This window comes from Silene latifolia, chromosome 11 (genome assembly GCF_048544455.1).
Source record: "Silene latifolia isolate original U9 population chromosome 11, ASM4854445v1, whole genome shotgun sequence".
NCBI classification, from domain to species: domain Eukaryota; kingdom Viridiplantae; phylum Streptophyta; class Magnoliopsida; order Caryophyllales; family Caryophyllaceae; genus Silene; species Silene latifolia.
Window position 1 is genome coordinate 142299458 of NC_133536.1, and position 72089 is coordinate 142371546.

Sequence of the window (72089 nt, forward strand, 5' to 3'; positions counted from 1 at the left end):
AAGATGTTATTCGTAGTTTAAATGTGCAAGTTCCTTTCCTAGAATTAGTTAATCAAGTTCCTGCTTATATGAAATTTATGAAGCAACTGTTGTCTAAAAAGAAGTCACTTGATACTTTGTGCAACTGGCGCGCACTAATCAAGAGTCATCTTCCTATTTGAGTCATACTGCACCTCATAAGCTAGAAGACCCAGGTAGTTTTTCTGTCCTATGTAATATTGGCACCTTTTCTATTGAGAAGGCATTGTGTGACCTAGGGGCCAGTATTAGTGTTATGCCTTTGAGTCTTGCTAAGAAATTGAAATTAACTAGGTTTGCAATTACAAACATGACAGTGCAAATGGCTGATCGTTCTGCGGCCCAGCCTATAGGAGTCTTAGAGGATATTCCTGTGCAAATAGGAAAGTTTTTTTTCCCAATTGACTTCATTGTGCTAGATATGCCCGAAGATGCTCACATTCCTATCATTTTGGGTAGACCATTTCTGCACACTGCTGGTGCAGTTATAGATGTTGGCTCAGGGACATTGACCTTTAAGGTAGGAAAACAGTCCATTATTTTTGCCCAGACCTGTAAGAAGAAGGATGCTATGTACCCAGTAACTTGTAATGTAGTTAAATCTTTTGTTGTGTTGCCTGATATGCCTGCCCATATGCCTAATTCTTCTATAACACCTCCGCCCCAGATTCGGAGCAAATTGGAGGAAGATCCTTCTGTTTTGACTGTTGCAGGAACTGGTTTGGGGAAGTTAGAGCCGCATGTTACTCCAGTTGTGAGAGAGCCCATTGTGCAGAGAGGCGGTCTAGGGTGTCTGAGCTATGCAACTGATGAGGAGCCGGATGAGGAGCCAGTCAAAGTGTCGGAGTCCGATTTGGATTTTGATGAGCCAGACTAGGTCCGTGATTGGGAAGATGTTAGAGATGTTGATCCGTTGAGTTTTTCGGATATTGGAGTCGTTAGGAGTGCAGCTGAGAGGATGAGCACTGTAGAGGCTACTTCTTGTAGCCAGAAGCCGAGCAAGTGGGCCATTCCGTGGCCATTTTTGATCAACTATTAGTTGATCAAATTCTTTTAAAACAATTTATTTACTTTTTTTTGTTAGACTATTTATTGTTTTGGTATGCGCGAAACTTCGCTTTAATTGGTTTGCTTAGGATTTTTTTTTAGACTATAGACTGTTATTTTTGGGTTTGCGCAATTTTGGGCGCTGTATTTATGTGCAATTGCAGGTTATTAGACTAACTTAACTCAATTCATTGAGTTAATTCGAATAAAAGAGGCAGATTCGTCAGGTATGTCGGTCGATCGACTGACACACCTAGTCGATCGACTGATGCGGAGGATTCCAGAGGCACTGTTCCCAGGTGCTCTAGTCGATCGACTGATACCTTTGGTCGATCGACCACCTCCCGTGCTGATTCCCTTTTCTTCTATTCTTATTCTTTTGCACATATTTCTCGTTCCTTAGTTGTTTTCTCGGAATTATGCGCAGTATTTTTGTGTTTTCAGGTACCTTATGGTAGCACTGCTGGCTACTGAAACCTCCTAGCTCACGCTGGTTTGGGGAGGTTTCCTTTTGCTACGCTTAAAGTCTTGTGAGTTCCCCATGTCTCCTTCATGTCTTTTTAGTTAATATTATCGCAAATTCCCATTTCCCTTGATTATTTTCTCATATGATTTTGCACAATGAGGACATTGTGTGATTTGGTTTGGGGAAGGGTTTTGCGTTGCATCCATTCTGTTTTGCACTCACGTTTACATTTTTGTCTTGCATTGTTATTTATTTTCCTCTTATATACAGAAAACCCAAAAAAATTGAAAATTTTCAAAAAAATTTCAAAAAAATTGCACGTTTATTTTAGCATGTAGGTCGAGTCGGAACGGTAGTAGTTCAATGATGACATTGCATTTTCATCTGTTTACGCCTAAGTCGTGCTCATTAACATGTTATTAGTAGAGTCTTATTGCATATCTACGAGTTTTCGTTAATTTATTCGCTGAATCTTGAGACTTGACTTAGATTTTTGGCAAACTACATTATATTCTGAGTTTTAGAGCCTTATAACTGGTGACATTCATGACCGGTTTATTTAGGAATGTGAGTAGTACTCCTTATGAGACATGTTATATCAATATGCATAAATATGAACTTAATCTGCTTAATACCTGTATGCATTCGGTTTGTGGTATGTTGACACATGTGGATGAGGTCACCCCTTTATTCATTTTTCCCAAAAGCTTCACACTGCCAGAAATAGCCTTTTTGTCCTATTAACTACATCTTATATCTAGCCTGCCCTTGTCAAGCTAGTAGTTTTAAGTTTTTGGGATTATTACTTCATTTTTGGTTGCATATGCTCTTATTGAGATGATATTGGAAAGATGAGAAAGGAAAAGTTGAAAGAAAGAAAAAAGAAAAAAAAAAGAATGAGAAAAAGAAAAAAATCACATGATTGAATCTTCATTAGTTGATAATTTTATATTCCCATGTCACAATTTAATATCATTTGGGGAATTAAGTTTGTATGGAGAATGTGAGATTTGTGCTTACTATTAGCACCGTTCTTGATACCGTCGTTTCAGTACCAAAAATAAATACCTAAGTACTACTAACAGAAGTCAGCGGTAAGTAGGGTCGATCTCCACAGGGAGGCAGTCACTATTAACTTGTCTATTCTATCTGTCTGATGTCACAGTTGGCGGTTTTGATTGTTTTGACTAAACTAATGATGCTAAAGGCAAGAGGGAAATGAATAAGAGGGAATAAAGGAGAAATGCAAGGGTAATCAGATAAAAGAGGGAAATATGCTAGGAATCGGTCTACCGTGGCAGCTACACTATCGGGTCAACTGAGTTGATTAAATTGTTGATAAGAAGAGCGAGGTCGTCACCTTTCGGTCCTTAAACCTACGATTATACCCTTTCGGTCTCTAATCGCCCTAGGGTCTCCTTAACTTAGCTTTCGCCCTAATTAGGTATCACCTATTGTAACTAAGCAAGCCTTCCCTTCCAATCTTTCGATCCAGGTCGGGGGTAACTAAATAAATCGGTCTCCTGCATGCATTCATTCAACCTAATCACAATTATATTGCTTAATACAATTCTTATCGCAAAACTAATCTAATTACGTCAATCCTAACATATTGCTACCACGGCTTCCCTAGTCCTAACATATTAAGGGAATTAGCTAAACATAATTAAATAAAGAACATAAATAATAAAGAGAGAAGAAGTAAGCATTAAATAAGAGTAAAGGGAAAGATTAAATTACTGAATTAATGGTCCGAAAATAAGGAAGAACAAAAGTAACACTGTATTCGAAATAATCAGAGAGGAGAAGCCCCTTCAAACTGACGTCCTAACTCTCCTATTTATAAGAAAATAGGATTTATTTGACCTAATGACGGAAATAAACTAAAAAGACCAAGCCCATAAGAGAATCCACTCGATCGAGTGATTTAAAACCACTCGATCGAGTAAACTAGAGCTTAAACCACTCGATCGAGTAGAAAATCTACTCGATCGAGTAAATCAATAAATGCAACTACTCGATCGAGTGCTTTCCAGCAACAGTTTCCTGCTTTGCGCACTGACGTTCAAACGGCTGCCATTTCTTCGTTACTTGGGCAAACAGGGCGATTCTGGTGGCGTTGGAAAGCTAAGAGGACAAGCTTTCATCTCCAATTGGAATCGCCTGAATATCCATTGTAGAACTTGAGATATGGCTCTTCAAAGTAGACACTAGCAATTTGAAGTTCTTCCTTTGCTTGCCTAGCTATCTTTCTCCTTTGCGCATCTCAAAATAACTACATTCCCGCTCCAAATTCACTCTTCCTCCAAATGCATGCTAAACGGACGGTAAAAGGCTTGATTTCACTACTTTTTGGTTCATTCCTGCAAATAAGACAAAACAAACTAAAGTAGCATATTCGGTGCATTTCGTAACATAAACTACGATAAAAGCATGGAAATACGTGCATGAAAAGGCCTAAAAAGACTATATAAAATGCACGTATCAAATCTCCCCAAACCAAACCTTTACTCGTCCTCGAGTAAACTAAATGCAAACTAATGAACGGAAAAGATAACTCAGAGCAAGCTACAAATGCCCACTTAAACCAATTTAATGCAAGCAACTAACACTTATAGCAAACAGTCAAATGCAAACGAGTTGTAAGCTGTTTATAATAAAGCTGAACCGTCGACCTTGCAAGACCTTTAATAATGGACTCTCACGGGTCACTCTTCTCTCATGAAGCAAAGGGTAAACATATATATGTAAGAGAGAAAGAAAAATAGTCGCTCACCTAGACTACGACCCACATAACATGCATGCAACTAATATGATAGACAATTCTAGTTACAGTACATACATTCCAACCAAACAAGGTCCTGTCACAGCCGACGGCTTACAAAAATATGGTAAAGTGAGGCAATGGGTAAGAAAAGGAAAAACATTTATGGGAATGTGGAGGTATAGGTGATCAAGCTAGTACCTAAACAAAACCATATAACAACATCCATTCTCACTCAATTATGAATTAAGCGCATATGCCCTTCAATTGGCACAAAACTCACCAAACCGAACTGAAAATACTCCTCAATAAATGTAAATAAAGCATAGGAGCAGAAACCGTGTCATCAAACAACATCTTTTTTCTTCTTTTTCTTTCTATTTTTTTCGGTTTCTTCTTTTTTTTTCTTCACGTTTTTTCTGTCTTTTTCATTTTTCATTTTTTTTTTCTTTTTCACGTGTTTTTTCATCAACCTTTTCCTCAATTCATCCTCCTTTTTTTTCTTTTCTACCAACTCCAAATCATGCAATATAAACCAAACTTGGCACAATAAATTATATACCGCAAAAGCATACATTATACTAGCTTGACAAGGCAGGCTAAATTTGGATGTAGATAAGGGTCAACAGGCAAATTTGGCTAATGTGGAGTTAAATGGGTAAAAATGAAAGAAAGGGAAATTGTAAGCACCTCCCTGCATGTGACACCAACCACTAACCCGAATGTATGACGACAAAAAGCAATTGAATTTCATATATGTGCAAATTGATGAACATGTTATGCAAGGACTAACTACTCACAATCCTACATGAAACTGGTCATAAATGACACCAGTTTATAAGGCTCTAATCCTTAGAATTTATAAGTAGGTTGCCAAAATTTTCAGGTCAAGTCTATTCGTTCAGCTAAATTTAACATAAACTCGTAGATATGCAATAAGACATAGCTAATAAGATAATTAATTTATGCAAGGCTTAAGCAAAAAGACAAATACAGTGCAATTTCATCATGGAAATCGACCGTTCCGACTCAACTTATATGCAAAAATAAACGTGAAATTTTTGAAATTTTCAATTTTTATGAGATTTTAAATTTTATATGAAAATAAAAAACAATGCAATACATAAATTAAACGTGATAACAGAAATGCAATAAAAACAACATGCAGACACAGATATGGATGCATAACCTCCCTAAACCAAACCGTACAATGCCCTCATTGTACCAAAACATGGAAAGGAAATGCAAACTGAAACAGAAAGAGAGTAAATACGGAAAAACTCACAAGATGCACGAATAAAGGACCTCCCCAAACCGACCATGAACATGGGAGGTTGCTAAAGGCCCGGAAAACCGTCTCAAGAAGCTAATCCAAGTCAAACACGTGAAAGGGCATCCAAAAACTGCTCGATCGAGAAGGAAGGCAGTCGATCGAGTAGTTTATCTTTTTGCAGGTGGTCGATCGAGTAGAAAAACTGCTTGATCGACTAGAAAAACTACTCGATCGAGTGATCCTCAGTGTGTTTCCTGCAAAACGCAATAGAAATAGCCCGCAAACTAACAAAACAAGCATAACTGATAAAGTTTTATGGCATGAAAACCATTTATTACAACTGAAATGAAATAAAATGAAAAATAAAATCTCCGGGTTGCCTCCCGGGTAGCGCTAGCTTCAGACAGGTCCCAGCTCGACCTTTCTTTTTCTTCGAGGCTCTCTAATTAATCACAATCAAAACAGCTCAAAGCGCGCAGCATGAGATCATACATATGCGCATGTGCTACACAAAAATGTAAGTAGCACCAAAGTGGAATAGAGAAATAGGAAATAAAATTAAACAACCGTTTAAGTCTAACAAATTTCCTATGCGAGCTCCTAAATTTATCCACCAAATAAAGGAGCGCGGGAGCAATTGTCAATAAAATAAGGTCCCGTTTCAGATTAACGAACTTGAAATGATAAGCACGGCGAAAAATCGTTAAATTATGCGTCCACATGGGAGGGGTATAGCATTAAAAGAAGAAGCACGAATCAAAAGAGGCAATATACTATTAAAACAAACAATAATAAAATTATCGCTTACTACCTCAAGTTGGTCGCTCTCAACGACGGAATCACTGACAAAGGACTGTGTTACCTCATCCGTGCTAGGAGCAAATACCGACTCAGCTGTCCTTCCGTCACCCTCAGTGGAATTCGTCCCGTAAATCTCAGCCTCAAGTGCATCTAACTCGGCTTTGAATAAGGGAGACTCACCGTATCCGTTATCATCGTCAAAATCGTCATCCAAAACAAACCCAAATGACGAATCAATGCTCCCAATGGCCAACTCAGTCGATCGATCAGAATTGTTACTCGATCGACCACTTTCCTCCTGAATTCCACTCGATCGAGTAGAAATATCACTCGATCGAGCACTATCTCCTGGAAATTCACTCGATCGACTAATATTTGTCACTCGATCGAGTGATTCCTCCTGTACAGCGCTAAAATCCTCGTGTGGGGCAGTGAAATATGATAGAAACTCGTCGTCCGAGTCATAAAAGTCATCCTCAGCATTGGGCAACACGGTTTCTTCATGGGAAAAACCGCTCTCAGTAAAGTACACCTCTTCTGGTTGCCAATTATCCGACTCAGCTGCTAACTGAGCAATTTATGACTCCAGCTCAATGAATTGAGCTTCCATACGTCTATCACTCTCTTGCCTCATGGATACAAGTGTCTTCATTAAAGACCTCAGTTCCGCAACCTCTTCCTCTTGTATATCACCGCTAATCCAAATTTCGGTCTCGAGCTTATCAAGTCGCGAAAAAGTGCGCCTATCATTTTCTTGCACTTGAGATACAAGTGTCTCCAATAAAGATTTCAGCTCCGCAATTTTTTCTTCTTGTATATCAGGAGGATCTTGTTGCGGTGGCCATTGATAGGGTGGATGTGGCGGCGCAACTACAGCTTCTTGACTAACTCGACTGCGCTGATGGAACGCGTAAGCTTCGTCATTTTCTGCCGTGCAAAAGACTGCATTGTGCTCAGCAGAACCACATCTCCCGCAGTAAATCACCTGCTGTGCCATATAATGGGACATTGGTGATGGGTCAAAGGTACTCAAGCCTTCCCCTTGACGATCTTTCACCTAGAACTGTCTAGGTAGTACCTGTAAGGTCTATCAAAACAGCACTAAAGAAAAAGATTAGAACTGCCTCAAGGGAAAAATCCCCTGAGGCTAAAAACAGACAGAATTAAACAAATAAATAAATAGTTGCCTCCCCAGCAACGGCGCCAAAATTTGATACCGTCGTTTCAGTACCAAAAATGAATACCTAAGTACTACAAACAGAAGTCAGCGGTAAGTAGGGTTGATCTCCACAGGGAGGCGGTCATTATTCACTTGTCTATTCTATCTGTCTGATGTCACAGTTGGGGGTTTTGATTGTTTTGACTAAACTAATGATGCTAAAGGCAAGAGGGAAATGAATAAGAGGGAATAAAGGAGAAATGCAAGGGTAATCAGATAAAAGAGGGAAATATGCTAGGAATCGGTCTACCGTGGCAGCTACACTATCGGGTCAACTGAGTTGATTAAATTGTTGATAAGAAGAGCGAGGTCGTCACCTTTCGGTCCTTAAACCTACGATTATACCCTTTCGGTCTCTAATCGCCCTAGGGTCTCCCTAACTTAGCTTTCGCCCTAATTAGGTATCAACTATTGTAATTAAGCAAGCCTTCCCTTCCAATCTTTCGATCCAGATCGGGGGTAACTAAATAAATCGGTCTCCTGCATGCATTCATTCAACCTAATTACAATTATATTGCTTAATACAATTGTTATCGCAAAACTAATCTAATTACGTCAATCCTAACATATTTCTACCACGGCTTCCCTAGTCTTAACATATTAAGGGAATTAGCTAAACATAATTAAATAAAGAACATAAATAATAAAGAGAGAAGAAGTAAGCATTAAATAAGAGTAATGGGAAAGATTAAATTACTGAATTAATGGTCCGGAAATAAGGAAGAACAAAAGTAACAGTGTATTCGAAATAATCAGAGAGGAGAAGCCCCTTCAAACTGACGTCCTAACTCTCCTATTTATAAGAAAATAGGATTTATTTGACCTAATGACGGAAATAAACTAAAAAGACCAAGCCCATAAGAGAGTCCACTCGATCGAGTGATTTAAAACCACTCGATCGAGTAAACTAGAGCTTAAACCACTCGATCGAGTAGAAAATCTACTCGATCGAGTAAATATATAAATGCAACTACTCGATCGAGTGCTTTCCAGCAACAGTTTCCTGCTTTGCGCACTGAACTTCAAACGGCTGCCATTTCTTCGTTACTTGGGCAAATAGGGCGATTCCTGTGGCGTTGGAAAGCTAAGTGGACAAGCTTTCATCTCCAATTCGAATCACCTAAATATCAGTTGTAGAACTCGAGATATGGCTCTTCAAAATAGGCACTAGTAATTTGAAGTTCTTCCTTTGCTTGCCTAGCTATCTTTCTCCTATGCGCATCTCAAAATAGCTACATTCCCGCTCCAAATTCACTCTTCCTCCAAATGCATGCTAAACGGATGGTAAAAGGCTTGATTTCACTACTTTCTGGTTCATTCCTGCAAATAAGACAAAACAAACCAAAGTAGCATATTCGGGGCATTTCGTAGCATAAACTACGATAAAAGCATGGAAATCGTGCATGAAAAGGCCTAAAAAGACTATATAAAATGCACGTATCAGTTCTATCGTTTAATCTTGAGCAAGAAGTTGGAATGATTTATTAATTTGGTTCCCTTAGTTACTGGCTTGGCTTATAACGTTGTTTTTACCAAATTCGTCTTAGCCCCTTCTTACCCATAGCCTCACATATTCCAATTGTATCCTCGGCATGTGTCAATGGTCTTTAATGGTTGGAATGCATATGTACGGTTGTAGAGATTATTATCATATTAGACTGCAGGCATGTTTTTATAGGTCGTAGTTAGGTGAGAGTCATTACAATATTACTTCTTTCTATCTTTACATATATTCACCTGTATTTATTGAGTGATTTGAGCGACCCGTGAGAGTCCAATATGATAAGTCTTTATAGTCTAAAGTTCAACAATTTTTAACGACTACATAACTCGTTTGCATGATTCATATTACTAATTGATTGTTAATTTTTAGCATTAAACTGGTTTAGGCATTGCAATTTGCATTTAGCTCTGAGAATGAACGCGTTCCATTAGGTTTTAAGATCGAGTCTACTTCTTGCTTGGGGACAAGCAAGGGTTTGGTTTGGGGAAGTTTGATGCGTGTCCTAAATATGATGTTTTACACCTTATTTTACACGCATTTCAGAGCTCAATTATGTAGTATATGCTACTATTTTCCCTATTTCTGTCTACTTTCGTGTTTTTGTGAATTGATGCGTGTCCTAAATATGATGTTTTACACCTTATTTTACACGCATTTCAGAGCTCAATTATGTAGTATATGCTACTATTTTCCCTATTTCCGTCTACTTTCGTGTTTTTGTGAAATATTGCAGAAATAGGAAGAATGCAGCGGAAAAAGAGTCGAATCCGTCCCCGAGTACTAGGCATAGGACCTGACGTGAAGTAAAGACTCGGGAAGCAAACTTGGTGCGCATATCGAGGCCTGAAAGACAAATTTACGAGGCTTTTGGAGTAAATTACCTGTTGAAGCAGTCGATCGACTGATTCCTTTAGTCGATCGACCAGAGCACGATTCCTAAATCAGATCAGAAGCTAATGTTCAGCGAAGCTTGGTCGATCGACTGGTCCTAGTGGTCGATCGACCACACAACGACTCTGACGCAAATTAAAGACGAGAATTAAAAGATTTTAACCTAAGCCCATTTGTAATTAGGTTTGGAGAAGGGTTTTACGTGACACTTCTATATAACGTAACTCCTTCCTACTGCTTTATATCATCGAATTTTTAGGTTTTCAATATCAAGTTTTTAGCATCAGATTTCATAGATTAGAATTTAGTTAATAAACATTCAATACCATTAGCTTTATTTTCGTCAATAAAGTTCGTGCTTTCGGATTCTTCTTCCTGCTTTCATTCGGTAATTCTGATTCCTTAATTTCAGTTTGCTTTTATTCATTCATAGATTAGGATTGCATAGAGTAGTTTCCCAAAGCCTTATTTCGTTTATGCATCTTATTTGCTTAGTTTATTTAATCATGCATCCAATTTCGTTAATTGTTAATTTCGTTGTTGTTATAAATTCTATCATGAGTAGCTAAACCCTTCGTGCTAAGATGTAGGGGACCTGTAGTGTAGGCGGCGTAGATTTCGTAAACCTGATACCCTTGGTCGATCGATCGATCCGGTTGGTCGATCGAAACTCACGTAAGATCAGCTCCGTTTTAATTGATTAAATTGCTTAATTTGACAAATCGAGTGCACGCGACTAGTTGAATACTTAGTAATTGACCGACCCATTAGATCGAAAGATATGCGAGGGAATTATACTACCAATTGAAACGACTAAATTATACTGAGATCGAAAGATAGGTAAAATTTAGGCTTTTAAGAATCACTTTTCAGGGCGAGAGTCAGTACTAGTGATACTTAGGGACCCGTAGCTAGATCGAAAGATGCTACCTGTTAAGAATGGATCGAGAGGACTTCCTATTTTCCCGTCTTACGTGATTATTTCAGACTTACCTAGGATACTGCCGTCGAAACTACAGTGAACCGACCATCTTAGCATCCTTTTAATATTTTATTTCATCTATTTTCTTTAGTTGCTCATTTAATTGCTTTAGTTTAGTTTTAATTTTAGTGTCATTAGTTATAGAATCATTGAAATCAAATCCCCCTAAAACTGTTACTTTAGACTTAAATTAGACAACTTTAAATTGCTTGCTTCCTTGTGGTTCGACCTTGACTGCCACTATCTATAGTAGTAGTTTGGATTATAAATTTTATTTTTGATACTCCACGACGGTATCACCGCGCGCACCCGCGCGTTGGTTTTAAGGCGACGACACTTCTCCCACGGAACCTTGGTTTTCCAAAGCACGTCATGGGCCGTTACCGATTGGTGAGGCAATGAAACTGGTGAAAGGATGAATAAGCCTGCATTTGTGGAGTCGTCACCAATTTATTGTGGAAAAATTGGAAACCGTTAGAATACCTCGTGCCATGTCAAGACACAAAGTAATGACATAGACACTAAGAACTCGTTACCCTTAGCATTCTATGTCTAGAATGACTGTTGAAGATGCCAATGGACACGGATGTCCAGAGATAACTGGAGTAAGGGGTGAGGGTACGTATTAGGAAGCTCTTTAATTCAAACACCTAATCCCGCCCGCCACGATAGCGGCGTCTACTAATGATTAGGGAAATTGTCCATATTTGATATGTCGTCGATGTAATGCATGCAATGCAACAAACATAGATTAATCCTAGCATGTGAAATTAGACTTTGTCGATTAACACGTATTTCAGCAAACAATTGGGTCGAAGTTGGAAGTTAGATTAATTACATGTTAATGCCATACAAATAAATCATACATAATAATAATTACGATAAATGATTAACAATAATTAAAATTAAAAAATTTACAATACTTGATCTGATCTACGTCAAAAGCACGCTCAAAAAACGGGATTCCGAAAAAGAAAATAAAAGAAAATAAGAATTAGAATTAAAAGTATGAAAATACGTCATATTAGAGGCGATAATAAGAATAATAGTCGATTTAAACCGTAATTAGGAGCTACGTCAAAGCGAGAAAGAGTTCAGGGACAAAAGCCAACCCAGAACAAGCACAGCATCTGCTGCGTCCTCTGGAAGAGGCCCAGCACTTCCTGTGTCAGTTCTTGAGTTGGGTTCTGGCTGTGAAGTCAGAATCGTGGATTGTTATAATTCGTTGGTAAATTTAAGATCGATTGTTAATATTAGACTCAAATAGAAGTGCTTTAGCATGGCTATGTATACTAATATCGTCATAAGTCTGATTAGAGAACAAATTTAAACAAAGTAATACGGCGATTTACATAATTATTATTATACGATATCGGGTTTTATAAAGGTCGAAACTTTGGACTTGAAAACGGAATTAAATTTGGTAAACTGAAATCAAATGAGGAAAATTATGTACCATTGACGAATTCTAAAAACTCGATAGGAGAAAATGGAACCTTTAAAATACGGATTTGAATAGATGACGAAAACCCGCAAATATTGAATTATAAGGGATTTATGTCGAATTATGCATTATAATTTTAAAAGGATTAGTTAAAAACATGTTTATATACTGAAACAAACAAAGAAAACGAAAGAAAAAAGAGAAAAGGGGAAATTGCAGAAAGTCGAGGAAGAAGAAGAAGAGCAGGAGCAACAGCAGCCTCAGGAAGAGGCGCAACAGATGCTACGACTCTTCGAAGAGGTGTAGCTGCTGCTGCGTTTCTTCTCGACGTCAGACCTCCGCTGTTTTAGAAAAACGGTTTGAAAAGATTGATTTTAAGACGGTTTTTGAACGTGCTTTTGATATAAACCTTACATTAATTGATGCAAAATAAAAGTACAATAAATAAACGGGATTTACACCCTCAGACTTACATGTTTGACGAAACGATATTGACTTAAGTTATCGTTTAGTGATTGCTCGAATCGAATATGCGTGGAAAGTGCCCTTGTTAAAGGATTTAGTAAATTGACTAGATTAATTAAAGTGGAGTTGGTCAAATTGGTCGGTCTATGCAGCGTGACTTGGACTCAGAATTATCTGAGCTTACGTGGTCGATTGATCAAGCATGTAGGCGTCGAAAGCAATAACGTAGTTTAGAATGCAAAGACAGAGAAAGAAGGGGCGGAACACTCGCATGCCAAATATGGAGGTTGAAGGTCTCTATTTATACTAAACACATGAAGGAGTTTAGGAATGACACGGATTTGGAAACAAATCACGGAAATATTCTGAAAAGCGTGAAAAGAGGGCTGGGGAAGAGGCGCATCAGCTACTGCGACCCTTGAAAGAGGCGCAGCACCTGCTGCGTCCTTTCCCCAAAGGTTTCCTCTTCAGCAAGAAAAATTTCCGCGTTTTATTATGGAATTTCGGTAGATCTACACTTTCTTATTCCATAAAATACAAAATACGGAAGATATTTACTTAAAATATTAATTTTAATTTTAGAAATAAATATCCATAGAATTCTAGAACATTCCGGAATATTCCGACTCGGCATTTAAACGGTTTTTAGAAAATGAAGCGGTTTTTGACCCGGACTCCAAATGAATTTCCGGTTGGGCCCTTTTTGGGTGCTAGTACACGCCACTTTCTTATGGCTAAAGCCACCACAATTGTAGCACCTTAATCCTCCTCCTTCACTCGCGGCTCAACCTCCGTAGCCACCCGATCTTCCATAGCCACTTGTTGGTACTCCTCCTGATTAGGACCTAGCTTGATTGAAGTTAGACTTCTTGGATTGATATCCCCCACCTTCACTTTCGGTCTTTCTTTTCTCCTCGGACCTTTTCTTAGCATCCTTGGTCATGCCTAGAAGCCTCTCCACGTTTCCGACCCTAGCATAAACTTCTTTCACACTAGATAATTCTCCGGGTGGGAGCTTATCTAATATCTTGACGGTCAATCCCCCCTCAAATTTGAGAGCCATGTGAGATTGGCTAAAGCAAGTCTCTCATGGCATCCTTCTCCTTGTACCAACATCCTCCCGCAAGGCCTCTGATGTGACTCATATTTACACACTTTTAGTCCCCTAACTAGCCTCGTTCCTATGCTTTCTTGCATGTATTAGGGTCGTTTCTTATCTTTAGCTTCCTACTTTGCATATTCTACGAGGTTTTGTGTCCTTGGTAGGAGGGTAATGCTAACCTTGCTTATATGGAGCAAAGCGCAGCTTAATGGATCGCATCTAAAGACCAAGCAACAAAGAGGAGACCAATATTAAAGGCGTAAGTCAATAAAACAAGTGTATGGGCAATGATGAAGGACCCCCACGGCTCCTCAACAATCCCCACGGATCATGAGGCAGCCAATTGAAGAAGAAGCCAAATTGACCCTTGAGATGGGTGTCCCAAGCTCGGCCCGAACGTCCCTTGAGCAGGACGGGCGTTTTTCCTTACAGCATGAGCATTCAACAGGGGCAGGTCGGGCGTCTCCATGAAGGACTTGCAAGGCCTTAATCTTCATTTTAAGGACTTAATCGTCATTTAAACCCCTACTTACCCTAATACTTGTACTTAGTATAAATACTTCATTGTATTAGAGTTTGTTTACCAAGTTAGTTACCATATTAGCATGTTATCTTAGATTAATCCAATTTATTAATACAATCCAATTACACAATTCAATCTTAATCACATCTTAATCTTTCCTTAATTATTCAAGTGTTCTTAGATCTAGTTGGGTAATTTGAAGACTATTTGGGTTTATTGGAGAATTGACAACCCTTCATCGTTCATCAAGTTTTCGTCTATTATTCTTTGCTTTATATTTGATCATCCTAAGTTGGTACAATTTCTCTACTCTTTACTTAATCTTTGTTTATTGTTTTACTCTTTTATCATGTTTAGACTTGTTAATATGATTGACACCATTGTTAGCATGTCCACCATGATAATGAGTGAGTAGTTCCTTAACTAGGGTTAATGGGGGATTAGGGAAATTAATCATGGGGTATATCTTTACTTAATAAGTTCATATGAATGCTTGCTTGTTGTAGTTTCAACTTATGCACATGTTATGCTTGATGAAATTCTTGATTGACAACCTAGCATGAATCTCTTATCCTTTCAACAATACATGTAAGACATAAACAAACTCAAGGCTTGTTAGACCATGCATATAGTTGAATAGGAAGAATTAAGTCGACTTGTAGGTGTTGTAAAGTCTTGACCGACTCCACTCCGAGACCCAAAACTTCCTAGGAATTGTAAGATATAAATTAACTCGATTCCACTACAACAATAAATTTCTTGCATCTATGAAACTTGTTTATGTGATCTCTACATGATTCCCCTATGAACCCATGACACCCTAGTGTTTTAATCAATTGTTTATAAACCCCATATGCTTGCTTTGCTTTACTTTCATTTGTTTACATTTCCTTTGTTAAGAAGTTTAGATTTCAAACCTCAAACTCAACCCAAATTGTGACACCAAAGATATAGCTTTCTACAACCGATAAATCAATATAATACCCGTCCCTTGGGATACGACCTTTACTTACTACTCTACTAAGAGTAGTTTATTGAGATTATAAATAGAGTTTGATTATGGAGTAATAGACGACAATTATGGCCCTCATCAAAATGGCGTCGTAGCCGGGGACGGTGTTCAATTAAATTGTTATCATTTGTTGTTTTTAGTTGTGTCTTTTTTAACCTTGGGGAAGTCAAACTCCTCAAGATAGTGTTAATTGTTTTCTAGTTGTTTGATTTTTTGCATGTCTAGGAGATCACAAGGCGAACCCTTGCCTATTGATCCCGAGATTGAAAGAACTTTGAAAAATATTCGAAAAACCGTTAGAGGTACTTCAACAATTATGGGTATTGGAGAACTTGTGGACATTGGTATCATCCAATCGGATAGTGTTGAGTATACCAACCCTTTTGCAAGACAAGGAGAGGAAAACCCAATTCCAAACCAACCACAAAATCAACCTACAATGCCTAAATTTTCATCTCATTCCGTACCAACTGAAGAGAACCTACCTAATGGTACTCCAACACCACCCCACTTGACCGGTAATTTCATTGCCAAATCCGCATTCATACAATTAGTTGAGAGAAGTCAATTTGGAAGGATGCGTAGCGAGGATCCTCATCTACACATGGAGACTTTTTGTGACTATTGTGATGCCATTTCCCAAACGGAGGTAACTCAAGACCAAATTCGATGGGTATTGTTTTCTTTTTCCTTGATCGGAATCGCAAAAAAATAGTTGAAGAGCCTAGACAAGACCACTCTTGGAATTGATTCATGGACGAAGTTAGCACTTACCTTTTACAAGAAGTTCTACCCTCCGGAGAAGACCAGCATGTTAAGATACCAAATCACCGGGTTCAAGCAAAGAGATGAAGAGTCTCTATATGAGGCATGGGAAAGATTCAAAGATACATGTCTCTCTTGTCCTCATCATGGTCTGAGCGAATGGTTTCTAGTCCAACAATTTTGGAATGGGTTGTATGAAGATGCAAGGAATGTGCTCAACATGGGTTCTAATGGAAGATTCACCGAGGTAGATGACAACCATACTTGGGCAAAGATAGAAGATATGGCGATTCCTAACTCTCAATACAGTAGGCTAAGAAAAGCTACTAGGGTAGGGAGACATGAAGTTGACTCCGTCACACAATTGAGTGTCGATTTGGGTGCCCAACTATGCTCCCATATTGACACAATGAACTTGAAATTTGACAAGGTCATAGCCAATATGAATGAAGCTTCTCAATCATCCAAGCAACAAGTCAATGCCATGGTGGCAACATCTTCTATTCCAAATGGAGTATGTGAGAATTGTGGAACTTTGGAACATGATCAATGAGAGTGTAGGGGCACAAATGAGCAAGTGAATGCTTTCCAAGCATATAAGAATGGCACCCCTTACTCCAACTTTTACAAATAAAACACCAAATTCCACCCAAACTTCTCATACAAAAGCCAAAATATTCAAAATCCTCAACCAACATACACCCCCACCTCCAATGAGAAATCCTACTCAAAGACCCTATTTCAACCAAAATCAAGGATTCCAAAATCAACCCTCTTAAAATCAATCCAATGACCAAGTTTTTGATGTTCAAAAAGCGGTTCTTCAAATGCAAAAGAGCCAACAAGGGTTTTTTGCTCAAACGCAAAGAGATAGCCAAGCCAAAGACACTACCATCAACAATATCATTGCTCATACCAAGATGTTGGAGACACAAATGTCCCAATTGGCCTCTTCAAGTTCCCAAAGGCAAAAAGGACAATTACCTCCTCAAGTTAATCCTCGTACAAGACATGAATTTGACGGACATGTTAATCCTTACATTAGAAATGCTATGACCCTAGACCAAGGCTTTTTAGATCCTTGTCATGACAACATTGACTCGGACAACTACATGAATGAAGACAACAATGTGCCAAGGTCTATGCAAGACCCTTATCATGAGAATGAACAAGCTTTTGATTACTTCTACAAGGCGTTGAGCAACATCAACAACGCCCTTGCTTTACCCCCTTGACACCTCTTAAATGAAGGAGAGTTTGGTGGAGTCCTCCCTAAACCACCATTTGTAAATATTCTAACCCCTTAACTTGCATTCCATTTAATTTGTACATTACTCAATTTTTATATTGCATCTTATATGCTTTGTTTTAAGAATTTGTGTGACATGAGAGCAAGTGAGGGAGGAATTTTAATGTGTTTAAAATATGTAGTTTTGATGATCAAGTGTGAGGAAGCAATTGCCTAGGCTAACCAAGCCTTTGTAGTGCAAATCAATGATGAAAGGATAGGAAATGAAGAAGCAAAGTCACGAGAATGGGATCCCCACGAGCAGACCTGAGCTCGTGGAGACTGGAGCTAAGCAAAGGGAAAAAAAAGCTGTTAGGGAATCTGCCTGAGCTGATATTGAGACGAGCCCAGAAGCCGGCTCGAGCGTCCTCTTCCCAGGACGGACGTCCCTAAGGAGTAAACAAAAAAATCTGAAGCGAAATCCGCCCGTCCCTAACAGAGATCAAGCGTCCCCTACCTGATATTAGACATAAACATGGGATTTTCAACCTTCAATGCTCATTTCTATTTCTTCATTCACAAACACAAACACATTCCCTCACTACAACAATCAAACCCATCATTTAAAATCACAAAATACTCAACCTAATTCATCAAAATAAATTGCAAACTTGCTCAAATCCAATTCAAATCACTCCTTTGTCAACTTTTAGATAATTAAACATCAAAATCTTCTCAAAATCAATAAAAAATTTCTAGGGTTTAGGCAAAATCGAAAAACCCCAAATTGATTGAGAAGGAAGAAAGCAAGAGTATTCAAGCTTATTCAAGGTTTGTTGACATCAAATTGCAAGGAGTAATCATCATGGAAAGAACAAAAGGTAACACCAAAGCAACAAAATCCCAAACTATATCAAAAAGGCAAAAAGTTCTAGCATCAAATGCTTTAGTGGTAGTGCAACAAGCTAGGGAGCAAGCAAGGGAGGTCATTGAGGCCATTGAGGAAGTTACTACTACTTTACCGGAGATTGAGCAACTTAAGGATTATCCGGAGGTAACTTTTATTTCTAATGAGCATAGACTTGCATTTGAATCTCTTGCTAAGAAGAATGTTATTACCACTAAGTTTGTATGCCAACATACTTTGGAGAAATTGGGAGTGCTTGACCAAACCAAGGCATTTTTCGGGTCCATGGGATTATCTACCATATTTGAGATGAATGAATTGACTTACTCCTCACTCACCTCGAAATTCATTAGTTCTTTGAGGGAGTATAAGATTAAGACCCGAAAATCTGTTGAATTTCTGCTTGAAAACCAAAGTCGGAGGATGATTAAGGATGATTTCGGAAATGTATTTGGACTTTGTGACCTTTGGGATTTCTACAAGAAACCCCACAATTTTTATGCCAAGCCCCTTTGGAAGGCAATTGCCAGAAGGGAGTTGACTACATTTAGAGAATGCAATGCCTTGTATATCCACCATTCACGTATACGGTATTGGCATAGGTCCATTTCCAACACCTTGATTCCTAGAAAAGAAGCTACCCACACGACCAAACTCGACCTTACCTAGTTGGATTCTAAAATGAATGCCCATGGGAAACCCAAGAACGACTATAATATCCTTCAATTGTTGATTGAGAGATGGTTGGACATCAAAGTGGGAAAAGAAAAGACGGCTTTCATTGTAAACGGGGGCTTGATAACGAGATTGGCCAAGCACTTTAACCCGAAATTCAATGAAAACAACAACTACAAACTGGTTAAAGGTGGCAACCTCCTTGACATGAGCACATTAATTCACAAGTTCCATTGGGTAAAGTATGATAACTCCGCCCAAGGATATGAATGGATGATCAAGGATGCCAATTCGATTTTCTTGCCCGGGAAAATATGCCGAATTTCCACTCGCCAAAGCCACTACCTTATCCACGTCTCCAAGCTTGCCAAGAACATCATCAACCAACAACTAAATCCGATTGAAGAGCCCTCCTCCATTGTTGTACCGACTTATCCCTTTTCCTACCAAAAATTCACAACAAATGACCCAAATGTTGTGAAAGGCAGTGACTATTTGACCAAGTTAATGAAGCATATCCATAGAGAAGCTTACAAAGATCGGATGAACGCCTATTACGCCTAGTATCCACCACTTTATCATCTTGCTAGGCAAGGACTCCTTGATCCTAAGAGTCCTTTACCGGATTGGGTGGATAAGAAGGTGTTCTTTCCTCAAGCTTCACAAGATGAAGAAAGGGATTTCCGGGGAGCTAGGAGTTAGGAGGATGTTGATGATGAGGATGGGGAAGGTAGTGAATCAATCCATGATGATAATGAGCAAAGTTCAAGTGAAGAAGAAGAAGATGATGATGATGAAGCCTCCGGGTCTATGGAGGAAGATGATGATGATGATGATGATGATGATGATGATGATAATGATGATGATGATGATGATGATGATAAAATGAGTGAAAGTTGATTTTTGACAAAGCATGAAGAAGGACGACACAAATGCGGGGTTGATGGCTTACATTAGCATCTCAACCTATACCATTGTGAGTCTTCTACCCCTCCTTTTGCTTTGTTTTTATCTCATGTTTACATAACTTGCATGACTTGTATAACTTGTAGTTTGGAACATTTAGAGTCATTTTGGACTATTTGATGGCTAAGAGTTTTTGAGTCCTAGCACCATCAAAGAACTCACACCTCGGCCAAAATGACAAAGTGACTTTCATGCATTGCATTGCATGCCTTGTGAATAAACTTCCCTATTTTTGCACTAGAGATAGTGTTTTATTTGGTGGGGAAGTTCATTCATAGGCAACCCGAGTTAATTTAAATTAGCTCTCCGACCAATCGAAAGCATGCATCATATAGCATAGTTTAGTTTGCATCACATGTAAATACGCATCATATATAAATATATTCCATGTACTATGCATTTAGTGTAGAATCATGCATTTCATATAATATCATGCATTTGCATAATTTTCTATCGTTTTGTCCATTGAGGACAATGTCCATACTAGTGTGGGGATGGAAAATTATAACATTTAACATTCTAACATCTAACCCTTATTTCAAAAATGATAAAAATTTTAAAAATTCCAAAAACATGTTCTTTCCTTTGTAGTATAGAATTGTATATATATGTGTTTGTTTGTCACTCTTATCACATTGGGACGACTACGCCACATTCGAGGCATGAAGGATATAGAAGACCGCATGGTATGATCTTTCCAAATCTCCTTTCTCCTTCTTATATGTTAATGACCATGTGGCTACATTTTGATTGATGCGGCATGAACCTTTGTGTTGTTAAGAGTTTACATTTAGTTTATATGGCATATTAGTTGATAGAAGCATATGCATTAGAGTTGTATATATGTTAGTTGCATCATGGCATTTAATTTGCATAGTAGAAAACTTTTGTGAAAATGCCTATTTGGGAAGTTTGACAAGTGTATATAAGGCCCTTGTAGATCATTTTTCTCCTTAAAACTTTGTTTGCTAGAATACTCTCAAGACACCCTAGGATATTTCATACTAGTATCTTTTGTCCCATGGTCTAAGGCCTAGTCAAGGGTTTGCATGTGTGTCATTTATCCAACCTTATGATGTGATATGGACTTGATCCACTTATCTAGGGGGCCTTGATTGACTTGGTGGTTTGGCAACCCAAAAATACTTTTCTCTAATAAGTTTGAAAGTACTCATTCAAATTTTTTTGTGATGTGGAATCATTTTTATTGCCAAGGAAACCTCAAATGTTTTGAATTGTTGAAATGCCGAAAAATTTGATGGAGGAGTACTACTTCAATGTGCTTTGGTGCAAGATCCATTGAATTGGGCCCCTACACGGTTGTGAATTCGGCCGCCCAAAGACAAAGTGACTATCACCTTAAGAGCTATTGTCTAGAGGTTAACCGGTTGCCTAATAAGCGATTGACGAAAGCAAAGGACAATTGCAAATGAGGGACAAACCCCATCTCAAAGTTTTGAAATGTGAAATGCGGAAGTTAAATTTAGGTCAAATTTTGAATGTTAGTCAAATCCACTATTCTTGTTTTAATTAACTTGAGCACTTTATTCCCAAAAATCATTTTTGTTATGCCACCTTGTTGAGCTTGGGACGATCCTTGGCCTTTACACTTTTAGAGAATCCGAGATTTGTCATGTCATATGCCACTAACATCATAAGGATCATTGATGTGACCATAATTAGCGCATATTTAGCCCCCAAATTAGCCTTGTTCCCATGCTTTTTAGTGCATATTTGGGTCATTTATTATCTTTAGTTCTTTGTTTTGCATATTCTTTGAGATTTTGATCCCTTGGTAGGAAAGGAGTAAGAATCTTGCATTTTCATGGCAAAACAAGACTAAATTGATCGAATTCAATGACCAAGCATCAAGGAGAGACAAGATTAGAAGGCCTTTGTACATATGATAGTAGATGAGCAATGTTGAGAAAGGATCCTTGAGTCCCCAAGGAAATCCCCAAGGAATTTATGAAGAAAAGGGAAGAAAAGAAGAAGAAGCCTTGCTGAGGCACAATCCGTGCGGATTGTCCCCAATCCGGCCGTCCTCCAGCTGCAGAATCCGTGCGGCTTTCCACCAAGACGCTCGGATCCCACCTCCACAATCCGCCCGGATTCTCTTGAATCCGCTCGGATTCCATCGCCAGAATCCGCCCGTCCCGACCCTAATCCGCCCGGATTCCAGCACAGCGCGATTTCCACTTCTCCAAGCTACGAAGAAAGAAGCCCTTCCTTCGGAAAATACCGGCTCCTCCCTGCTCAATCTAAAAAGTGTAATTACTAGTTTAGCCCTTAGTTAACCCTAATGCATCCCCCTAATTTCCACTATAAATACCTCATTAGTCTAATTAGAAGAGCATGTTCTTCTTATCAATAATTAGAGTAGTTAATATCAACAAAATCTCTCCTTAGTTTTGTAATCAACAATTAATCAAGTTCTAATACAAGTTTTATTTCCTTAATCTCTCTTTTGTTCATCCTTTATTTTGGGTAATTGAAGATTATTTGGGTTATTATTAAGAGATTGACAACCTCTCAATCAAGCATCAAGTACTTCTTTTATCTTTGCTTTATTATTGGAATCATTAGTAGGTATAATTCTCTTAATCCCTTTTTAATTATTGTTAATTACTTTCATTTATTCATCATGTTTCATTTTGTTGGTATGATTGACAACCTTGCTAGCATGATCAACATGATAATGAGTGAGTAGTCTCTTAGCTAGGGTTAATGGGTGATTAGGGGAAACCAACATGGGAAACCAACATGGGGAATGATTCATGCTTAAATTAATATGCTTTCATGTTTTATTTGCTTGGTTGCTTTGATCTCAACTCTTGCACATGTTATGTTTGATGAAATGCTAAGCCTATGAATCCTTGCATTTACTATCATCACCTATCTTTTCAATGAGACTTGTAAGACATAAACCAACTCGAGTCTCATTAGACCATGCATGTTGTTGAGTAGGGAAGATTAAGTCGACTTGTAGGTGTTGTACAATCTAATCGATTCGGCTCCGGGACCCAAATTTTCCTAGGATTGTAAGATATAACCCAACTCAATCCATCACAACAATAATTGCTTGCTTATAATTTGAGAACATGTTTGTATGATCAATTCCCATGATTCCCCTATGATCCCATGACACCCTAGTGCTTTTTAATCAATTGTTTACACCCCTTTAATTCATCTTGCTTGTTTATTTACATTGCTATTTTAGTTAGTGACCTTCTACATCAACCCAAATTGTGACACCCCTAAGACACCACTAGTTTCAATAGAAATCTCATTTCAATTCCCGTCCCTTGGGATCCGACCTTTACTTGCCTCTTTACTAATTGTAGAGTTGTTTGTGAAGCTATAAATTGTGTTTGGATTCGGACGTGACCCAACGACCACACCTTTAAATTGTGAACACGAAACGGACCGATCAAAAATGGCGCCGTTGCCGGGGACGGTGTTAGCTTGATTTAGATTTCTTTTTATTGTTATTAGTTGTGTCTTTCTTCGCCTTGGGGAAGTAAAACTCCTCAAGGTTTGTTCTAATTGTTTTCGAGTTGTTTGATATTTTGCATGTCTAGGAGGTCACAAGGTGATTTGTTACCTTTTGACCGTGAAATCGAAAGAACCTTGACGAACAATAGGAGACTTGTTAGGAGGAATTTGAGAGGTATTAGTGAAGTTGTTCAACCAACTATTGAGTTCGTCAACCCTTTCGCAATAGAAGGAGAGGAGAACCCATTACACAATACCCCACAAAATCAACCTACAATGCCTAAATTCTCGTCACACTCCGTACCCACCGAGGAGAACCTACCAAATGGTACTCCTACACCGCAACATCTAACCGGAAATTTTATTGCCAAATCCGCCTTCATCCAATTAGTTGAAAGGAGCCAATTTGGGGGGATGCCTAGTGAAGACCCTCATTCTCATATGGAAACCTTTTGCGACTATTGTGATGCAATCTCTCAAACGGGTGTGACTCAAGACCAAATTAGATGGGTCTTATTTCCTTTTTCTCTAATCGGCACCGCGAAGCAATGGTTGAAGGGCCTTGACAAGGCCACCCTCGGAATAGATTCTTGGAAGAAGTTGGCTCTAGCTTTCTACAAAAAATTCTACCCACCGGAAAAGACTAACATGCTAAGGGCTCAAATTACGGGTTTTAAGCAAAGGGATGAAGAATCTTTGTATGAAGCTTGGGAGCGGTTCAAGGGAATTTGTCGCTCATGTCCTCACCATGGACTTAGCGAATGGTTCTTGGTACAACAATTTTGGAACGGTCTATATGAGGATTCAAGGAACATTCTCAACATGGGATCAAATGGAATGTTCACCGAAGTTGATGACAATCAAACATGGAACAAGATTGAGGAAATGGCGGTCCATAACTCACAATATAGTAGACCTCGCAAGGCTACTAGAGGAAGAAAGCATGAAGTGGACTCCGTTACTCAATTGGGTGCTCAACTTAGTGCTCATATTGACACAATCAATTTGAAATTTGAAAAAGCTATGGCTAGACTTGAAGAAGTCTCAAAATCACCAAAGCATCATGTTAATGCCATGACGGCATCCTCATCAATCCCAAGTGGGATATGTGAGAATTGTGGAACTTTGGGACATGACCAAGGTGAATGTAGGGGAACAAATGAACAAGTGAATGCTTTCCAAGCATACAAGAGTGGTACCCCTTATTCCAACTATTACAATGAAAACACCAAATTCCATCCAAATCTCTCATACAAAAGCCAAAATGTTCAAAACCCTCAAACAACATACACTCCACCACCCATGAGAAACCAAAATCAAAGACCCTTTTACAATCAAAACCAAGGTTACCAAAATCAAAATCCATACAATCACCAAAATGACCAAGGTTTTGATGTCCAAAAAGCGGTCCTCCAAATGCAAAAGAATCAACAAGAATTTTTCACTCAAATGCAAAAAGATAGTCAAGCAAAGGAAACCACCATCAACAACATCCTAGCTCATACCAAGATGTTGGAAACACAATTGACTCAACTAGCATCTTCAAGCTCACAAAGACAAAAGGGGCAATTACCACCTCAAAGTAATCCCCCAAGACATGAAACGGTTAGTGCCATTCACTTGAGAAGTGGTACTAGGTATGAAGCACCGAAGAAGCAAGTTGAGGATAAAGTTGTGGAAGCTAGTGAAAAGGAAGAAATTGTGCAAAACTCCAAGGATGGAGAATCATCAAAAGAAGAAAGTTCAAGGAAAGATGAAGACAAGGTCAAGGAGAAGGAGCCCATTGTGATTAGACTTCCTTTTCCTAGTCGTCAAGCCAAGCCCAAATTTGATGATCAACTTGGAAAGTTCATGGAAATTGTTAAGAATTTGGAAGTCTCAATTCCTTTCACGGAATTAATCAATCACGTGTCGGCCTATGCGAAATACATGAAAGATATCCTCACAAAGAAGAAGTCGATCTGGAAACTTGAGACTATCGCCTTCACTAAGGTGAGTAGTGCAATACTTCAAGGGAGTTCACCTCCAAAGCTAAAGGATCCGGGAAGCTTCTCAATACCGTGTACCATTGGCGACACAACGATCAACAAAGCCTTATGTGATCTAGGGGCTAGTGTGAGGGTCATGCCGTACTCGGTGAGTAAAAGGTTGGGGATGGGAGAGCTTAAATGCACCAACATCACACTCCAAATGGCCGATAGATCGACAAAGACACCATTAGGGATATGGGAAGATGTCCCCGTTTAATTGGGAAGTTTTTCATCCCGGTGGACTTTGTCATTGTTGATATGGAGGAAGATTCCAACATTCCAATCATTCTAGGAAGACCTTTCCTACACACCGCGGGTGCGGTGATTGATGTGAAACATGGTGAGCTCACTCTAGAAGTGGGAGATGAAAGCATAACCTTTAATCTTGACAAGACTATGAGAGCTCCTCATTTGCATGAACCATGTTTTATGATTGATCATTATAGCCGAAAGGATGAAAGGAAGAAATCGGAACTCCAATGGAAGAAAAAAATTGAAGATGCTCCATTCAAAGAGCAAGTGAATTGTGACAAGGAAAGCTTGCAAAGCTCATCAAAATCAACCAAAGAAGAAGAGAATGGCCTCATTGGCCAAGAGAAGAATTTGGGAGAGTTGTCTCCATCAAATCAAGAGATTTTCAATGATCAACTTAATGAAGTTTGTGGTCTTTGGGACGACGAATTTGAAGGGATTTTTAATCCCTACATTGGTAATGCCATCGATAAAGACCGACAACAAGGGCCAAGGTCTATTGAAGACCTCTACCGTGATAATGAACAAGCTTTTGATTATTTCTTCAAGGTGTTGAGCAACATCAACAACACCTTGGACATGCCCCCTTGACATCTCATCAAGAATGAGAGTTTGGTGGAGTCCTCCCTAAACCACCATTTGTAAATCTTTCTAACTCCCTAACTCGCATTTCAATTCTTGTATTGCATTTTTTGTCATCGTTGGATTTTTATTTGCTTTGATCAAGATATTTGTCATGTTTGAGAGAAGTGAGGGAGGGACTAACAATCTCAAATTGATGTGTAGTGCTTTCGCTTAGTGTGGGGATGGCAATTTCCTAGGCTATCCGTGCCTTAGTAGTGCCCCCACAATGAAGAACACAAGATTTGAAGAAGAATAGGAGGTTGATAAGGGATATGCATTGTGCACGGATGGAACTGAATCTGGGTATACAGGGGTAGAATCCGAGCGGATTCAAAACAATCCGCCCGTCTTCATGCAATCCGAGCGTACTGGGTTGAAGACACACGTCCCTATAAGCTGAAATTTTGAAAGATTTTTTACTGTAAGAGAATCCGGGCGTCCTGAACTACAATCCGCCCGTCTCTGGGAATCCGTCCGTCTTGGATAGAAGACGCCCGTCTTCTCTGCTGAGGAAAACAAGGAAAATTTCCTAGACTGAAATCCGTCCGTCTTCAAGACAATCCGCCCGTCCCGTATCAAGCAAATCCGAGCGTCTTCTTCTGAATCCGCCCGTCTTTAGGCGAGTTTTATCAAACCCAGAAAGTGCAGAATCCGCCCGTATTGGGCAGAATCCGCACGGATTGCCCCTGCAGTTCGAACTTTTCGGTCTTTATAAAATCCCTCCCACCTTCATTCATTCATTCATTCATTCATAACACTACTTCAAAACATCAAAACCCTCATCCTCTCCATCACAAAAACAAAATCCCTCAACTACATTCACCAAAATCAAATCAAATCATCCTTTCAACAACAAATTAATCACTCCTTTTTCAATAAAAATCAAAACCAAGCACAAAATCTTCAACCTTTGAGTCGATTTTTGAATTCATAAAGGCAAAGCCTTTCACCTTTAAATCGATTTGGGTATACTACAAATTGAAGATTTTTCATTCTTTTCTTGGTTAGTTCATCAATGGCAAGGACTAAGGGAGCAACAAAGGCAACAAAGGCACCAAAGGCACTTTCGCAAAGGCAAAAGGCTCTTCAAGCAAAGAAAGCATTGGCTATGGTGGTAGCAACACCAAACTTGGAAGTGCAACAACAACAACAACCTTCTATGGGAGCAACAACATCTTCTACTCCGGAAATCGATCAACTCTTGCAATATCCGGAGGTAACTTTTATTTCCAAAACCCATAGAGATACTTTTGCCAAGTTTGCTAGGAAATCAATTCAATCCACCAAATTTATTTGTGAAGACACCTTGGGAAAGTTGGGTGTCCTTGAGCAAACTAGAGCCTTTTTCAAAGCCATGGGGTTAGAGAAATTGTTTGAATCAAAAGAATTGACATACCCCTCCCTTACCTTGGAATTTTTGAGTTCTTTGACAGTCACCAAAGTTGAGAGTAGGGAGAATCTCGAGTTTCATCTAGCTAATGTTAGTAGACGCATTTCCTTTAGAGAATTGGGTGAAATTTTGGGTCTTAGTGATAAACCAAGTTATTTTAAGAATTATGGAAAGTATGACCCCGACCCTCTTTGGGAGGCAATTTCCGGGAGGAAATTTGAGGACTTTCATGCGAGTCGTGCTCTTTTAGTCCACCATCCGGGCATAAGAGTATGGCACAAGGTCATAGGAAACACCATTATTGCAAGGAAAGATACCAACCATTTCACCAAACTTGATTTTATTCTTCTTGAATCGGATTTGAACATTGGAAGAGTACACACCAAGCCTTTCAACTCTTTGAGGCTTTTGGTAGATAGATGGCTCAACATTGATTGTGGGAAGAAGGGCACTACAGTTATTGTCAATGGCGGCCTAGTCACTATCCTAGCTAAGTACTTTGATCCTAACTTCAATAAGGATAACAAGTATAAAGCAAAGGAGGGTGGTCATCTTGTTGATTTGCATACTATGATACACAAGTACAAGTGGGTTGCTCATAACCCTCTTGATACCAAGTATGGATGGCTCACTAGTGAAGCTAGATCGTTCACCTTGCCTTCAAAGATTTGTCGTCTAAGCGTCCACCGGACCAATTATCTACTTCCCCTTTCTAAAGAGCCCAAGTATATTATTCAACAACAAAAGGGTGAACTTGAAATGCCCTCCTCTTCCATTGTCATACCACCCTACCCCTTTGAGTATCAAGAGTTCAAGCCGGAAGGAGTTGAAGCTAGAAATGATTATTTTACTCTTCTCATGCAAGCAATGCACAAGCAAGCCTTTGAGGACCGGAAAAATGCTTACTTGGCTCAATATTCTCCCCTCCTACACTTAGCTAGGCAAGGACTACTTGACCCATTATGTCCTTTGCCTAGTTGGGCGGATAGAGAAGTCCTATTTCCGGGTGCATCTAGGGTCGTTTCGGGTGACAATGAGGTTGCTGGTAATGAAGAAGTTGATGATAACATTGGTGAAGAAGCAAGTGAGTAATGAGGAGAGGATGGTGAAGAAGATGATGAGCAAGATAAGGAAGAAAGTGATGAAGCAAATAAAGAGGGAAGTGGCATTGAGACCACTTCTAATGAGGAAAGTGGTGATGATAATGATATGATGGAAGATTAGCAAGCCTTGGAGACTCCTACCCTCTCATGGTTTGTCTATATCTCTCTTTGTTTTTAATTATTTTCTTGATCATTGTTGGAGTAGTCCTAGCACCATAGAGGACTCACACCTCGGTACCATTGAGGTGTTCTCATTTTTTTGTTCCCATTTTCAAAATCCAAAATGACAAATTAGTTTCATGCATTTCATAGTGTGTGCATGAACAACACCCATCCTTGGACATTAGCAATAGTGTCTAACTCGGTTTGGGGAAGTTAATGCATACACAACGGGAGGTAATCTAAATTATCCTCTCCGTCATAACAAAAACCATGCATCATGTAGTGTAGCTTAGTATAGATTGCATTTAGTATAGAAATCATGCATCATCTTTGCATAATTTCCATCATTTTGGCCATTGAGGACAATGCCCATATTAGTGTGGGGATGGGAATTCTAACATTTAACTCTTATTCAAAAATCCAAAAAAATTGAAAAATCTCGAAAATCATAAAAATTTAAAAATTGAAAAACCCAAAAACATATTTATTTCCCTTTGTAGTCTTGTGTATATATTGTTTTGTATATATTGAGTTTGTTCTATCCTTGTTCACATTGATCGACTACGCCACATCCGAGACATAAGGATAATGAAAACCGCATGGTATGATCTTTCCAATCTCCTTTTTCCTCTTTATGTTAATGACTATGTGGCTTTATTTTGTTTGATGCGGTATAACAATGTGAACTTAGGACTTGCATTTAGTTTATATGTCATATTAGTTGATAGAATCACTTGCATTAGGATGTTTATATTAGTTGCATCATAGCATGTAGTTGCATTTAGATAAAAGTTTTGAAAAGTGCCTAATTGAGAACTTTGACAAGAGCAACTAAGCCATTACAAATACTTGTTCAACTTAAGACTTTGCCTACTATAATGGTTGTAAAACACCCTAGATAGTGTCATACTAGTGTCTTTTGACCCAAGACCCAAGGCCTAGTCAAGGGTTTGCATGTGAGTCACCTATCCAACCCCGTGATGCGATGTGGACTTGGTTAACTTGTCTAGGTGACCTTGATTGACCTTGTGGTAAGGCAACCCAAAAATATTTTCTATCAATAAGCTTGAAGTGCTCATTTCAAGGAATTTTGTCATGTGGAAGTAATTTAATGCCAAGGAACCCTCAAATGTTATGAATTGTTGAATGTTGAGAAATTTAAGTTGTTTTGATGGAGGCGTACCACTTCGATGTGCTTTGGTGCGGGATCCATTGAATTGGGCCCCCACACGGTTGTGAATTCAGCCGCCCAGAGACAGAGTGACTATCACCCCGAAAAGCTATTGTCTAGAGGTTAACCGGTTGCCTAATAAGCGATTGGCGAAAGCAAAGGACACTAGCCCGGAAGGGACAAACCCCATCTTAAATTTTTGAAATGTGAAAGTTGAAATGAGGACAATTTTGAATACTAGTCATATCCACCCATTGTGTATAAAGATTTGAGCATTTCATTCCCAAAAAGCCTTTTTGTCAAACCACTTGGTCGAGCTTGGGACGATCCATGACCTTTACTTTTGTAGAGAATTCGAGACTTGTCATGTCATATGCTACTAGCATCATAGGGATCATCATTCCACCACCATCCGATCGCTCTTGACGAAAGCATTTGGAAATTGAGGACGAAAGTAGTCTAGTTTAACACCATTTGGAGGTGATTTAGTGCCATCCTCTTAGCCTTAGTAATTTGTTGAACTAGTATTTGTGAAGGATTACATGCTCTTGAATTTGTTCCTCTTTAGTGCCTCCGCCACTTGATGAGGAAGTGGCTATTCTTTTGTAGATGCATCCATTATGTGATTTTGTGTGCTTAATGTTTGGATGTGTCGCCATTTTGGCAAGACCCACCTTGCCTTGCAAGAAGGCATCCTACCTCATGGTTGTCTTGTTGTGAGTTGAAGGGGCGGAGTGAGACCCGCTAATTGTCTCATATCGGCTATGTTATTAGGTTAGTTTAAATAATGGTCCTATTCTTTGTCACCTCTTTACTCGGGACGAGCAAAGGTTCGGTTTGGGGATATTTGATGTGACCATAATTAGCGCATATTTAGCCCCCGAATTAGCCTTGTTCCCATGCTTTTTAGTGCATATTTGGGTCATTTATTATCTTTAGTTCTTTGTTTTGCATATTCTTTGAGATTTTGATCCCTTGGTAGGAAAGGAGTAAGAATCTTGCATTTTCATGGCAAAACAAGACTAAATTGATCGAATTCAATGACCAAGCATCAAGGAGAGACAAGATTAGAAGGCCTTTGTACATATGATAGTAGATGAGCAATGTTGAAAAAGGATCCTTGAGTCCCCAAGGAAATCCCCAAGGAATTTATGAAGAAAAGGGAAGAAAAGAAGAAGAAGCCTTGCTTGAGGCACACAATCCGTGCGGATTGTCCCCAATCCGGCCGTCCTCCAGTGCGAATCCGTGCGGCTTTCCACCAAGACGCTCGGATCCCACCTCCACAATCCGCCCGGATTCTCTTGAATCCGCTCGGATTCCATCACCAGAAATCCGCCCGTCCCGGCCCTAATCCGCCCGGATTCCAAAGGCCAGTGCGATTTCCTCTTCTCCAAGCTACGAAGAAAGAAGCCCTTCCTTCGAAAAATACCGGCTCCTCCCTGCTCAATCTAAAAAGTGTAATTACTAGTTTAGCTCTTAGTTAACCCTAATGCATCCCCCTAATTTCCACTATAAATACCCCATTAGTCTAATTAGAAGAGCATGTTCTTCTTATCAATAATTAGAGTAGTTAATATCAACAAAATCTCTCTTTAGTTTTGTAATCAACAATTAATCAAGTTCTAATACAAGTTTTATTTCCTTAATCTCTCTTTTGTTCATCCTTTATTTTGGGTAATTGAAGATTATTTGGGTTATTATTGGGAGATTGACAACCTCTCAATCAAGCATCAAGTACTTCTTTTATCTTTGCTTTATTATTGGAATCATTAGTAGGTATAATTCTCTTAATCCCTTTTTAATTATTGTTAATTACTTTCATTTATTCATCATGTTTCATTTTGTTGGTATGATTGACAACCTTGCTAGCATGATCAACATGATAATGAGTGAGTAGTCTCTTAGCTAGGGTTAATGGGTGATTAGGGGAAACCAACATGGGGAATGATTCATGCTTAAATTAATATGCTTTCATGTTTTATTTGCTTGGTTGTTTTGATCTCAACTCTTGCACATGTTATGTTTGATGAAATGCTAAGCCTATGAATCCTTGCATTTACTATCATCACCTATCTTTTCAATGAGACTTGTAAGACATAAACCAACTCGAGTCTCATTAGACCATGCATGTTGTTGAGTAGGGAAGATTAAGTCGACTTGTAGGTGTTGTACAATCTAATCGATTCGGCTCCGGGACCCAAAATTTCCTAGGATTGTAAGATATAACTCAACTCAATCCATCACAACAATAATTGCTTGCTTATAATTTGAGAACATGTTTGTATGATCAATTCCCATGATTCCCCTATGATCCCATGACACCCTAGTGCTTTTTAATCAATTGTTTACACCCCTTTAATTCATCTTGCTTGTTTATTTACATTGCTATTTTAGTTAGTGACCTTCTACATCAACCCAAATTGTGACACCCCTAAGACACCACTAGTTTCAATAGAAATCTCATTTCAATTCCCGTCCCTTGGGATCCGACCTTTACTTGCCTCTTTACTAATTGTAGAGTTGTTTGTGAAGCTATAAATTGTGTTTTGATTCGGACGTGACCCAACGACCACACCTTTAAATTGTGAACACGAAACGGACCGATCAATCATCCTTACACCCCCATCTGATCACCTTTGACAAAAGCATTTAGCAATTGTACACAAAAGTAGCTTAGTTTAACACAACTTGGAGGTGACTTGTTTGTATCCTCTTGGACTTAGTAACTAGGAGAACTAATATCTATGATAGAGTGTGTACCCTTAAATTTCTTCCCTTATAGATGATTTCCACCACTTAGATGAGGAACGTGGTTATTCTTTTGTAGATGCATCCTTTTACTTGTTTTTGTGTGCTTAATGCTAGGATGCATCGCCATTTTGGCAAGCCCCACCTTGCCTTTCAAGAAGGCATCTTACCTCATAGATGTCTTGTTGTGAGTTGAAGGGGCGGAGTGAGACCCTCAAATTGTCTCACATCAGCTAGGTTATAAATAAAGGTCATAGTTTTAGTCACCTTTTTACTCGGGACGAGCAAAGGTTCGGTTTGGGGATATTTAATGTGACTCGTATTTACACACATTTAATTCCCTAACTAGCCTCGTTCCTATACTTTCTTTCATGCATTAGGGTCGTTTCATATCTTTAGCTTCCTACTTTGCATATTCTATGAGGTTTTGTGTCCTTGGTAGGAGAGGAATGCTAACCTTGCTTATATAGAGCAAAACGGAGCTAAATGAATCGCATCTAACGATCAAGCAACGAAGAGGAGACCAATACTAAAGGCCTAATTCAATAAAACAAGTATTTTGGCAATGATGAAGGACCTCCATGGCTCCTCAACGATTCCCACGGATCATGAGGCAGCCAATTCAAGAAGAAGCGAAACTGACCCTTGAGACGGGCGTCCCAAGCTCGGCCCGAGCGTCCTAAAGAGAAGGACGGGCATCCTAAGACTCGGCCCGAGCGTCCCTTGAGCAGGGCGGGCTTTTTTCCTTACATCATGAGCGTCCAACAGGGGAAGGTCGGGCGTCTCCATGAAGGACTTGGAAAACGTTAATCTTCATTTTAGGGATTTAATCATCATTTAAGCCCTTAGTTACCCTAATACTTGTACTTAGTATAAATACTCCATTGTATTAGAGTTTGATTACCAAGTTAGATTACCATATTAGCATGTTATCTTAGATTTATCCAAGTTATTAATACAATCCAATTACACAATTCAATCTTAATCACATCTTAATCTTTCCTTAATTATTCAAGTGTTCTTAGATCTAGTTGGGTAATTTGAAGACTATTTGGGTTTATTGGAGAATTGAAAACTCTTCATCATTCATCAAGTTTTCTTCTATTATTCTTTGCTTTATATTTGATCATCTTAAGTTGGTACAATTTTTCAACTCCTTACTTAATCTTTGTTTATTGTTTTACTCTTTCATCATGTTTAGACTTGTTAATATGATTAACACCATTGTTAGCATGTCCACCATGATAATGAGTGAGTAGTTCCTTAACTAGGGTTAATGAGGGATTAGGGGAATTAATCATGGGGTAGATCTTTACTTAATAAGTTCATATGAATGCTTGCTTGTTATATTTTCAACTTATGCACATGTTATGCTTGATGAAATTCTTGATTGACAACGTAGCATGAATCTCTTATCCTTTCAACAAGACTTGTAAGACATAAACAAACTCAAGGCTTGTTAGACCATGCATATAGTTGAATAGGAAGAATTAAGTCGACTTATAGGTGTTGTAAAGTCTTGACCGACTCCGCTCCGAGACCCAAAACTTCCTAGGAATTTTAAGATATAAACTAACTCGATTCCACTACAACAATAAATTGCTTGCATCTATGAAACTTGTTTATATGATCTCTACATGATTCCCCTATGAACCCATGACACCCTAGTGTTTTAATCAATTGTTTAAAAACCCCATATGCTTGCTATGCTTTACTTTCATTTGTTTACATTTCCTTTGTTAAGTAGTTTAGATTGCAAACCTCAAACTCAACCCAAATTGTGACACCAAAGACATAGCTTTCTACAACTGATAAATCAATACAATACCCATCCCTTGGGATCCGACCTTTTCTTTCCACTTTACTAAGAGTAGTTTGTTGAGATTATAAATAGAGTTTGATTAGGGAGTAATAGATGACAATTGCTGCCCTCATCAGCCTTCTAGGTAGAAGGCGGCTTGCTCCACCTTAAGCTCTTCAGGGCACCTTACCACTTCAATCACGTTTTTCATCTCTCTTACCCAATCACTAAAGAGTCAAGGCTCCTCACCCCAAGGTACTTGCTTGGGGCGGTGGCGCGAGATGGCGGTGCTCACGGTCGAGGCATTCATCGCCGCGTCTCTCTCCCTAGTGACGTTTCTAAGGGCCTCAATAAGTGCCTCATTTTGAGCAATGAGCCGCTCTATCGCTTCCTCAAACACGCGGGGTGGAGGTGAAAGAGTCCTTGCACGGGGTCTCGGCATTATGTATTTTCAATAAGTGTAAAAAACATCAATACATGCCCCAATATAGGAGACAAATGTGTAGATACCTCATTTCTGCACCTCCCGCAAACCACCCGGTGATGATTGGGCCGCATGTTTGGTACACGGAATGATTTGTGACAGTTCGTAAGTTTATCGTCAAGTGATCGCTCAAACACTTGTGTCTACCGCATAGTCGTCATCTACGCGCCGATACGGTCGTTTTGACAGTAATTAGAGTACATTTGGAGTCCGGGTCAAAAACCGTCTTCATTTTCTAATAACCGTTTAAAATGCCGAGTCAGAATGTTCTGTAATGTTCCGGATATTTCTATTCCATATTTTCCAATCTTTTAATCTTTGGTAAAATATATCCCGAAATTATCATATAAAATATTAAGGAAATAAGATTAATCCGCTATTCCATAATAGAAACACGGAAATCTTTCTTCCGCAGGAGGAAAGTGTAATACCCAGGATATTTAAGAACTCTGTTGACCGACCTTGTTGACCAAACATACCTTAGAGATGAATGGGTGAGGGATCAGGCTTGTAACATGAGCTTTATAGGATTGTTTACTCGACCTAGCTGAGGCTACTCGGCCGAGTATCACCCATACTCGACCGAGTAGAGCCTACTCGGCCGAGTACTCCTGTACTCGACCGAGTATGGCTGCTGTCGACACGTTAATATAAAATGCAAGTTCGCGAGATTCATTTCATTTTCTTTTCCCATTTCTTCGACAGTTTCTCTTTCTCTAAACCTAGCTTATCTCCCTCTCCTATCACCCCCATCTCTTCACACTTTAAGGTATATAGCCTAAACCCCCACCATGGGAAGGACGGGATTCGGATGACGTGTGTGGTGGCCGTCTATGTCACTGCCGATGCATATTGTTAGGTAAGTCTCTGCCTTGCGTTCTTTTGAGTGATTCTATGAGTATAGTTTTGTAATAGGTGGTGGTTATGAATGTTAGGATGCTTATTGGAGTCGTGCTTGGCTGTGTATGGATGTCTTACATGCTTTGCGACGAGGTAGGGTTTTCTACTCAGTTTTACTGTTAATTGTTATGGCATGATTGTTTCGTGATATTTGTTAACTGCTGATCATCGGAGTATGGGCGTTGTTGTGACGGTGTTAGTGTGGAGAGGTTGTGACAGTTGTGATGCTGTGTGTTGTGATTGTGGTGGAGTCACTTGCGGGAGTGGCTTCACACCCTAGTTCGCCCTTCGTGGAACCCGCCTCGGGAGGGGATGTGCACATTAAGGGACAGGGATTTTTTAGTCGCTCGTTGATGAGCTGGACTTGGTGGGATCGGCTGCGGTCACCCACTGGCGGCGTGGATTACCTGTTGTGATGGGTAATCTGGCAGGACTACACACTTCGGTGTGTAGTCGGTTACTGTGTGAGATCGGGAGACCAGGGTGTGTGGATGATCAGCTGGTTACCTTGTTGTTTGCCTTACATTGATTGAGTAATACTGACCCCGTGTTGTGTTTGTAAAACCTGCGGTGATCCATTCGGGGACGGTGAGCAGTTGGCTTAGCAGGTACTGCTGATTGTGGCTGCTAGGAGTGGAGGGATCGAGTCATCACATTACCAGTCTAGAAGAGCTGTGTCATGAGTTGTTGTAGTTTAATCTTTGGTCTTAAGAGGTTGTATAGAACTATATGGTATATGGTATATTGATCTTTTAAACTTGTTCTTTTATTGTCTAATTTGATCTACTTCCTCGGGAAACCGAGATGGTGACACCGCCATACACTGGGATGGTCCTTGGTAAGGCGTCCTGGTGTGCGGGGGTGTTACAAAGTGGTATCAGAGCCGACGATTTTGGAACCTGAACCAATGAATCTAATGAATGTAGGGTGTCAATTAAAATGAACCTGGTGTATGTGCGTTGGGAGCCCCAGCCGATGCTAGATTTTGGGTGAGAAGGCGCCCTCATTTCAAAATCATGGCCACATCGAACTTAAGCCAGACACGGGAAAAAGGGTAGCTAGTGAGAGTCGTTGATTGCTTAATGATGATTGTTGTGTGCATCTATGTTTATGATAATATGTGTCAAGGTGTGTAGATGGAATGGTTGCGATGTGCGACCAGAGGTAAGTTAATCAATTATTAAACAGTGATTGCGTTGTGTAGTGATTGTTGCCTGGTAAATGTGGTTAAGTGTATATTTTGTGAGTAGCGGAATCTGGGATGATGTGTTATAGGAGCTAGACCATGCAGGTACAGTAATTAATTGCTAAGTATGCTAAAAGGTAGGGTGTAATCGTTTCATAGCAAAGTGAGGAATGAAGGTAGAAATGATGATCGAATTGGTAGTGGATGTACAAAATACGTGTTGATATGTGTTTGTGTAGTAGAACTAAGCTCTAATAGTGACGAGCCGGTTGCACGGAACTCCGAACGATGTTATTTATTTTGCAGGAACAATGAAAATTTATGAATTCCTCTTCACTTTTGGAAACTCGACCGAGTAGAGTATTGTACTCGACCGAGTAGACCATACTCGGCCGAATATAACGCTACTCGACCGAGTGTCCGTTTGGTGAAAATCATATTCGCTACTGTCCTTAAAAACTCGATCGAGCAAGGAGGATACTCTATACGGGTTATACAAAAACCCTATTTTGTTCCCTTTCTTTCTTATTTCCGCCCCCATCTTCACCTCTTCTTCTCTCTAAAACTCTATACCCTTCCTTTCTCAAGCTTTTGGGGTCAATCCTTGGTGATTAATTCATTCTCCATTGCTATAAACCAATCTAAGGTAAGGTTTTAAGTTGATTTCTCCCTTTATTTTCAAAATTATGGTATAATTTCAGCTATACTTCGAATTTTCTTTGTGAGCATCTGAAATAGAGTATTCATCTTGCTAATTCTTGGATTTAATCGTATATAAACCTCGTATATGCCCTTGTTTAAGCAATTTCATGGTTTAAAATTTGATTTCTATATCCTAGGGTTGCTAAAAACGAAAACCTCTTTGTTTGATGTTTATCCTTTGGTTTGAGGCAACTCAAAGCTTCTAATCATATAATTTGTAAGGCATTTGGTGATTTTGTGATAAAATTTGTCTTAAAAGATCGTTTCAAAATATGTGTACAATTGAAAACGGACCGTCTGTTGCTATAAGAGTTGTTGTGTCAATCCCCTGTTTAAACTTGTCCTTTTGCAGTATGGTGAATACCAGAGGCTTACCCAGCAAAAGAACTCATGGTAATGTTCAGCTTGAGACGGGTCAGTCCATCGTGAACCCGTAGTTCCACCGGTGGAAGCACATCCATCGGTAATATTCTCTGATTTCAATCACCGTACGGCTTTTGTGGCCCTTATGCGTCGTCCATTCCGTCCCACCCGCTGTCTTAATTCCGGTATTCTTGAGACTTTAGGGATTAAAGAGGACATATTTCACATCTTTAGGATTCTGGGTATGGAGGGGTTATATCACCTGAGGAAGAAAACCTACCCCCACTTGACTTTGGAGTTTTTGAGCTCCTATGTTTATGATAAAAAGGGAAAGACTGTCTCCTTTCGTCTCATGAATAAGGATCATGAGCTTACCCTAGATGAGTTTGCTGACCACTTGGGTCTAGAGGCTGAAGGGGAGGGGTACCTTAGTGATGTGGCCAAGAACAGCGGTGCACCTTCTTACCTTCCATACTTGACCGGCCGACCTGCTCCTAGCGCTAGTTCCATGCTAATTAACTATGTTCAGCATGTTGTTCTCCGTATGTTCTTGAAGATGTTGACCTGCCTGTTGTATGCGAGGGATGACGTGAGTAAGCTTAATTCTCACGAGGTCATGTTGCTTATGTCTTATCTTAACCTACACCGTCAGAAACCGTTCTACTATAGTGCTCCAGTGGTAGTGTGCTCTAGTCTTGAGCGTATGGCACAGTCCGATACCCGACACATTGCTTGCGGGGCCATAGTGACCCGCCTAGCTCAGCGCCTAACAGATTTTGAGGCCCCACCTCCTGAGGGGAATGAGTATGCAGAGATTGTGTCTACCATGGACGCTCAGTATTGGCGTCAGAACACATGGTTGAGGAAGATGGATGACGGGTCTTATGCCTGGAGGGTGAGGGGATCTATGTGGATGGTGCTTCCAGACCCAGCCAATCTCCCTGTGGTTGACCATTTGGCTTGGTGGGAGCCTTGTGCTATTCCTAGGCCTGCGCCCCAGACCTACCTGATTGACCCAAGGATTCTCTTGAACTTACCTGAGCCTGTCACCGTGCCTGAGGGGCAGCAGCAGGCACCTCCTCCACCTCGAGAGCGCCGTAGGGTGAGGTAGTCTAGGGAAGACCCGGTTGTACCTGAGCCCTCTTACTCCGCCCCTGACTTCTACCCTTACCAGTACTCGCCCTACCCCACAGTGCATGACCCCAGGATGCAGCCGAGTGATCTGGCTGAGCGGATCTCCACTACTTTGGTGCTCCGCAACATGCATGAGATGGCCCTTAACCAGGGCATAGGGACACAGTTAGCACAGCTTGTCTGGTGGAGGGGACCAGGAGTGGACACGGGAGTGTTCCACAGCTATGGAGTGGACCCGAGTTACTGGAGACCTCCGGAGGAGACTGAGTTTGGTTGCCTTGCGGGACAGTGGGGAGCCGACTATGGCAGTCAGCTAGGAGGAGATTCATCGGCGGCGACGACGGTTTTTCAGTGTGGGCGTACAGTGCGGCTACTTAAGCGCGGTGGTGATGATGACATGGAGGAGGGTCCTCGTTATTGACCTTGTGTTGTTAGATTTCTTGGAGTGGCTTCTTTGATGTTGGATTTATTTCTTTTGTGTTGGACTTATTACTTTTATGTTGCATTTTTACTTTCGGGATTTATTAGTTACTATAGATGACTGTACTTGGCCTTAAGGCCGTTACGTTTCTTTTGACTTAACTGTGGACCTCGTGGAAGGGGTTATATTCCGTATTGTGGTAGTATGTTTGGTTGCAGGTAACACAGGATGTTGGATTGCAATTGTTGGCTCTCTGCCTGTTACAACTCGACCGAGTATAGACAATACTCGACCGAGTAGCACTTACTCGGCCGAGTATACTATTATACTCGACCGAGTAGAGCTTACTCGGCCGAGTAACCATTCATACCCGGCCGAATTGTACTGTTATAGGGACCCCTTGTGATGTATGCTTATCAACTGTCAAATGTTTGTGGTTGTCTACATGTTAAAGTGGGTGGGTGTTTCATAGCATCAGTTAGGGTTAACGGTCTACGTTGGTATGCACGTACTTAGAGTTGTATATCGATTTATGAAGATTAGACATATTGTCACGGCATCATAGTACTGGAGGAGTTCTGATAGTTGTGTACATTTGCATGTTGGTGATTATGTTATCTATCGTAACTTCCCTATTTGGTTACAGTTATAAGCAGCCCAACTGGATAAATGAACTTGGTGGTCGGTACATGTCTAACATAACGGCTAACGAATAAAGTGTTATCATTTGTTAACCTCACCTCTGGATCTATATAGAAAACTTAATTGTGGTCACATTCGGTTGCTATGAGTCACATTCGTGTAATGTCATAGAGTAAGCTTTGTAATATTAAGTAAGGTCATTTATAGTTATGGTTAATGTCACGGGTGAGACGTATGTGTTGGTTCGCGGTACGGAAGGTGTTTAGCGGTGAACTTCGGGGACGAAGTTCCTTTAAGAGGGGACGAGTAATGTCGCGGAAATAAATGTTTAATTATGTCTATAATATTAGGAATCACGTGTATATTATGTATGTTAGTATTCGGAATTGCATTTATGTTTCCTTGAAGTCGTATTCATAGTGTACTCAAGTGATATGAATGTTATACTTTGTACATATGTTATATTGTGTATGGGTGTATGGAATGTGGTGGTTGGGTTTTGTTTTGTAGTTGTGTATGGTGGCTTGTTGTAGTATTGCTTTTAACAAGAGAGTGCGGATAAATTTATTAATTTTCGTTAGTTATGTGTAATAGTAAGTGATTGGTATTGCTTGGAGAAATAGCTGTGGTAGATAATTGTTGCATGAGTAATGTGGTTTGGCGGTAGTGTCAGAACGGTTTGAGGCCGTACACCTTTAGGTAGGTGGAGGGTGTCACAGTGCGTGACCCCGAGGTGAGCGGAGTGTGGACTGAACTTCGGGGACGAAGTTCTTTTTTAAGGGGGGAAGACTGTAATACCCAGGATATTTAAGAACTCTGTTGACCGACCTTGTTGACCAAACATACCTTAGGGATGAATGGGAGAGGGATCAGGCTTGTAACATGAGCTTTATAGGATTGTTTACTCGACCTAGCTGAGGCTACTCGGCCGAGTATCACCCATACTCGACCGAGTAGAGCCTACTTGGCCGAGTACTCCTGTACTCGACCGAGTATGGCTGCTGTCGACACGTTAATATAAAATGCAAGTTCGCGAGATTCATTTCATTTTCTTTTCCCATTTTTTCGACAGTTTCTCTTTCTCTAACCCTAGCCTATCTCCCTCTCCTATCTGAAAGAAAAGTAGATTCATATACATATTAACATACTCATATATGTCTAAACTAATTTGTCATAAAATTAAAACGGATCTTATGCATGCAAACAATAATATAAATAGAGGAGAAATCATGTCCTTACATAATAGATTTCGGCTATTAGGGCACAAGAGAGATCACCTTTCTCTTCTTGTTCTTGAGCTTTTCCAATGGAAGAACAAAGATCTAAGTGTAAGATCTCTCCCTATGTATTATACCCAAGGCTCCTCTTAATTAAAATTAATATTACAAGTACTAGTTATAATATTAATCAAGGTAGAAAAATGGAACCAAAATATTTATAAACTTCTTATGTATTTCGGTTTTTAGAGAGATAATTAGGAGGATTTTTATTCTCTCTAAAACTATATTTTGGATGATTGAATTAGAATGAAAATAATACACTACCTTTAGTATATTATTAGGCAAAATAAAAGAAAAACAATGATCACATTTTTCTTCCCAAAACCGTGTAAGAGGAGAAGGAAAGGGAAGCCAATGCATGGACTTGTTGCTCTTAACAATGTTCATAGGCTTGCATGGCTAGACTTCTTTTTAATCATTATGTTTTCTTATTAAAATACAAACACAATATTAAGTCTATTCCTCCTCCTTTTATTTTCGGCACTTTACATAATATGGTGTCCATATTATTTTTGTCAATTGTCTATATGTTACATGTCACATGTCACATATATTTGTTATGTATTTTTAACTTATTAAAAATCAACGTATTAATAAAAACACGTCATATACAAAATCGACTTAGTAATATCATAATTACTTGTACCAAAAATATTTTACCATTTATAAATCACAACAGATTGTATTTATAACAATTCATTCAAATTTAATTGTTACATTAAACAATTTATTTCATCCGAGTAATTATACAATTTAATTACTCAGACCGTATCTTATTTAATCACATTTCAATATGATACGTAAATTTTACATCCAAAATCGTCCGTCAATTTTCAAGTAATTTAATTAACTCGTAACATTATACGATTAATTAAATAATCAATTAAGAGTATTGCCCTTTAGGTATGACCTAGGGGGTCAATCTGTCACCACCGTCACACGACGAATGTCAAACTCTAGTCGACCAATCATTACCGATATATGTTGACCGGTTGACCAATGAAACAAAATTACTTCCCAATTGTATTCATTTTAATGAGACTTAAACATGTGATCATCATGATCAACAGTCGTGATCGCATTATTGTCGGAGGACACATATTCCAACAATCTCCCACTTGTCCTCGACAAGTGTGCGTCACCAATTCTCTTGTCCTATTACTATCTCCCACTCAATGCAAGGTGTCTTTCAGGTCGTACTTGCAAGTGATCATATCGAGAGTGGTTTCCTCGATCTGGAGAATAACTGATTGACCGGATTTATCTACTCTGGATATCTTCCGAGCGTGGCCACGCATTTCCAGTTCATTACTCCTCGAGTGGCCCTGAGATATTGTTATAACCCTGACTAGGGGTGGACAATTCCTATCGCACTCATTCCCTTCGACTAGCCACAGCCATCATAACCCAAAATATGCCCATTTGACCCCATTTACGAAGGTCGTAGTAACACAAATCAAAGTTAATCTGAAACTGTGCCATCTTAGGTGAATAGCCTTTAGTCAAAAGAATCGACTCATTTTGAATACTATAGTAGCTCTCGCCACGACCAGGCTATATAAATTTGCCAGAACTCTATAAGCGGTCATAAGGCCCGACAAAATGTTCCTAACAGTCTGCCTATGTGATCGACTAGTCATCTCACATGACTCTATGGCACTTGAACTTGCCATCAATCGCATCACACTCTAGTCACTTCGAGACGTCACCTCATATAAGTAACTATGGGCAAAAACAATGTTAATCCATGTTCACTTTAACGGGGTTCAATTGTCTCTACAACCCGTTTGGATATAACAATGTACAAAGTGAGTTAATAATAACTCAAACGACAAATGTCGACATCACACTCGGGTAGTCAATATCATATTACAACCTTGTGATGTTTATCATAAGTGTAAACACTTATTGATTGCAATAGAAGTTTAACATCTCACGTGTCCATGTGTTCAAACTTCTTACACTTGCATTTTCCTTCACATTCATGTTCTCTCTCATAGCATGAATCTTACCAAGTACACATCAAGGTTCTCGACCTTGGTTTTGGTTCTTTAACTTGAAAGAACTTTCTTATCGATCATCTCATAACGAACGAATTTGCGATGAATAATACAACTTGTACCGATCAAGTATTTCATCCACACACAATGCACTAGGTATATGTTTTGTAGAATCTTGTAATAGGTGACAAGATTGTTAGCTTAGTACTTCTCACAAGTCCTAGCTTAACTAGGAAAGATTATCTTTGAATAACTTCTTATTCAACCAACCATCTTTCCAAAACTTCTCATTTCCTTTCCTAGGCTTGAAATATTTGGGATTCTCATAAATCCTCATATGTGCTCGGATTCAACAATATGTGCAACTTCTTAACACACAATGGAACATTCCGTCAATCACTGAAATCGCTCATCGGATTCTACTCGAGAATCCATGACGTTTCTATTATGGCTCACAAATCATTCATCATGCTCTTATGCATATGAATCATTATTGGACATGTACATGATTATTCTAATGGCGGAAACATTAGTCACTAATAATCATGAGATCAACCGTTCTCGATTCAATGAACTACCATGATTGCTAATGGTAATCCCATTTTCATTCATATGAATAACCTATGTGTATGTTGATATGATGTGTATCTCTTAATACTAATCCAACATCCCATGACGTAATTGGATTCATCATTGTCCATTTTCATCCAGAATTGAAAACTCAAAAGCTTCTTTATTAAAGAAGGTATTGGCTCGTCATTTTTAATGAGTAATGAGTTTTATACATTCAAGGATGATAGCTCCCACTAAATTCCATGTCTTCACATGAGAATTTCCTAACTCCCACTCAATTCAACATATTTCGAAATTGACTTCTCAATCGAAATTTGTCAAGAATATAAATATAAATTGCTATGCCAAGTTACTAGGATAAAACCATATATGTTCCTATCATATCCTTTCAAAATGCCAATTTTGAAGTGGTCTTATCTCAACCATACGGAAAGAGATTTTAAATCTCTAACACACTCATGTCATAATGATGTGCAGCTATGTCATTATTCAAGTAAATAATATTTAAAATACGTCCCTCGCAAATACTCTTTTGGAAGGAGATTTAACCATTTCATAGGGAGGTTAAGCAATGACATTTGTATGGTTAAAACGTTGGCTATAGAAGATATCGGAATATCAATTTTGCAATTTGATTTTGATCATAACTAGTATGTTACTTTGATTCATTTAGGCTCTTAAGTAAAACTCATGATTGAAACTATTGGTCAAATGTTTCATAAACTTAGTCAAAAACTTGTTAAGACTATACATTAGTTATTTTTCTTCCAAAACTTTCTTTTGGTCTCCTCGTGTAGTTATCTTTCGAAAATACTCTATATGATTACCACACTTGGTCTCTTTAGTCATGTAGAACTAACTTGAGACAATAGATCTCATCTATGCGGCATACTATGTAAATAGATATACCTTTATTCAAATCATTTTCTTTTGCGTAGATCTTCATATACACAAGTACACAATCTTAATCTTGTCTTGTGTGTTGTGTTCCTCATTTTTCTCCCACTCTATCTTTAGAATAAGTACACTAATCATTCAAAGATAGCATATGAGACACAAATTAATGATGTTGAATTATAAGGAGAACTACCTCATAGGTAGACTAATTGTTATTCATATGTGTACTTGGTGATTGACATACCTTAAGAGAGTTCATAGACTCAAAATCACTTTATAAATGATCATACACAAGCCTTAAGCATGTGGACATATAATGAAACCCGTCATTATAATTGTCTATTGGATCACTTTTAAGTGAATAATCTTATGTTTCAAAACGCAAGCATTTAAAGATGAAATTTTAGAACATAAAGGATAAATGATAAAACGGGTGACTTGGGTTGCAAACCAAGTCACTATCATCAAAATACAAACCATTATCCAAAATACCTTTCCATGTCGAACACGGAAACTTAAAGTTCTAAAATTCAAAACATAACTTAAAATAAGACAATGAAAAACAAAGCTCCATAAAAGCTATCTTTAGCTTCTTCATGGTTTCTTATGCTTGCTTTTCTTTTCCTTTGTCTTTGCTTGGTGGAGGCCCTATTTACAATAAAAAAGGAGATACATTATCACAACTTTGCATCATAATACCATAGTTGAATTTAGAAACATAAAAGAAGGTAAGTCATTTACCTCTTTGGAGTGATCTTTCCAACTTTGATATCACCAAGGTATTTGGAACAATTCCTCTTCCAATGTCCCATGCCATTACAATAATGGCACTTATCAAGAGGACCCTTCTTGACTTTGGATGTGCTAGCTTCACAAGACTTAGCTTTGGTGAATGTGGGAGCTTGCTTCTTGCCCTTTCTCCCATTCTTCTTGAACTTCCCTTTACTCTTTGTGCTTATGTTAACCACATCCTTGGGAGGGTTCACATTTAACCCCATGTCCCTCTCGGCTTGCACAAGTAACTTGTGCAACTCCTCAAGAGACACATCCTTGTCTTGCATATTGAAATTCACCCGGAATTGCACATATGCCTTGACCTTAGACAAGGAGTGTAGAATCCTATCTACGATGAGTTCTTTGGGAATTTCAACTTTTTGAATCTTCAAGGTCTCGACAAGCTCCATGAGTTTGAGCACATGAGGGCTAACTTTTTGGCCCTCTTTAAAGTCGAGATCAAAGAATGCCGCGGCCGCCTCATATTGGACGATCCGCGGGGTTTGTGAAAACATGGTCACAAGTTTGGAGTAAATCTCATTAGCATTTCCCATTTTGAAGGCTCTCCTTTGGAGTTCCGCCTCCATCGCAAATATTAAGACATTTTTCATTGCGGCGGACTCCTTTTGGTAAGCCTCATAGGCTTCCCTAGTGGCCGCGGTGGACCTAGTAGAGGGCTCGGGTGGAGAGGCCTCGGTAAGGTAACGAAGCTTGTCATCACCCTCGGCGGCTAATTTGAGTTGGGCATCCCACTCGGAGAAATTTGACCCATTCTTTTCAAGTTTACATCGATCCATAAAGGATCGGAGCCAAGATGAAGTAGCGAGTGGAGTAGCATTAGGAGTTGGTGTTGCCATTTGTTATGAATAAGAAGTGGTCTACAAAACAAAATATAAGGAGTAAAACAAATGTCGTTTTAATTATACTCGTAAAAATGTATGATTTAAACAAGTTTTATGCATTTTTCTAGTGACCTCTACCCAACTAGATAAATGATTCCAAGACCCAAATTCATATCGACTTAGGCACGGTATGGCCGATGAAACCTTTATCAATATAACTCGGTGGATTAACATTTTAATCGATTCTACTTTTAGAACTCTTGGTCGATAAAATTACTCTAATAATTATCTATAGCCCGGAACACATGCAACTACGGTCGCGAATACTTCCGTTGAGCTCAATCCAAATTTCGAATAAATGTGTCCATTATCCAAATCCACATCAACTTGGGCACGGTATGGCCGATGAAACCCTCATTAACATGAACTCGGTGGATTAACACTCATCACCCACTTCCCCTACGTAACAAGGTTTGTACCCCGGTATGGCCGAGTGCACTCCCTCGCGAAATAGGTTTTCATGGTTTCTACTATTTGGTAAGGCTATGTCTCAATTGTTTGTTTTAGCGAGAGGTCATGTCAATTTATTATCTATCACGTTTTAAGTGAACTAAAGCGGTGAACTACGATAATTCGAATTGACACGGTCGATAAACTCGATAAAATAAGACAATGCATGTTTAGTTATGGCGATTTAGCGATGCATGTGACATAAAATAAAATGCAAGCATAAAGATAAATAAATCCTAGTATGGCCTTTCCTAAAATAGAAAAACTATTAATCTATTACATATTCGGAAACCAACTCCATTGGTCCCTTGAACTTCGGTTGTGGCACGCATCTCGAGGTAACACCGTCTTTATGTATCGCCATTCTTGAAGAAATCCGTCTTTAGGAACTCCGGAATGAATAAAATTACATAATAAATTACATAATATCCTATTATACACTTGTAACTAAAATAAAATAAATCTATTAAATTACAAAACGGTGATACGAGATCACAATAAAAATTACAACCGAATCGATATTCCCATACATTTCGGAAATACCAATTAAAATCTAAGGCCATACTAAGTAAAATTACATAATTCAAAATTACATAAATTAAAATTATGACAATCATAAAGAAAATGCAGCATTATATTATGTATGAACATGCTCAAATTTATGCTAAATCGCCTTTTAATTAGCCAATATCGTATATTACTCGGTTTTTACGGATTTGCGTGATTTCAACATTTTATAATCACAAAAATGCACAAACTCATATTTATGCATAAGTTAATTACCCTAACCTTTTAGGACTCAAAATATAGTCTTCACTAGTAATTTGACCATAATTAACTTTTATTTACAAAATTGTTCATAAATGGACAAAAATTACAAAAATAAGCTATTAAACTTCAAATAAATCCAAAAATTTCAAATAAATTCAAAATTCAAAATTTAAATTCATGAACATTCTGGAAAAATTCCATGACACTCATAATGTTCAAAATCTTAGGTTAAAAATTTCGAAATTTTTCCGGAAAAACAATGTTGCGGTTTATCGATATTTAATAAAATAATCATAAAAACATGGAAAAATTATTTTCATTAACTTTTCAATTTTAGATCTGAAAAATATAATAAAATGCAACATTAGACGTTTTTCCTAAGTCATAGATTATGTTTTATTAATTTTCAACTAATAATGTCACTATTTATGCCATTTTTCTTCAAAAATTCATAAATCATGCTAAAAGACTTCTTTATAGCCAATTATTTTACACACATCTTGTAAAATTGCATGTGACAACATATTAATTTTCTATGACCAGATTCGAAATTTAACTCATATTAACCTATTTTTCTCTTAAATCCGAATTTAATGATGAAAAATTCATTTTTCGAGCATAACTAGTCCAAAAATTATGAAAATTTACAGGTTATCTCAAAATAATATATGTAACAACATATCCAAAAACCAAGTGAAAATTCGAAGTATAGCTAATTTTCGACCAAAAATGAAATTTTTACTCATAAAATCACATTTAAATGTCATTATTATTAAATATGAACAATAAAAATCCGAAAAATTAACCAAAATATCCTAAAACACTTTAGGACCAGAAATATTAACATGCATGTAATTATTTCGTGATATATCATAATAACACAAATTTTACAAGTTTTATTTTGTTATTCGTATAACTCGGAAAAACTTTTAACCAATTTGCATGCAAACAACCGTGGCTCTTGATACCGATTGAAAGAAAAGTAGATTCATATACATATTAACATACTCATATATGTCTAAACTAATTTGTCATAAAATTAAAACGGATCTTATGCATGCAAACAATAATATAAATAGAGGAGAAATCATGTCCTTACATAATAGATTTCGGCTATTAGGGCACAAGAGAGATCACCTTTCTCTTCTTGTTCTTGAGCTTTTCAATGGAAGAACAAAGATCTAAGTGTAAGATCTCTCCCTATGTATTATACCCAAGGCTCCTCTTAATTAAAATTAATATTACAAGTACTAGTTATAATATTAATCAAGGTAGAAAAATGGAACCAAAATATTTATAAACTTCTTATGTATTTCGGTTTTTAGAGAGATAATTAGGAGGATTTTTATTCTCTCTAAAACTATATTTTGGATGATTGAATTAGAATGAAAATAATACACTACCTTTAGTATATTATTAGGCAAAATAAAAGAAAAACAATGATCACATTTTTCTTCCCAAAACCGTGTAAGAGGAGAAGGAAAGGGAAGCCAATGCATGGACTTGTTGCTCTTAACAATGTTCATAGGCTTGCATGGCTAGACTTCTTTTTAATCATTATGTTTTCTTATTAAAATACAAACACAATATTAAGTCTATTCCTCCTCCTTTTATTTTCGGCACTTTACATAATATGGTGTCCATATTATTTTTGTCAATTGTCTATATGTTACATGTCACATGTCACATATATTTGTTATGTATTTTTAACTTATTAAAAATCAACGTATTAATAAAAACACGTCATATACAAAATCGACTTAGTAATATCATAATTACTTGTACCAAAAATATTTTACCATTTATAAATCACAACAGATTGTATTTATAACAATTCATTCAAATTTAATTGTTACATTAAACAATTTATTTCATCCGAGTAATTATACAATTTAATTACTCAGACCGTATCTTATTTAATCACATTTCAATATGATACGTAAATTTTACATCCAAAATCGTCCGTCAATTTTCAAGTAATTTAATTAACTCGTAACATTATACGATTAATTAAATAATCAATTAAGAGTATTGCCCTTTAGGTATGACCTAGGGGGTCAACTGGTCACCACCGTCACACGACAAGAATGTCAAACTCTAGTCGACCAATCATTACCGATATATGTTGACCAGTTGACAGTAACAAAATTACTTCCCAATTGTATTCATTTTAATGAGACTTAAACATGTGATCATCATGATCAACAGTCGTGATCGCATTATTGTCGGAGGACACATATTCCAACACTATCACCCCCATCTCTTCACACTTTAAGGTATATAGCCTAAACCCCTACCATGGGAAGGACGGGATTCGAATGACGTGTGTGGTGGTCGTCTATGTCACCGTCGATGCATATTGTTAGGTAAGTCTCTGCCTTGCATCCTTTTGAGTGATTCTTTGAGTATAGTTATGTAATAGGTGGTTGTTATCATTGTTATGATGCTTATTGGAGTCGTGCTTGGCTGTGTATGGATGTCTTACATGCTTTGCGACGAGGTAGGGTTTCCTACTCAGTTTTACTGTTAATTGTTATGGCATGTTTGTTTCGTGATATTTGTTAACTGCTGATCATCGGAGTATGGGCGTTGTTGTGACGGTGTTGGTGTGGAGAGGTTGTGACAGCTGTGATGTTGTGATGCTGTGTGTTGTGATTGTGGTGGAGTCACTTGCGGGAGTGGCTTCACACCCTAGTTCGCCCTCCGTGGAACCCGCCACGGGAGGGGATGTGCACATTAAGGGACAGGGATTTGTTAGTCGCTCGTTGATGAGCTGGACTTGGTGGGATCGGCTGCGGTCACCCACTGGCGGCGTGGATTACCTGTTGCGATGGGTAATCTGGCAGGGCTACACACTTTGGTGTGTAGTCGGTTACTGTGTGAGATCGGGAGACCGGGGTGTGTGGATGATCAGCTGGTTACCTTGTTGTTTGCCTTACATTGATTGAGTAATACTGACTCCGTGTTGTGTTTGTAAAACCTGCGGTGATCCATTCGGGGATGGTGAGCAGTTGGCTTAGCAGGTACTGCTGATTATGGCTGCTAGGAATGAAGGGATCGAGTCTTCACATTACCAGTCTAGAAGAGCTATGGCATGAGTTGTTGTAGTTTAATCTTTGGTCTTAAGAGGTTGTATAGAACTATATGGTATATGGTATATTGATCTTTTAAACTTGTTCTTTTATTGTCTAATTTGATCTACTTCCTCGGGAAACCAAGATGGTGACACCGCCATACACTGGGATGGTCCTTGGTAAGGCGTCCTGGTGTGCGGAGGTGTTACAGAAACCACTGAGGAAAAGACGCAGCAGGTGTTGCACCTCTTCCGAGAGACGCAGTGCTTGCTGCGCCTCTTCCTCAGTCCTTTTCTGCGTTTTTTTTGTATCTTTTCGAGATTCACTTCCCAAGTTTCTCTGAAAACCCTAACTTCCGTCGTGTGATTAGTATAAATAGGGACCTTCGTTCCTCATATTTCTCACGCGAGTGTCCGCCCTTCTCTTCTCCCTTTGCATTCTAGACCACGTTCTTACTTTTTGGCGTCTACGTGCTTGAACTTTCGACCACGTAAGCTCGGATACTTCTGAGTACCAGCCTCATTTTGCAAGACCGACCAATTTGACCAACTCCACAATCAATCAACTTAATCAATCTGTTTAATTCCTCTAAGAGGGCACTTTCGTCGTACATTCGAGTCGAGCATCACTAAACGTTAATTTAGTTCATCTCGTTTTGTCAAACATGTAAGTCTGAGGGTGTAAATCCTTCTTTTAATTATTGTTCTTTATTTTTGTAATCACTATTGTAAGATTTATGTCGAAAATACGCTTAAAACCGCTTTATAAAACCTTATTTCAAACCTTTTTTTCGGATTATCAGGAGACAAACGTCGAGAAAGGACGCAGCAACTGCTGCGCCTCTTCGAAGGGACGCAGCACCTGCTGCGCCTCTTCCTGAGGCTGCCGCAGTTCCTGCTTCCTTTCTTCTTCCTTCGTCTTTTGTTCGTCTTATTGTTTTGTTTCGTCTTCAATTGTTCATGTTTCTTTTAACATAATAATTCTAATATGATAATTCTAACATGTAAATAATTCATTAATTTATCATCTTTTAAATTCCCGACTTAAATCCCTCATAATTCATATTTGCGGGTTTTTGTCATTAAAATCAATTCGGGTTTTAGAGATTCGATTCATCCATATTGAGTCTCTGGAATTCATCATTGACATATTTGCATCTGTTGTTTATCGTCACCATCATTAGTTCGTCATTAATAACCTGTTTAACCTAATTAATGTGTTTAGTTTGTTTAATTCTCATAATTAACCTTATTAATCTTGTAATTAATTTGTCCTAATTAGTTTTTATCCATGTTTTATCGTTTTTATGACCTCAATCACATGTAAATAATCTGTTAACCACTTCCATCCGAGTCAAATAATATAATCAAGCATTAAAATCACCAATGAATATTAACGAGATGCAGTTCCGGCTTCACAGCCAGAACTCAACCCAGGAACAGATGCAGCAACTGCTGCGCCTCTTTCAAAGGACGCAGCTCTACTGCGCCTCTTCCCGGTTGATTTCTGTCCCTGAATTCCCGTTTCTGCCTTGACCTAGTTTATTAGTTTACGTATTTAATTTACTATTAATCGTATTATCACCTAATTTCTGTTTGTTTATTTATTTATTCTTTCTTTTCTAAAATTATCCGTTTTGAATGTATTTTCGACATAAATCAATTAATCCAATGTAATTATTGTAATTTTCTTTATTGTATTTTTATTGTATTTCTTTTATCGTATTGCTTGTATGCTCTCACATGTAATCAATCTAAATTCCTACTTCGACTCAATTGCATGTTAAATTACGTGTTCACCGACTTAGTATTAATTCTCACATGCTAGGATTAATCTAATGAATGTTGCATTGCATGCATATAATCGACAACATATCGAGTATAGACAATTTCCCTAATCATTAGTAGAGGCCGCTATCGAGGCGGGCGGGATTAGGTGTTCGATCAAAAGAGCTTCCTAATACGTACCCTCACCCCTTACTCCAGATCTCTGTGAACATCCGTGTTCATTGGCAGCCACGAGAGTCATTCTAGACATAGAATGCTAAGGGTAACGATTTCTTGGTGTTCATGTCACTACTTTGTGTCATGACATAGCACGAGGTATTCGAACGGTTTCCAATTTTCCGCAATAAATTGGTGGCGACTCCACAAATGCACAAGAAAAGCTTGCTCGCTCTTCGCCCCCGTGGGCCCGCGTCCACAGTTTGGCGACTCCGCTGGGGATTAATACACTTACGTGTTGCCAAGGGTGAAACTTGAACAAGGTTAGGGAATAGTTTGTACAAGACAGTTGTCGGTTTTCATAACTCGGTCTTCCTAGACCGTTTTATTCGGCCTTTCTAGGACCCAACCCATTCGACCAATCATCCCGTCTAGACGGTCCAAATTCTTATTTGGGCCTAAGGATGGATAGCGATTGACGTCATCTATACCATGGTACTTAATCTTGTTTGTATCAAGTACTTTCACTACTCGAGGAAATGGACTAGGAATCGGCCTTACTCTTATTTGGTACGAGCCTCTCCACAGACCCCGGGTTTGATTGTTCGGTATGGCAACCCACCCTTTAAGCCAAAACCCTTTTAAATGCACTCAGCATCCCGTTATAATGCCTGTATAAATACTTGTACCATATGTGATCACCATTTCTAAACAAAACCATGACGATTTTTGTAAAAATCAAAATTGCTTTCAAAATGTAAAAATTTCGAACATAAGCCCATATTAGCGCAAAACCAGTCAAAAATCTGGCCAATTGTCGAGTCAAAATTCGGGCCTCAAAGCCCATTTCAAAACCTCACTTCGAGTCCACTCCTACAACTACACTACAGTTGACTAGGACCAACATTTTCAAACTTTGTCATTTCTTCAAAAACTCACTTAACACGAGTGGCACACTCCCACTCTACAAGTCAAAACATTTTTTCCAAGTAAGTGTGCTAGAAAGGTCGATCGTATTTTGATTCGTCGTCGATCTATTATTCAGTTTCCAAGATGCCTGACACAAGCGACGTGAGCCACAACCAACCCCTGAATGGTAATGATCAAATCCTAGCCGCCCTAGCTCGTCTCCAAGTCACTCAAGACCAAGTGTATGATCGCCTCGACACAATCGAAGGCCGAATATATACTGTGGAAACAATGTTGCCTCCTTGAGAAAGTGAAGTATCTGATGAATTTGTAAATGACTTCGGGAATAAAAATCCTCCTATAGGAGCACATGAGGTTAACCCTCCCGTAGGTATGATTGCAGCTGAGAAACGACTCCAATATTTGGAGGAACAATTGATGTATCTGAAAGGGGATGATATCTATAGGGAAAATAATCGCAAATATGAGGCCGTGAGCTCCAAATTGCCAACCAACTTCAACATGACGGATATCCCTAAATTCAAGGGCCATGAAAACCCTTTGAACCATAACCGTGCTTTCAAGGATTACATGTCTATCAAAGGCATTAAACCCGAGATGTTCTTAAGGATCTTTCCTTCATCTCTTGACACTATCCCGAGACAATGGTTCTATTCTCTACAGCACAAGAAGATTGCTACCTGGGACGACGCCGCAATTGAGTTCGCTAAGCAATATGCGGATAATGCCGAAATCCAAGTCAACATGCGCACCTTAGAGGTTCTTACCCAAAATGACAAAGAAGGTTTCACCGACTTCCTAAGTAGGTGCAAGAAGACTAGTACCAACTTGTTGAACGTCCAGATGAAGCTACCCTCGTGGAGAAATTCGTGGACAATTTAAAGCCTATCTATGCGAGTCATTTCAGGCACCAAAACATTAAGACCTTCAAAGACTTAACTGTACTAGGAACAAGGATCGAGGATGACATCCGTAAAGGGCTCTTGTCCAAAATGGTAGGTCGTGGATATCAAGGCTCAACAAGTCATTCTTACGGCTCTACTAGCAAGACTGATGAAGTTAACCATCTCGATCCATCTAAGAAAAGTACCTCACCAAGAAAATTCACAAATATTGGGGACACATACTCTAATGCTCTAAAGAGACTGATGAAACAGGGTAAGCTTCAACCCATATGCCCTACACCCGAACCAGAAAAGAAATCCAAGTTCTGGGACGAGAATTCGTATTGCGAATATCATGGAGGCAAGGGACATGATACAGAAAAATGCTACAAGCTAAATAATGTGCTTCAAGACATTATTGAAGACGGTCGCCTACCAATACCGCCTGAAGGCAAGCCTAACAATACTCAGAATCCTCTTGGAGTTCTGATGATTACAAGTGAAGAATCTACCTTAGATTGTTCACACCTCATTTCTCCAGTCGAAGATGAGATCTATGAAACAGAAGAAGAAGGGAACTACTCTACCATTTCCCCTACCATCACCGACTTTATAGCATGGGCAAAGAGTGTGAATAGGCAAGTCTCATAATTAGAAAGTGTAGTGGCAACCCTACGTGATCCACGTGCAACACCCAAAGAACGTGTGCCACTATGTTTCTCTCGAAATGCTACAATGCAAGAAGTAGTAGCCGTGGTTGATGAACTAGTCGACCAAATTATCCAATTGGAGGCTGAGATTATGAGGATGAGAGAACTTGCTACTATCAGTGGAGTGTGGGCCGACGATGATGAAGATGAGTATCTCACTGAACACTACCTAGTCAAAGTCAGTGAGGAAATAGTCCAAAATAGTGAGGATCAAGATGTAGACCACCTTACTCATTCGGAACGTCCATACCAAAACACTTCTCAAAATGGTCCCATAGCGAATGGTCCAACCAACATTGTCTCACCAAATGATAACTAAGATACCTCTACTAACCATTGCTAAAACAACTACAGAAGACAAAGGCTGATCTTTCAGTCTGGCAACTAGTTGCAAGCTCGTTCCCACACCGCCATGCTTTACTACAAGCCTTGGCCAAACTAAATGTGGCACATAACTCCACACCCGATGACATGGTCAACTTAGTCTTCCAAGAATTACCTAAACTAAGGAACCCTGTTACTTTCTCGGATGAAGACTTGCCACCCTTTGGTGCTAATCACAACTTGGCTCTTTACATCACTGTCATTTGCTTGAAGAAGAATGTGCCAATGACTTTGGTATATGATGGCTCGGCAGTTAACGTTATGCCTTTGAAAACGGCATACAAACTGGGCATGAAAGAGTCGGATTGGACCCCTACCAACCAAGGTGTTCGCGCATATGATGGTACACGACGAAAAGTGGTAGGACTTGTTGACTTGACCATAGCCACAAGGCCGATCGAACGAAAAGTCAGCTTCCAAATAGTAGACATTGAAGCATCCTTCAACATACTTCTGGGAAGACCTTGGATTCACGCTTCCAAAGCGGTGACATCCACCCTCCACCAGAAGATCAAGATCCCACTAGATAGTAAAGTGGTGGCAATCACTTCATCACCCATCAAAGCGGTAATATAAAAGAGATCAAGTAACCAAGTACTCGCGGATCCAGTATATGAACTTGGGGGCTTTCATAGCATAAGCGTCATAGAAAGCGAGTTGGAACCTTTATACTTCAATCCCTACTCTAATTTGTTGGTCAACCACATACTCAAATCCCAGGGATACTTCCCGGGAATGCCTTTGAATCTTACCCGAAGGAACACCTTTGCACCCTATAAAGAAGGAAACTCACAAAGGATACCACTTGGATTAGGGTACAAACCCACTAAAGAGGAAACTCTCGAGATGCTCGCCCAAGTTCAAAATCGTAAGAACGTGGGAATCCAAATGCAACCCTATCTCCCTACCCTAATTGGATACTTCGTTAGGGAAGGAAGTCAAGAACTCTTTCATGGATTTCCCGAACCTTGCAACTATCTCAAAAGGAAGTTAGCCGGAATCGAGATCTTTCACGATTGCTACTTCATTCCTCCAGAAACGGTTCCTACTGTCAAAACTCGTCAAGCAACTTGTTTAGACGAACAAGCTGTTAGCCTACTGTTTGGGGAAGATCGATTTGTTAGAGCCGCGCAGGATGAGATCATTACCATGATACTTCAAGACGATCATTTCAGCCCTACCGCATTGATCACAGAAACCAACTCAAATCAGCAGAAAGGATGGAGAAAGTCAATCAAGTGGACGAACAATCAAGGAAGACTCTTCAAGCTCACCACTGGAGAAGGAGAGATGTTCAAATGAGAACCAGAAGACAATGAGTTCGAGTCAGAGTCAGAGTCGAAGCCAGAGTCGGAGTCAGAGTCGGAGTCTAGAGAAGTCCCTAGAGAGTCTCCTCCTGTCGTCACTCCCACTCCCCTTGTTTCTCCTAGCTTAGCATCAAATAGTAACAGTAGTTCGGGAAATGTCCCAACAGTTGTCCCTTTACCGCCACTGACTACAGAACAGATGGCTTTTTTGTTTCAACTTTTCTCAAATTTTAATATGAATAAATCAGGTTCTACTTACTCTTTGTGTTATTCTGAATGCAATTCTGTTTACGATGATAATGAGGATGACCCAGACCCAAAATCAATCGAAATACCTCCCTACATAGCCAAAGAAATACTACAAGAGGGGGAAGGGGGACCAGTAATAGACGATACTGAACCCATCAACGTAGGAACCGAACTAGAACCCCAAGAACTTTGGATAGGGACAACATTAAGCCCCGTCGAGAGGGCCAGTTTCATAGACCTCCTATACGAGTTCAAAGACATTTTTGCTTGGTCCTACAAAGACATGCCAGGGATCGACAGGGACATTGCAGAACATAGAATCCCGATTAAACCGGGTTTCAAACCCGTAAAACAGAAGCTTCGACGAATGAGGACAGAATGGGCTCTTAAGATCAAAGAAGAAGTCGACAAAAAATTCAAAGCCGGGTACATCAAGGTTTCTGAGTACTCAGACTGGGTAGCTAACATAGTACCCGTACCCAAAAAGGATGGGAGAATCCGGGTTTGTGTGTATTTCAGAGACCTAAACAAAGCAAGTCCCAAGGATGACTTTCCTCTACCACATATCTACATATTGGTGGAGAACACAGCAGATCACGCGCTATTGTCCTTCATGGATGGATACGCAGGATATAACTAGATCAATATGGCCATAAAATATATGCATAAGACCGCCTTCGTCACTCAATGTGGCACCTATTGCTACACGGTTATGCCATTTGGGTTAATCAATGCCGGAACTACATATCAACGCACCGCAACTACGCTCTTACATGACATGATGCATAAAGAAGTTGAGGTATACGTAGATGACATGATTGTCAAGTCCAAGGATAGAGAGGGGCACATTGCAAACCTTCGCAAATTCTTCTCAAGGCTACGAAAGTACAACATGAGACTCAACCCTCAGAAATGTGCATTCGGGGTTACATCTGGTAAACTCCTGGGATACGTTGTTAGCCAACGAGGAATAGAAATAGACCCTTCCAAGATCAAAGCTCTAATCGAAATGGCGCAACCTCAAACAGAGAAAGAAGTTAGAGGATTCTTAGGTAAGGTGCAATACATATGTCGATTCATATCGAAACTCACCATGATCTGTAAACCTATCTTCAAAAAGCTAAAGAAAACAGATCACACCATATGGGATGATGACTGTCAGAAGGCATTCGACCGATTCAAAGAGATACTAGCTAAGCCACCAATGCTCATGCCACCTCAACGAGATCAACCTCTTGGTTTATATCTCACGGTAACTGAAACAGCCATGGGCACCATGCTAGCCCAAACCGTAAGAAAAGAAGAAAGAGCTATCTACTTCCTTAGTAAGAAGTTCTTGGAGTACGAGTGCAAATACACACCACTTGAGAAGACATGCCTCGCTCTTGTGTGGGCAACGAAGAAGCTACGCCATTACATGCTTAGCTACTCCGTCAAAGTATACTCCAAAATGGATCCTGTCAAATACCTCTTCGAGAAACTCGTTCTCAATGGACGCCTAGCAAGATGGACCTTGATGCTCTCAGAATTCGATCTCAAGTATGTACCCCTGAATGTTATAAAAGGGCGCGCTGTTGCCGAGTTCTTCGCAGAAAATCCCATCAATGATGCACAAACAATAGACACCTGGTCATTTCCGGATGAAGATATACTCCAAACCGATGTAGACTCCTGGGACCTTTATTTTGACGGGGCATCGAACTTGAGAGGATTTGGAATAGGAGTGTTGCTCATTTCTCCTGAAGGCGAGCATACACCAATATCTGTCAAACTCGACTTCGAGGTGACAAATAATGCGGTAGAATATGAAGCTTGTCTCATCGGATTACAAGCAGCAGTAGGTTTAGGCATCAAGAATCTTCGCGTACATGGAGATTCATCTTTGATCATCAACAAAATTACAGGATCTTGGAAAATTCGAAGTGAAAGCCTCGCACCTTATCAAGCTAGAATAGACCAAGTAGCCCAATTCTTCGATCAAGTAACATACTTACATCTACCTCGAGAAGAAAATCAATTTGCAGATGCTCTTACAAAACTTGCATCTTTGATTAACATGCCGGATAATATGGTAGAAATGCCTTTATGCATCGAACGATGGTCAGAACCGGCTTATGTGCACCAAATCACATATGAAGAAAGAAATTACAGAGGAACCTTGGTTCCAAGCAATCCTGAACTTCAAACTCAATGGCACCTATCCACCAGATATGGACAAGAGGGGACAATGTTCTATACGCCTACTAGCTTCCCAATACGTCCTCATGCAAGGAGAGTTATACAAAAGAACGCCACTTGGTGTAATTCTACGCTGCCTTGATCATTCACAGGCACAGAAAGTGATGGAAGAAGTCCATGATGGAGAATGTGGCCCTCACATGTGTGGACCAATGATGGCAAAGAAAATCACGCGTTTAGGATACTATTGAACCACAATGGATTCCGATTGCATCAAATATATCAGACATTGTCATAACTGCCAAATTTTCGGGAATGTGCAACATGTCCCTCCTTCATTACTATACACCATGATATCTCCTTGGCCATTTTCTGCTTGGGGAATCGACATCATCGGAAAGAACACCCCAGACGGAACAGGAGGTCACTGTTTCATTCTAGTGGCAATCGATTATTTCACCAAATGGGTAGAAGCGGCTTCCTACACTAGTCTCACAGCCAAGAACGTGGCAAAGTTCATACAAACCAACATCATCTGTCGATACAATTTCCCACATGAGATCATTAGTGATAATGGGTCACATTTCCAGGCTAAGACTGAGCAATTTCTAGCCAAGTACAAAATCAAGCATCACCACTCCTCGCCATATAGACCACAAACTAATGGCGCGGTAGAGGCGGCAAACAAGAACGTTGTCACAATCCTCAAGAAAATGATTGACAACTTTCGAGATTGGCCAAGCAAGATACCATTTGCCTTATGGGGTTATCGCACATCTGTTAAGACGCCCACTGGGGCCACTCCTTTCTATTTGACCTACGGCTTGGAAGCCGTGCAACCAGTCGAGCTCAAAATACGATCCATGCGTATTTTACTCGAAAGTCAAATCCCGGAAGCCGATTGGAAGAGGGATAGGTATGAAGAACTCATCCTCCTGGATGAACGAATATTGTGCGCATTGCATAATGTGCAAACATATCAGGCACGTATCAAACGAGCCTTCAACAAAAGGGTTAAGCCAAGGAACATCAAAGAAGGAAACTTGGTCCTCAAATCAATTAGAGCTCTTTTACCTGTCGATCCACGAGGAAAAATCAAACCCAACTGGGCCGGACCATTTCCAGTCAAGTTCATACTTCCAGGGGGTGCGGTTAGGATCACAGACTTAGATGGGAATGAATTTGCCAACCCGACAAACCTCGACCAATTGAAACGTTACTATGCCTAAAATAGGAATAAAACGCGCCTCGCGTAACCCCCACGTGTCGCTCCTGTGCCACGAAATAAACGGCCCCTGGCCAAGCTAAATAAAGCTAACGTCACCTTGCTCTTGCATTTTGACAATTTGTCATCCTCATATCATCAAATAAATTGAATTGCACTTTAGGAGTAAGTAAAAAGCTCATGCTTATTTTCTAGTTCACTACAAGCTCTTGCTTAGAACAATTATTCTTTTACATTTACTTGAACTACGCGCAAGGGTTTGATTTCATTTTTAAAATGAATACGTAGGCAATCCTTCACAGGATACAACCCATTATTTTAAATGTAAATAGAAGGACATTTGCATATGCATTTAGAGTTCGACAAGAATAATAATAGAAAATCCCAACGGTTTCATAACCAATCAACCTTTTTTATTTCATTTCCTTTAATAATAATACGCTACATAATAGAAAGAAAAAAATAGGCTAGGATTCTAAAAATCCCACCTTCCTATTACAAACAATAATAATAATAATAAATAATAATAAAGACTTAGGCTATTCTTACATTTTCCCTTTGCCTTTGTCATTTTTATCATATTTCTTGTCTCGGCCTCGAGCCGGACGCTCTTGCACAACTTCAGACCTAATCAACAACGGTCTCTCTCGTGGTCTTGCCTTACCATTCTTGTCAACCACCTTTTCCACGGCAGGAGAAGTCTTCTGTTTCTTCGAAGGATGAACAACTCGAAACCCGGCTTCTTCCTCTCCCTCAGTCAGATGCTTCTCTTTCTCCTTTTCTACATCACGAACCTTGTAGTCAACAGGCTCGCGCTTCCTCAATCTCTCGCGCTCCTCCGGAGTAGTAGCTTTCCTCCACTTCAAGTAGGAATCTGACACCCATAGAGCACTAACAGAAGAATTCAAGAACCACACATTTCTTTGAGCCCATTTGATGGCCCATTCTCTTCGGCTCTCAGTGGTAAGGGCCATAGCGGTCTGCGGGACGGTATCAAGCTTCGGAATCGTCTGCTTCAATCCAACCTACCTCATCAACCTCTCCGGGAAGATGCATATCATAAACTCCAAGCCAGAAATGCGCACCGATCGGGTAGGATCCAAGGACGATACTCCAGTGACAGATTTGAGATGCCACCATGGTACGATCCATCTAATCAGTGGACCATCATCGCTCTTCAGTTTGTTCTCCCAATAGTTGCAGACTCGAGTGAAGTCCACCATGTAAAGTCTAGTCCTCATTGCAATTGAGCAAGCATGATAAGCAGGAACATTAACTGGGGGCTCGATCAATCGAAGACGCTCCATAAGCCAGGCCTACCAAAACGTAGGTATTTAAAAAAAAAACACACACACAAAAGAAGGAAATAAAAAAAGCTTCGTTCTGTTACCTGCAATATGATGGGACTTCCCAAATAAGGAAGGTCGCGGTTGGCTTTCCTGTTATCTAACCCCAACAGGATCTCCCCTAAACACAGGCAAGCTGGGCTCTTGCGCAGCTCCATTTGCTCGATTAAGCTCAAGTAACGAGGGTCACTTCTCAAATCCTCATCAACATGCCCTTGAAGGACATATACATGTAGTAAGCAAAATCCGAATGCCCTTCGCCTTGCAACATAGGAATGTTGGAATTCATTAATCTCATTTGTTTACATATTGAATATGTGATAAATTAATTTAGTCATAAAATTAATTCTAGATCTTATGCATGCAAAACAAAATACAAAAGTGAAGAAAATCGGTCCCTTACAAATGTATTTTCGGCTATTAGGGCACTAGTAAGGTCTCCTACCTTACTTAGTTCTTGAGCTTTCCAAATGGATGAACAGGATTCAATTTAGAATCTCTCCTCAAGGATTGTACCAAGGTAATCACTCATAATACTTTTACTAATTTGTTACTAGAAATTAGTATAAGTACCCTAAAATTAACAACTAATATTATTTTATACTACTACTAGTAATGGGAATAATATTAGAGATATGTGAGTTATTCTATCATATTATTTCTTCACAAGATCTAGAGAGAATGTAGAGAAATTATCAATATAATTATTTTGTAAGAATGAATAATAAACTACACTCTATGAGTGTGTTTTTAGGGCACCGGTTTTTGGTCTCTTAGGGGAGAGGATTTATCATCTCAAAATCCCTTTTTCTCTTTTCCATGTATGGGGTAGGTTGTTGTTCTTGTTTTATGCAAAAAGCACATCATTATGTCCTTAAGCATGCTTATTAAATAATTGATAAAACAACACCCACTATCACTCCCTTAATTCGGTTTTACCTCATAATAGGTGACCTCCATTTTAACTTTGCCAATTGTCAATTTGTGTAGTGTGACAAATTGGACATGTTACTAGACATGTCATTCAAATAATGCATTTTTAACAAATTAAAAATCATTATGTAAATGAAATAAATCACATACAAAAATTAACTAGTAATTCACAATTACCATTACTTAAAATGGGTCATATAATTATAAATCACAACTACTTGTATTTATAATAAACAATTCATTCTTATTTCAATTGTTTCATAAACAATAAATAAACCTAAGTAATAAAACAATTTAATTACTTAGCACGAATCTTATTTAATCGAATTACAATAAGATACGTAATTTCACTCACAAAATCATCCGTTCAATTTTAAGGAATTAATTAAATTGTATCGACATACAATTAATTAATTAATCAATTAAGAGTGTTACTCTAGAGGTATGACCTTAAGGGATCAACTGATCACCACCGTCATACGACAGTAATGTCAAACTCTAGTCAGCCAATCATTACCGATTAATGTGGATCAGTTGACAATAAAATGTTACATTCCCTTATGTATTCTTAATATGAGATTTAAACATGTGATCGCATTATTGTCGAGGACACATACTCCAACAATCTCCTACTTGTCCACGACAAGTGTGCGTCACCAATTCTCTTGTCCTATTACTATCTCCCACTCAATGCAAGGTGTCTTGCAGGTCGTACTTGCATTTGATCATATCGTGAGTGGTTTTCTCGATTTGGAGAATAACTGTCAGACCGGATTTATCTACCATAGATACTTTCCGAGCGTGGCCACGCATTTCCAGTTCATTGCTCCTCGAGTGGCCTTGAGATATTGTTTTAACCCTGACAAGGGGTGGAAAATTCATATCGCACTGTTCCATTCGACTAGCCACAGCTCATCATAACCCAAAATAAGCCCTTTAACCCCATTTACGAAGGTCGTAGGATTATAAATCAAAGTTACTCTGAAACTGTGCCACCTTGGGCGAACAGTCTTTAGTCAAAAGAATCGACTCATTAGAATACTATAGTAGCTCTCGCCACGACCATGCTATATAAATTTGCCAGAACTCTATAAGCGGTCATTATGCCCGACATAGTGTTCCCAACCGTCTGCATATGTGATCGACTAGTCATCCCATATGACTCTATGGCACTTGAACTTGCCATAAATCACATCACACTCTAGTCACTTAGAGACGTCACCTTATACAAGTGACTATGGGAAAATACCATGTTAATCCGGGTTCACTTTAACGGGGTTCAATATTGTCTCTACAACCCGTTTGGATGTAACAAAGTATAAAAGAGTTTTTAAGTAAAACTCGAACGATAAATGTGATTATCACATATGAATAGTCAATACCTGATTACTACTTCATATTCTTATAATCCAATTTGATCATGTATGTAGTTGTTCATCTCAATCCAATTGAAATGACATGACTCATCATGTTAAGCCTATGAGAAGGCTTTGGTTAGTAGGTTTTATCAACTTCTTGTACCTAACCTAACCTTACTACATACTCTTTTTCCTTTGTAATGTATACATTTGCATTACAAAACTTTATGAGTACGTGTCTAGATCCAATCTAGACATAAGCTCTCTAGTCTTAGAATAGCTCCCACTGTTTTCACAGTGTGCGGGACTCATCCCTCTCGTACATCTCATGATAGCAAGTGTACTCAATTTCCGTTGTAAATATCTGTCATTGTTCTTTATTGCCTTAGAACGATTCTAGCAAATCTATTACTTAAATAACATAGCCACAATGGTTCATTAACCATCTTTACGTGTTTTGAATATGGTTTTGTCTGAAACCTTTCGCAATCTCGATTGTCATCTGTGTAATATCCTTAGACAAATTAGTTAATTGCATAAAAAAAAATACTTAACTTTACATCCTTAATGCTTGCTCAAGCACTTAAGAATAATCTATATGGTCATCCACATATAAGACTAATTAAAATTTCCGTAACTCCCACTAAACTTCATGTATAAGCACAACTTCTCAACCTATCGAGAAGAGTTTTATAACATGATCAAAATGTTGACTCCAACTCATTGATGTCCTACTTAAGACTATCTCTTAAGTTTTACATTGTCTTAGGATAATAAGAATCTACAAAACTTATAACATGTATCGAATACATTCCTTCTATGAAGAAGTGGGTTTTAGATTCACTCGCTATATATCTCATCATAATGAAATACAATCCCTAAGAAGATTCGAATAGTGTACAACACTTTGAAACTAATCAAGCTTTGATATCTCTCTTTGATATCCAACAATTCCACTTGGAATTTATTTCGGATTTTCATAGCTCTAAGCCTTGTATTGAGTTGTGTTTTAAACACTCTCATGTAAGTCATATGTTCATTACTTTCCAGAAGTAACTTGAATCAAACAATTTCTTTGTAAGTTGCAAGATCTTTACTTTCTAAAAGTAACACGAATTCACCATCTTCAACAAGTGATGAGTTCAACCTCCTAGGTTTCGAAGAAACAACGTCATGTAGCCAAGAAAATACAGTTTCTTGCGACATACAATTTTTGACACAATTCTTTTGTGGCTCTTGAATATTTTCTCCCACTCTGTCTTCTAGAAATAAACTTGTATTCTAGAAACACAGCTTCACAAGCCACAAACCCGTTGTAATTGTGATTATTGTAAGGGAAAAATGAGCATTTGTTTCTTGTGAAAAACTTACAAGCATGGTACCCTACCATTTCATATCTCATATGAATTGTTTTAGATTTAGTGGAAAAAATAATTTAGACAAAATGATAAAATCCCCAAAAGGATCAAGTAACTCAAAGTAACTTGATTAAAGATCAAACCATATCGAATAGGGTTTGATTTCTTTATCCAACCACACATTATCCCATAATGTGTGCTAAGAGAGATTAACTTGTGATACTATATCACATTTCATTTGGCTTATATCAAAGTCTTCACTTAGATAATCCCATCACGACTAAATCGTGATTCCTGGAACTCTTTGAACTTCTTCAAAGATTTCTCTATTTACCTTATTAAGTAAACACAATAGTGTCAACTTAAATCGTTGGTAAAAGAAAATGATCAACCTATTCTGGATCAATGATTTACATCCTCGATTTCCTTTTCAACCAAAAGGCACGAGACATCTTGCTTTGAATACAAGATATGCATATACCATAAGATTAAAAATCTAATGGTTCTAAGAGTAATCGCTAACTCTTTGCGTTCATCATTCCAGAATTTAAAGTTTAATCTTGGGTTACCAATTTGAGTCTTGCATCATCTTCATGATATATCATTCTAGTTTGGTTTATAATATAATCACCTTGATAATGGGCTAGCCATACATTAAATCATGGTGTATAGGGTCACAAAAGTGAAACCTCTTTTGTATCTTAACAAGATTATATTCTTATTCAGAGTTTATGCACTTAATAGTCATAATTAAGGTACAACTATAAACCCCAAACTAGATTGAGTACACAATGACTCTATCTCTCGACATCATTTGATGCTAGTCGTCATATTCTAATCATCTTATGTATCGAATACAATGATGAAAACCACCACCAGTTTCTAATATTGACGAAGTAGTACTAGTAAAATTTATGTCAATCAAATAAACATTTAAAGAAGAAAGTCCCATTTAGATGTCCCACAACTAACTTGTTGATTCTTCAATAATTTGGGGTAGTTTCCTTCCTGTGTCCAACACTTCCAAAATAGAAACTTTATCGGTTGGGATTGATAGGTTTAGTATCGTTATTCTCAATAACTTTACTTTTATCATTACCTTGTATCAATTCTATTTTAATTTTACTTCTTTAAACCTCATCCTTTTCTTAACGGTTTAAGAGAATGCTCCCACTCATTTCATTGAGTCTTTGCTAAGAGAAGCAAAATTGAAATTCATGAAGACTACTCTTCAATTTATTCGTTTAGTCTTAAAACTTTTATTGAAGTGGTTGCGGAATTTTGGTCAATTACGATTTCTAACAAATCTAGTCACCAAAATGATTTAACGTTTCAAAGTACTTAACTCAATCAAGCACATGAGAAATAATTTATTGTAAGTAGATATGTTAGTCAAAAATCAGAAACCCTTTTGGTCACGAATAACTTTTATCTATTCTCTTCACAAGAGATCCTTGCAATGGATAATATGAGGTTTTTAGAAGAAAATTCTAATTTGTCTTTTGTTACATTGTTTTAATGGAGATTTGAACTAAAATCGAAATGATATCGTATAAATTGAGGTAAAAGAAAATTGAACAATATGATAACGGAATAATGAAAAAATAAACATTCATCGTTAAAATAATACTTGTAAATATTTTAACAAGTAAAGCATTTACATAGTGACCTCTACCCAACTATGATAAATGATTCCGAGATCCAAATTCATATTAACTCGGGCATGGTGAGCCGATTCATCCCTTATCAATATAACTCAGTGGATTAACTCTTTAATCGATTCTACTTCTAGAACTCTCGGTCGATAAAATTACTCTAATATTTATCTTTAGCCCGGAACACATGCGACTACGGTCACGAATACTTCCGTTGAGCTCAATCCAAATTTCGATGTAATAACATTTTACTACCCCAATTCGCCAACGTAACAAGGTTTGTATTACGGTGAAGCCGGCTTAACTCCCTTATGAAATTGGTACTTCATGGGTTCTACTATTTGGTAAGGCTATATCTCAATTATTAATTTAGCGAGAGGTCATGTCAATTTATTATCTATCACGTTTTAAGTGAACTAAAGCGGTGAACTACGATAATTATAATTGACACGTTCGATGATTCGATTAAATAAAATGCATGTTTAGTTATGGCGATTTAGCGATGCATGCAAACATATAAAGAAAATGCAAAGCATAAATATAAAGTCCTAGTATGGCCTTCCTAAAATAGTAAATCAAATAAACTATTTACAAATTCGGAAACCAACTCCTTTGGTCCCTTGAACTTCGGTCTTGGCGCGCATCTCGAGGTAACACCGTCTTCATGGAAACTCCGGGAAATTACAAATAATAAATAAAAATTACATAATTTCCTATTATAAATTTGTAATAAAAATAAATCTATTAAATTACAAAACGGTGATACGAGATCACAATAATTACAACCGAACCGATATTCCCATGCATTTCGGGTAATACCAATTAAAAACTAAGGCCATACTAAGTAAAATTACATAATTTAAAAAATTATATAAAATAAAAATATGACAATCATAAATAAAATGCAGCATTATAATATGTATGAACATGCTTAATTTTATGCTAAATCGCCTTTTAAGAGCCAATATCGTCTATTTTATCGGTTTTTATGGATTTGCGTGATTATAAACTTGTTAAAATCACAAAGTGTTACATAAATTCATATTTATGTTCAAGTTAATTACCCTAACCATATTAGGACTCAAAACTTAGTCTTCACAAACATTTTGACTATAATTCAACTTGATTTCTTAATATTGTTCATTATGGACCAAAAAATTACAATATTATACTATAAACTCCAAATTAAATTATAAAAATTTCAAAAAATTTCAAATTTTGAAATTCAAACTCATGAACATTCTGGAAAAATACCATGACACTCATAATGTTCAAAACTTAGGTTAAAAAGTTCGAAATTTTTTTGAGAAAAACATCGTTGCGGTTTATCGGTTTCATCAAATATGACCATAAAAATATGAGCAAATTAACTTTAACCAACTTTCCACTTTTAGATCTGAAATGTGGGATAAAATGCAACATATGACTTTTTTCTTTAGTCATGAAATATGTTTTATCATTATATACTAAATTAAGTCACTATTTATTGAATTTTTACTCAAAAATTCATAAATCATGCAAAAAAAGTTCAATCCGTCTAAGATTTTTACACACACTGAGTAAAAATGCATGTGACAACATATAAAATTTTCATGACCATATTCGAAATTTAACTCATATTAACCTAATAAACCCTTTAAATTCAATTTAAGCTTATAAAATCCATATTTTATGCAAAATAACTTATTTATTTACGAGATTTAACATGCCAGCAGTAGATAATATATGTGAAAACATATCCAAAAACCACTGAAAAATTCAAAGTTTAGCTATTTTTCGTCCAAAAATGACATTTTTCTCATAAAAATCACATTTTAATGCCAATAATATATAAAATGAACAATAAAAATCCATAAATCGTCCGATATGACCTAAAATCCATTTAGGACCAGAAACTTTTAACATACAAAATTATTTCATAATTTATCTTCATAAATCCTAAATAACGAGTTTTATTTGTTAACAAATTAACTCGGAAACACTAACCCGATTTTGCATGCAACAACCGTGTTGCTCTGATACCACTTGTTGGGATTAATTAATCTCATTTGTTTACATATTGAATATGTGATAAATTAATTTAGTCATAAAATTAATTCTAGATCTTATGCATGCAAAACAAAATACAAGAGTGAAGAAAATCGGTCCCTTACAAATGTATTTTCCGCTATTAGGGCACTAGTAAGGTCTCCTACCTTACTTAGTTCTTGAGCTTTCCAAATGGATGAACAAGATTAAATTTAGAATCTCTCCTCAAGGATTGTACCAAGGTAATCACTCATAATACTTTTACTAATTTGTTACTAGAAATTAGTAGAAGTACCCTAAAATTAACAACTAATATTATTTTATACTACTACTAGTAATGGGAATAATATAAGAGATATGTAAGTTATTCTATCATATTAGTTCTTCACAAGATCTAGAGAGAATGTAGAGAAATTATCAATATAATTATTTTGTAAGAATGAATAATAAACTACACTCTATGAGTGTGTTTTTAGGCCACCGGTTTTTGGTCTCTTAGGGGAGAGGATTTATCATCTCAAAATCCCTTTTTCTCTTTTCCATGTATGGGGTAGGGTGTTGTTCTTGTTTTATGCAAAAAGTACATCATTATGTCCTTAAGCATGCTTATTAAATAATTGATAAAACAACACCCACTATCACTCCCTTAATTCGGTTTTACCTCATAATAGGTGACCTCCATTTTAACTTTGTCAATTGTCAATTTGTGTAGTGTGACAAATTGGACATGTTACTAGACATGTCATTCAAATAATGCATTTTTAACAAATTAAAAATCATTATGTAAATGAAATAAATCACATACAAAAATTAACTAGTAATTCACAATTAGCATTACTTAAAATGGGTCATATAATTATAAATCACAACTACTTGTATTTATAATAAACAATTCATTCTTATTTCAATTGTTTCATAAACAATAAATAAACCTAAGTAATAAAACAATTTAATTACTTAGCACGAATCTTATTTAATCGAATTACAATAAGATACGTAATTTCACTCACAAAATCATCCGTTCAATTTTAAGGAATTAATTAAATTGTATCGACATACAATTAATTAATTAATCAGTTAAGAGTGTTACCCTAGAGGTATGACCTTAAGGGATCAACTAATCACCACCGTCATACGACAGTAATGTCAAACTCTAGTCAGCCAATCATTACCGATTAATGTGGATCAGTTGACAATAAAATGTTACATTCCCTTATGTTGTAACACCCCGGTTTATAAAAGAAGTCCTCGTCAAGACATTCCCTAATAAAACGGACTGTTACCATCTCGGTTTCCCGAGGTAGTGAATAACAAATTAAACTCCAAGGCAATTTATATAATATTTTAACTTAATTATTACAAATCCTCTTTTCAACTCAAATTACAAGAACTGACATAAATAAAAGTGAAAGTCTTCTAGATGATGATCTAGCTAGTAATTCGTCTGATCCAATGTCTCACGCCCATCAAGCTCCCGTCCTATCTCTTAAACCTGTCAAGTCTGCTCCCCATAAAACGGTTCATCACAGGTGTTCACGAATACACAGGGTCAACCACGAGGTTGAGTAAGGAAAACAATAAAACAACAAAATATGATATGCATGATACTCCGTCACCTCCATCTCCATCTCAACTCATCACACACATCTCATAACCCGGACAACCCAGCGATACCGATCCCCGGTAGACTATATATCGACCGAAGCCGATCTGCCAGCTCAACAGCTGAGGACACCAGGGCAAGTCCTGCAGAACCCGCCTGGGCCTTATCACAACATCACATCGTATCTCAACATCGTCACCACCACATCATCCTCCAACTCCAATGCATATGAAATGCTCAACAGTAATTAATGCAATGCAATATGTATATAAATCAACGAACGATAAATCATAAAGTCATGCCATTTTACCCGATGTTGTGATATCATACTCAATACGATCAAATCAGTCAATCACCTTTCCGAATATAAATGATAACGTAAATCAACAACCAGGAATCAAGTCAACACAATTCAACAATGACGATAATAAGACGAGTGTATTTCCCTACCTCAAAGTGCCAGCAATTCCAATTAAGCAGTTAAGCAGTCCAGAAAGTAAAGCAATGAATTTGATTATCGATCCTTCACGAATCCGTCATCTAAAACAATTATAATATTTATAATTACTAACTACTAAATATAGCAATCCCCCAAAATAGAAGCTTCCCGATATAGT

General features: G+C 38.4%; 2 non-coding genes across 2 annotated transcripts; both read right to left on the bottom strand.

The window, feature by feature from the left end:
* Positions 1-16322: 16322 nt before the first annotated feature.
* LOC141615721 (small nucleolar RNA R71) lies at positions 16323-16429 on the bottom strand. The gene has a single exon (XR_012530124.1). It is a non-coding gene; the product is annotated as a small nucleolar RNA R71 (small nucleolar RNA).
* A 7766-nt stretch (positions 16430-24195) lies between these two features.
* On the bottom strand, positions 24196-24302 carry LOC141616538 (small nucleolar RNA R71). Its single transcript, XR_012530881.1, has one exon. It is a non-coding gene; the product is annotated as a small nucleolar RNA R71 (small nucleolar RNA).
* Positions 24303-72089: the final 47787 nt, after the last annotated feature.